The sequence below is a fragment of the Pseudonaja textilis genome, chromosome 2, assembly GCF_049901715.1.
Source record: "Pseudonaja textilis isolate UNSWEBS1 chromosome 2, rPseTex1.2, whole genome shotgun sequence".
Classification (NCBI taxonomy): Eukaryota; Metazoa; Chordata; class Lepidosauria; order Squamata; family Elapidae; genus Pseudonaja; species Pseudonaja textilis.
Window position 1 is genome coordinate 161,598,572 of NC_141991.1, and position 72,089 is coordinate 161,670,660.

At 38.3% G+C, this 72,089-nt stretch overlaps 2 protein-coding genes across 6 annotated transcripts; both read left to right on the plus strand.

Moving 5' to 3' along the window:
* The first annotated feature begins 4,304 nt into the window (after positions 1–4,304).
* On the plus strand, positions 4,305–18,012 carry TMEM139 (transmembrane protein 139). Its single transcript, XM_026720689.2, has 3 exons — positions 4,305–4,611; positions 13,782–14,090; positions 15,653–18,012. The coding sequence occupies exons 2-3, from the start codon at positions 13,846–13,848 to the stop codon at positions 16,065–16,067; spliced, it is 660 nt and encodes a 219-aa protein (XP_026576474.1). The 5' UTR covers positions 4,305–4,611; positions 13,782–13,845; the 3' UTR covers positions 16,068–18,012.
* Positions 18,013–26,552: 8,540 nt separating this feature from the next.
* Positions 26,553–50,757, plus strand: CASP2 (caspase 2). Of its 5 annotated transcripts, none has more exons than XM_087926266.1 (12): positions 26,553–26,722; positions 28,079–28,326; positions 28,818–28,968; positions 32,584–32,751; positions 35,391–35,472; positions 38,401–38,498; positions 38,861–39,037; positions 39,528–39,656; positions 40,016–40,106; positions 48,147–48,296; positions 48,406–48,515; positions 49,238–50,757. In XM_087926266.1, exons 3-12 carry the CDS (start codon positions 28,819–28,821, stop codon positions 49,370–49,372), a joined length of 1,290 nt encoding a protein of 429 aa, XP_087782392.1. In that variant the 5' UTR covers positions 26,553–26,722; positions 28,079–28,326; position 28,818; the 3' UTR covers positions 49,373–50,757. The 5 variants fall into 5 exon arrangements, with proteins under 5 accessions (XP_087782392.1, XP_087782395.1, XP_026576458.1 ...); XM_026720673.2 differs by having other exon boundaries at positions 26,573–27,107; XM_087926269.1 differs by lacking the exon at positions 28,079–28,326 and having other exon boundaries at positions 26,563–26,722.
* Positions 50,758–72,089: the final 21,332 nt, after the last annotated feature.

Below are 72,089 nucleotides of genomic sequence, written 5' to 3' on the forward strand. Positions count from 1 at the left end.
TCTTGTCTCACAATGCATGATTGTAGTCATCATCCTGACTTTTCTAAAATTAGCTTCCTGAAGATAGCCCAGGTGTTATTACTACTTAAGTGTGCTTTTTGCCTCCTAAAATAGTAAAGTAATTTAAAGTAAGGCATCGAACAATGATACTGGTGTTAAAACTTCAGGTAGAAAAAGAACTTTATCAACTGAGGAGAAATTTTGAACAAAACAAAAAGAGCGTGTAACACAGTGGTGGGATTCAATTTTCTTTTTACTACTGGTTCTTTGGGCATGGTTTGGTGAGTGTGGCAGGGGAAGGATACTGTAAAATCTCAGTCAGAGGTGGTATTTACCGGTTCTCCGAATTACTCAAAATGTCTGCTACTGGTTCTCCAGAACTGGTCAGAACCTGCTGAATACCTGCCACCTCTGATGTAACAACATGCCTGCTGCTGAAGTGATTTTGTGGACAACTGAAAAAAAAATGCTGAGAAAATATCCACAAACTTTTTAGGAGGAACCAGTAAAGTGCTACAAAGTCTATTAGGAAAGGTCATAAGGGAGGAGATGGGACATCTATGAAGAGTTTGGATTGATGATCAAAGAGGAGACTGAGGTAAGATTTTGCTTGATAAAAGAGAACTTATTAGCAATATATGAAGACTTCAGAGAAAAAGCTGAAAATCCTGAAGACATGTTTCCCTCAACTGTATAAGTACTATATTGGGATTCTTTATTCTTAACAGATTCTTAACAGATAATCAGAGTTGGAAGGGATCTTGTAGGTCATCTAGTCCAAGCAGGAGACCCTACACCATTTCTGACAGATGGCAGTCCAATCTCTTCTTGAAAGTCTCAAGTGATGGCGCTCCCACAACTTCCGAGGGCAAGCTGTTCTGTTGGTTGATTGTTCTCACTGTCAGAAAGTTTCTCCTTATTTCCAGGTTAAATCTCTCCTTGTTCAGTTTCCATCCATTATTCCTTGTCTGGCCTTCTGGTGTTTTAGAAAATAGGTTGACCCCTTCCTCCCTGTGGCAGCCCCTCAAATATTGGAAGACTGCTATCATGTCTCTCCTGGTCCTTCTCTTCACTAGACTCCATGCCCAGTTCCTGTAACCGTTCTTCATATGTTTTAGTCTCCGGTCCCCTAATCATCCTGGTTGCCCTTCTCTGTACTTTTTCTAGCGTCTCAACATCTTTTTTATAATACTTTGCAAAAATATTTTTATTTTTGAGTGTCTGCTTCTAATCCTATTCTTCCCCAAAAACCATATTATTCATTTGAGTGATTTTGTATCACATAAAGTTCTTTAGCAATATAGCTTTTGTAGTACATAAGAGCTGACTGCTCAAACATTTGAGAATTTGACACACTGCACCAGATAAATACATCTCTGGGACCCTGTCTGGGACCTAGTGATTTATTCCACTTCCTTTTTGTGTAGAGGTGAAGGGTGTATTGTTGCTCCTGGGCCAGCAGTAGCATGGATACTGAATGAATAACTTTTTCCAGCTAAGCTTTTATTGTACATTTAGTGCTTGGCACTTGGTGTCATCAGTATTCTGAATTCAGCAGGGTAATTGGCAAATTGCTTCCAACTACTTTGGAAGGGATGAGTGATGTGTCAAAGTGTCCTACCTGTCCTTGAAACCTCATTTCAACTAATTCACTAGATTATTGGTCAACCAGGTATTATTCACATGCCACAGAGTTTGAGCAAGGTTTCTGCTTAATTGACAACCACAACCAAGTTATTTCCTCCATGTTTCATTACAGGACTAGTAGCTGACTCTAAGTGGCAATAGAACTGTAGCCTCCACTTGAGGGCAGAGTTTAGGTTAGGAAGAACAGGGTCAAGCCAAGTAGAACACTCCCAGCTCAGTCCTGTGACTTTTGCTATCATTTACCACCTCTCCAATCCAAGGCAACTATCTTAAAATACTGTATTAATTAATTAGAATCTTACTTTTCAGAATAACAACAGCTCACAACCAATATCTCCATTGTTATATATACTTCATATCAGTGGTCCCCAACCATCGGGCCCCAGACCAGTACCGGTCCGTGGACCATTTTGTACTGGGCCGCCTAGTTTGCTTGGGCACTGCCATCTTGTTTCGATGGCACTTGAGAAAGTGCTTCCGGGTGAGCTTGTCGGTCGTCGTTTGGCGTTTGGGTGCTGAAGGAATCCTTGCGCCTTAGTTTTGTTGAAGGGGGGGCGGCTTCGAACGAAGAGCCGTCCTGATGGCGGTGGAGTCTCGTGTTACTCAGGAGGGGATTAAGAAAGAGCCCAAAAAGCCCATCGACCACGAGAAGGTACAAAGGAGGAGTTGAAGATGGCGGGGAGAAGCGGGGGACGGCTGGCTGGCCGGTCGCTCGGCTCGCCTTGCCTTGGTCATGCGTGCTGATGCCGGTACTGGTCTGTGGATCATTTTGTGATGCCGGTACTGGGCTGTGGTACAAAAAAGGTTGGGGGCCACTGCTTTATATCACTGTGTTCGATATTATGTTGTGGTATAAATGACCTTAGAGGACAAGAGGGACAACTGGCATGTAAAAGAACAGGGACATCCTGGGAAGTGTTTCAGAAGAGATTCTTTCAGAAGTTTTTCTAGACAATAGAAGGAAAGAAGGAGAGAAATATTTTCTTGCAAGAGTCTGTTAATGTAACTTTTATATAGAGCTAGTAAACATGGTTGTATGTCTTGTCTGGACTACCTTGCTAAACTAACATATATTTTGTATTATTTTAAAATGTTGTAAGCTGCCTAGAATTGCTATTGCGAGCTGGATGCCATGTCAAGTTGAAGATTGAAGAAATGAACAAATAATGGAAAGTGTACATAAAGAGACAACGAATATTTAAAAACAAGCAAGAAACTTTTATCATCTTTCCTATAAGACAATTTATAGAGCAGTTGATAATTGTTCTAAACTTCCTCCCTTTTAATTGGCAGAGTGAGCCCATTGAAATTCCAGATTGCCCTGGGCTTTTGATCGAGGGGTGATTTCAAATGCTTGCAATATATCCATGGTCACATTTTTTCTGATATCTAGCTTCCAACTTTTTGTTAGATGTTCTGTTAAATGATCTGGGTTACGAATGCCCTGGATATGTGTGTATGCTTCATCCCAGATTAGGTAAGCAAAGCAGGTAACAATGCTTTCAGTCAGTATAAGAGACCTCCAAACACAACGCAGATGTACACAGAAATCATACCTGGAATCATACCTGGAATATGTGTTGAATGCAAATCAGTACAAAGGTATATAAAAATAGAAATCCAGGTAGCTCCAACCCCTGAAGAATTATAACAACATCATGCCACAGTGGCAAAGACAGAATTATAGTTCTTCCTTCATTTTATATCTTGAAATCTTAACTGAGAGACAATTTTGGAAGCCACAATCTGGTTGGGAGATTAGCAAGAAAAAAAAACCCTCCAAATTCTCCTAGAACAAAGGTCTTCAAACTTGGCAAGTTTAAGACTTGTGAACTTTAACTCCCAGGATTCCCGAGCAAACATGACTGGAGGAGGAATTCTGAGAGTGCTGTCAAGTTTGAAGACCCCTGTTTTAGAAGATGGGAATTTAGCTTTACCTGATGGTTCCTCTTTCAACCAGTTATTTCCAATTCTCACATAAGTGCCAAGTTTCAGTCCCTATCACAGGTATGGAGGAGAAGTAGAAGAACAATTTTGCCATGGATGGAGAGGAAGTGATTTTGGTCTTTTGATATAAATCATTGATTCCTAAAGATAAAACATTTGGACCTCTCTGAATTATGGCATGGTGTTTCTTTCTTAATGGAAGTCCCTCCGAAAACCAGGGCTCAGGAATCATTGCTGTAAGCTTAATTCCTCTGTTTGAGCAAGACTTCTGAGAATCTTCAGACTCTTGTTGATGTTTCCACTAGGCAGTTGTAACTTTTTCAGAATTGTTGAGCACCTGCCCTCTCATTTTTTTCTAAACTTGTATTCATCAGGTGGGTACTCTTAATTACAGACGCCTCCCTTGCCTGGGAAGCTAATTGGGCTGCTACTAGTTCAATAGTACAAAAGCTAGGGTGAAAACAGCACCTGGCAAGCAATCTGAATACCTAGGATACAATGTGTATATCTTTATAGCTCTCATAAACAGTTTAATGAAGAACAGGCTATGGAGTTAGGCCAAAGCCTCACCCTGTGGAGGGTGGTGTCCCTGAAGCCTTTTTACAGAAGAATGAGAGATTAACCCCCGATAGGGGAAGGAGGGTAAGAGGCAAACCTCATACATATTCATTCCTTCCCTCTCTCCTCCCTTTACACCGCCCTTTTACTTCACTAGCTTCCTGATCATTTGAGTAGCTTAGCCTGAAAGACAGCAAAGAAAAGTGAAGAACATTGATAGAAGCTGAAAGAAGACAGCTTTATCTGAGAGGGGGGAAAATCTAACAAAGCTGAAGAGTGAGAATTTGCAATTATGTCTTTGCTCTGACTTTCTGAAATAGTGGTGAAGACAGGAAGTGTGAGGAGTTGTTGGAGTTGCTTTAGCTGGAGACAGTGGCAAAGGAGTTACTACAGCTAGCTGGAGATGACAGCAGGAGTCAAGAACACATGGCTGGATCGGCCATAGGATCTCCATGCCTGGTAAGTATTCATAGCTTATTGCATCTTTGGCAAAGAGGACTGTGGAGAGATGAGGGCTGAGTATGTAAATACATTAAGTATGAGTTTCCTGTAGCTATATGAAAAGACACACACACACAACTGGTACTGTTGGAGAATGGTTGACAAGCATAAAAGCAGATCAGAATATGTCCCAAAGGTGCTTTTCAAAAGGCAACGGAATTTTTTTGGTTATTTTTTTCCCTTGAATATGTTTTGCTTATCATCCAAGAAGCTTCTTCAGTTTTGAGATCAAAGTATCTTCTTCACAAAATTTACTGATGTGCTGACAATGCAGTCCTATTCACGTTTCTTCGGAGTTTACTATGTTCATGAATCTTAATCCCTGGTACTTTTGTTATAACAGAGTTATAACAACAAAATATTGTTAAAAACTTAAGAGAACTTCAGTCTGAAACTTGTAAATATCACTTGTTATATTTAGATATATAACATTCAGATACATTAACATTGGTATCACCCTAGTCTGTTTTCATAACTGCTCTAACATTTCTTAATTTTTTACAAGGACATTGCAAAATTTACATCATGAGACTCTGAGTTGTCGTTTACTCAAATATGGTAAGGTCGGCACTACTCACAATGTAGAAATGGTTTGAATGGTGAAGTCTAAATTAACCTCTTTGATTAGAGAAAAAAACCAGTATAAACATTATGGCTGAAAACAAACCCCTTATAAACTTTTTACATGAAGCAGAAAAATGCAGTTTTAATTTGTAGTTTTGATTATTAGAAAAAAAAAGCTGGACAATAGAAAATTAGGGACTGGAATTTGGAGGGGAACAGTTGAGGCTACTGTAGTGATATTGCTGGAGATTAAGGCATTGGGATTGCTATTTTTTTCAGTTTAGAGACAAAGTTTGTGTTAGTTTCTTTAAAACATTCCCTAACATTCCGTTTTTTCATTGATTTGTTGAGGAAATTTGACTGCACAATTTGTAGCTTTTTTTGTCATCAGAAAATATGAGAACATGTTGTAATAGTATTTAGTTTGAAATCAGAAGCAGCATTTACTTTGCTTTTCCTTTTCCTTTTGCACATTTTTTTTCTTCCAGCTGTTCTTTTTCTGTTCAAGATTTCAAAAGGTGTATATTCATATTAATATAATATTCATATTATATTCCTTTTTATTATATAAAGGTTATATTATTATAAAGTTTATAACTCTAGGAAGGAATTGTTACTTATCTTCCATGAGCCACAGATAATTCCTAATTGGTTTTGGGGGAAGGGCTTCTAGAAATTGTACAGTCGAATTTCCTCAACAAATCACTGAAAAAACAGAACGTTAGGGAATGTTTTTTAAAAAAAACCACAAACATTGTCTCTAAACTGAAAAAAAACCCCACTAGAACAATCCCAGTGCCTTAATCTCCAGCAGTATCACTACAGTAGCCTCAGCTGTTCCCCTCCAAATTCTAGTCCCTAACTAACAGTGCTTCCTCCTCACATATTTATTCATCTAAATTCAGAACAACTTTGTGAGACAGGTTAGGCCAAGAAATTGTTCAACTGGACGTAGATCACAGTAAGCTTTAATGGTCAAGAAGAGAGTTATGCCAGGTTTCTTGATTCCTAGTCTAATGTTAGCCAGCACTTCATGGCAAACCATACCACATAATCCTGCTCATCATAGACATGCTTGTTTTCATGAAAAATTATTTTAGAAAGCTGTATGTTTCATACCACCCATGACCACATTTTATTCTAGACGGCCATAGCCTAAAATGAGGAACCTGAAGGCATCTAGAAGTCCATAGCAGGTGTCTTCAACCCGTGCCCTGCAGGCCACATGCGGCCCTAGACAGCTAGTAATGCAGCCCCACAATATCTTAAACTAATAATGTTTTTATATAGATTGATTATATTATATATTTTATTTGTGGCCCAAGATAATTTATCTTTACTCAATGTGGCCCAGGGAAGTCAAAAGGTCGATAGTCTCTTTCCAGAAACAAGTGAGTTAAAAAAAAAAAATCCCCCCAGAATTCTTAGTTACTCTTTATATAATTATCTGCTCCATTCTATGATATTTAGGATTGCAGCAAGGTTTAATATTTGAAACTGTATGCGTATGTGAATGGCATGCATACTTCATTGTACTATATGTACAATGTTCTGCTTCTTGGCACCTGTGTGGATGGAAGTAAAGACTTCAGTAATTCACAGATAGTTCATTTGTTCGAGCCATTATGCAACTCCTGCTATCTCTCCCCTTCCACTCCCAGTTTTCGGTTTTCTTTTCTTTTCTTTTTTCCCTCCCTCCCTTTCTAATTTGGGGTTTCATAAGCACCTTCTGACTCTGAAGAGTGGAATTTTCCTGCCCTTTTGCTGTCAGCAGATGTGAGCTTAAGTACACAAGGCAATCTCTGTGTGTGATTTAACCCCCAAGAAATGTGACTCCAGCATTAAAGCTGTTATCGTTGCAAATGGGAGAATAAGAGAAGAGCTTCCATCAATTGGAATTTCCTTCAGGCCAAAAAAGGACATCGTGCAAGTGGCACCGAATACCTTAAGAATATTTTCCTTCTGAACTTTTTGCTTTAAGGACTATGCCCCTAACAGGCAGTAGAGGGCCTGTTTGCTCCATTCATGATAAAGCCTGGCTTCGTATCTCCATAACCCAGATCCATATTAGGCTATTTCACTTCTAAGGTAAAAAGGCAGTTACTTCAGGCCAGGTAAACTTCTAAGCATTTCATGTACAGAGGTCATTCTTAATCCTGTGTCAGATGGCAGTAGGTGATGGAATTCATTTGTGGTGTATGTTTTGATGTGTTGTTGGAGCTGATCCCTGCTTGCAGTCCTCATCCTGCTCAGACAAATTTCATCTCTTCCAATTCATTGCTCCAAGATTTTTCCTCATCTTATCTCTAGCCTTGTGTTGTCCTTTAATGTATTAGAATAAAAATACCCCCCTCCCCAATTGATTCTATCCTGCTCAGATTCAAGGCAAGCAAAATGTGTGACATTGTGCCATCTGTTATCCTGAGTTGTAGACATAAGAAGAGCCATGTTCAGTGAGTATTTGGCATGGCCATTAGCGCCCCCCACTCCCGAATTCACTTCTCTGCCGGTGTTTGCTCTCCCCATTTGTTTCTTCTCATGCCACTATCTCTCTTTGTTTTTAAAACCAGTTTATCGTCAGACTTCCAACAAGGCAGGTGTACTGAGATCATATCCCTAGTATTTAATCTGACCAAGAAAGGGGTGGTGGTATTTATTCAGGACCAGATTAGCACTATGCTAGAAGCAGTATTTTTGTTTTCAAGTATGGCATTGTCACTTTTTTCTCAAAATAAGATCCTGAAAATCACAAGAAACCTCAAACTGGGCCTTTGTTGGTCATTGTTTGGTTTTACTCACCTTACACAGCAGCTAGTCAGATTTAGTTAGCCCTTTTTAGAGGACATAATTAATTGTTCAGTCATGGTAGAACGTGCCTTCTGGAATGTGCAATTATTTCTATTCTAATGTTTCTCTGTTCAAAATTTCATATTTTAACTTGGGAGATGTATAGATGGGATGTGACAGGAGGGACAGACTAGGGTAGAAAGGAATCCCCAAACCAAGCACACCCCATTCATTCTGCAGTGCCCTGATTGGTGCTGATTTTTCCCACTGCCTGGTGATTTTCTGAAGGAAGATAACAATTTAACCAGAGAAGACTAACAACTGATTTTAATGACGACATATGTGCAAATCCCTATGACACAACTTGACAGTGACATAGAACAAAAGAGACAAAAATGGAGTTGGTGATAGGCATAATCAAAGTTTATGGTGGCATTGTGCTTTGTCTCCAACACAAGGAATAAATAGCATGTAATAGCAGAGAAAGGCCCACAGTTATTTAGGGATCATTGAATCTCATTTGCTTCTGGGTAACTGAACAAATCTTTGCTAGCTTTCCCTGTCTTTAATAAAACTCATAGCTTTTCTTAGACATTCCAGTAATTTCTTGGATTCTATTCATCCATCCAATTTGTCATTTTCCTCTCCCATTTCCCTCAATCTTGCCAAGCACTGAATTGGCTGCTGGCCTGAGTCCACAGCTTTTGTGGAATACATGACAAGTGCTACCTTGTCTCCCGTCCCACCTTGTCCTTGGCACCACAAGGACGTGGACTATCAGCTCTTTGATCCAAATGCTGGAGGTGATTTTTATACTGTTTACATGTAAAGACACCAGAGGACCAGGCACTGAGAAGCACTAGGACTTTGGGCAGGTGCTTAGGAAGGATTGTGGTGATTATTTTTTTCAGCCCGGAAATGTCCAATTTAGGGTATGTCTGTTTTCTCTTTGAGTGTGACATAGTAGAGGCAACAATATTCTTCTCAGGTGATGCCAGTTTGCAGTTGTCAGTGTGGGATGAAATCAGGGTTTTGAATTATAGTATGTTGATTGATGTGATTGATTACATTAAGTTCCACTCCATGCATGAGTAGAAGTGAATTAAGGTTTCTGACATGCTAGCTGGTTAGAGAGTAGATAGCTTGAATCTTACTTCAACCCTGGGGAGAACTTTCAGTTTTGGAGATGATTGATTCAATGGGGGCGAGGGATAGGAGGTTGCTATTTGCTGGTGATGGGCAGAGGGAGATATGGCAGGAGACAAGGTATGGGCAGTCTTAGGGAAAGTGTACTCAGTTTGTTGTACCAGTTCTGCTTTTTAGACTCCTGGCTCAACTCCAGTGCTGGCCACTGATTTTTCAATGGCCCTTAATGCCATATTGCTCTGTAATAAGCCATTCCTTCATTCAGGAGCCATTCCTTCATTATTACCTAGCATATCTTACCAAGGCATGGATAGGCATCTTTGTGTACATTTCTGACTTCGGATTATTTGAGGCATCTGTCAGGTAATATCACTTGGATTAGTCCTTAGTGGACTCCAGCTTGACACAGTTATCTGAGAAGAGTTTGTGCTTGTTCATCTCAAGGAAGTTGGTTGACCTGTGAGAGCAGCCATTGGACCTGCCTCTCCTGATTAGTCAAAGCCAAAGCTCCAAACAGTGAGTGAGGGAGTAGTTTCATCTGAGCTTAAGACACAAGGACTGTTTTTTCCCAAACGCCATCACTCTGCTAAACAAATAGTACCTTCAACACTGTCCAACTATTTCCAAAGTCTGCATTACTATTACTATTAATCTTCTCCTTATTGCCCATCCCCTCCCACTTGTGATTGTATGACTGTAACTTTGTCGCTTGTATCCTTACAATTTATATTGACAGTTTTCTAGTGTGATTTGATTGCTTATTGCACCCTATGATTATTAAGTGTTGTACCTGATGATTCTTGACTCTTGATGAATGTACACTGAAAGCATTTGCACCAAGACAAATTCCTTGTGTGTCCAATCACACTTGGCCAATAAAGAATTCTATTCTATTCTATTCCTAAGGAGGTCTATCTTCTTCTCAAGAAGCCACAAGGTTGGACAATTTCTAACCCAACTTCAACCTTCTCTTTTTGGTTAGTGCTTCAACTTCAAAGATCTATGGAAGAAAACTATCTAGATCTCTTCTCATTGGACTTCAGACTTGGGCAAGTAACGAGACCCATAGTCAGAGGGTAGTCATGAGTGGGACCTCTGAATCCAAGAATAGGCGCAGTTGGTGCACAAGATGAAGTTGTGCAAAAGCCTGAGTCACAGCTACCACCTGTTCTTCATATAGGAATTGTGAATTCTATGTGCATGTGTAAAGCAAGTAATTTTTCTTTCAGTGCTGGCACCCTCAATCTTTCAGCTCTGGTCAAATTACATTGTCACTTCCACTGGGGGTAGGAGGTGGGGAGAGAGAGACACAATGAGAGAGAGAGGGGAGGGGGTGGAGAGAGAGAGACTTCCGATTTGAAAGGAACATGCTATTCATTTTTATCCCCAAACAATCTGAGTAAACTTTCGTCATCCCTTAGTCTATTCCAGACTACATTTTGAAATAAATCATGCTACAATTATATTTTTTGCATAAATGATTAAGTCTTTCGCAAACAGAATCTTTGGCAACTTTTTGACTCAGCAGGTACTGAATAAGGTTCTTTCTGAGTCAGTGTCTTTCTTCATCCTCCACAGTCCCCTGATTCATGTAATTCGTCTCCTAATGCAATGCTCTGATGGATGGTTTCTATTTTCATTTTGGGTAAAATCATACTTTTTTTTGACTTAAGGTTGCACACTTTCTTTTTCCCTGAGCAATCACACTTCCCAGGTGAGAACTTTATGTTAATAAAACTCTGGAGTGTAAGCGAATACACATAACTAGGTCCTATTGGCATCTTATTTACAAGTATACAAGCTGCAAATGCTGAAAGCAAATAAAGAGCAGACTAACTCCTGCAACTGCTGCCTTAGATCACAACAGAATTTCTACATCACAAAATGATTTCATTTCCAGCGAGTTCCCAGACCTTTGTCTACATAACCCTATGTTCAGAGTTACTGTGATATTTTTTTTCAGGCTGTTGAACCAGCTGAACTTGAGAGACAGTTCTCAACAATCTCAACAAATAAATTCTCTGTCTTACATATTGGCAAAAAAATAAAAAATAAAAAAATTAAATACAAGCTGAATAGTCAAGACCTTGTTGATGAACCAAACTCTGTCAAGGATCTTGGAGTACTTATCTCTAATGATCTAAGTGCTAGAGCCCACTATAACTACATAGTCAAAAAGGCATTAAGAGTTGTTAACCTAATCCTACGTAGCTTTTTCTCTGGTAATATCACACTACTAACTAGAGCATATAAAACATTTGCTAGACCAATACTTGAATACAGCTCATCAGTCTGGAACCCACATTATGTATCTGATATTAACACAGTTGAGAAAGTCCAGAAATATTTCACAAGAAGAGTTCTCCACTCTTCTACTCGTTGCAGAATACCTTATGCCACCAGACTTGAAATTCTAGACCTAGAAAACCTAGAATTACGCCACCTTCAGTCCGATCTAAATATAGTATATTAAAGCATACATTGCAATGTCCTACCTGTCAATGAATACTTCAGCTTCAACCATAACAATACAAGAGCACACAGTAGATACAAACTCAAGGTTAACTGCACCAAACTTGATTGTAGGAAATACGACTTCAGCAACAGAGTGGTCAATGTCTGGAATACTCTACCTGACTCTGTGGTTTCTTTCCCAAACCCCAAAAACTTTAACCTTAGACTGTCTACTATTGACCTCACCCCTTTCCTAAGAGGTCTGTAGGGGGTGTGCATTAGTGCACCAATGTGCCTACTATCCCTGTCCTATTGTTTCTTTTTATTTTTCTTATATGTATCCTTTTCATGTATTCATAACTATGTTTATACTTATACCTATTATCTTGTAAGCGATTGACGAATAAATAAATAAATAAAGTTAAAAGCATAAGGCTGGAAGCAGGGATACATTGAGTGCTAGTCTGGCCTTAGGCACCAAATTGGGTAAATGACTTTGGATCAGTTTCTCTTGCTCCCTCAACTTTAGGAAGATGCAAAGAACAAACCACTTCTGAAAATCATAGCAGGACAACAAATTTGTAGTAGTTAAGATGCTGGCCTAGAAGCCAGGAAACTGGGATTTCTAGTCCTATGTTTACCTTTTGAGTTGTATATAAAAAAACAGATTTAAAAAATTAACCTTTAGGCTAGTTTTACTATAGTAATTTTACAATAGTCCAGGCAGTCCCCAGGAGTCCTCAATGAGTTGAAGGCACACATATACAAGCTTCCCCACACCCCAACCTAGCTGAAGAGTGTGACTTTTCAAGGACATAGAGTATTTCCAGGTATATAAAAACCATTTGCAAGTCATCTGTATTCTCCTCTAACTCTTTCATTTACTTGGTATTTGCTTTAGAGTACTTGGTGAGCAAGTACTCTAAGGAAGGCTAGTCAACCAATCACGCATGACTATATTTTGGAGTTTGAGTGGTTAAGTGGGCTGGAAATGTTATATTCTTGTGTCTTTTATTCTGTTACATTTTATTAAATGTCCTTACTATAAGAAGAAAAAACCTATTTTCTCTTGTTTTGCTTTTTCCTTTCCTTTCATCCATTCATTTATTATATTTCTATACTTACTCATGGCCAACTTAGATTTTAGCAAAGTATAATTCTTCCTGCCTGTTTTTTCCTCTTCCTTCCTCCTCTACCCTTGAGTCTATCTCCCTGTTTTTCTGTTGTTATTCTAAAAAATCCTTGACATTACTGGATCCTTACCCTAGTATTTAAAAGATTACATCTCCCATACAGTAACCATTGACTTTTACCAGAATATATGTAGTGTTGAATTTCTTCCTGGTTATACTAAGTAGGGATTGATAAGTGTTTACAAATGAGAAGTACTGTGAATGGTTGTGTCTAGCACCCTCCTTAACCACTTAATGTTTTGAAATGCATTGAGTTATGCATATCACCCTGTTTTGGTGGATGCCATTTCAACTGTTGGAGACTGCAGTGCAGACTAATGATATTACCATCTTTTCAGAAATATGGTAGCTAAGTTCATAGTCTAGCCTACATTACTTGAATCTGTGTTTCTTCTCAATCTGCCATACAAGTATCTTTGACTTACGACTGTTTGCTTAACAACCATTCAAAGTTATGATGGAGTTCAAAAAAATTACTTAAGGTTACTGTCTTCAAAGTTATGGCAACTGCATCATTCTCACAGTCATGTGATTGCATTTCAGGTGCTTGGCAACTAGCTCTCATTTACAATTGGTTGCAGCATCCCACAATCAAGTGATCACATTTTGTGATGCTTTTTGTTTTTGTTTTCCTGGAAACACCCCCCCTTCCCCGAACTTTGAATAATCTGGAATTGGATTTATGACCAGGCAATTCGCTTAATGATCACATGATTCTCTTAACAGCCATTGTAAAAATGTTTGTAAAAGTGTCCGATCATGTGGTGGCTCGACTTGTAAATGCAACAACTTACCACCAAAATTCTGGTCTCAATTGTGGTCGGAAATCAAGGACTACCTGTATGCTTCTATAGCACTTTAAGCTGCACAAACCACATGTTCGTCACATCATCAGGTGCTAGCATTTCATGTAATGAATATTTTCGGTCCTGTGGATAAACAGGCATGTGTTATTCTGTGCACTATGTTTCCTCTCTTTCACAGGCATCCATACTACCAGCTGCTTTGCCTTGTCCTGTCAACAACTGTTACTCCCACTTGTGTTGCCATGTTGTCAGCGTCACGCTGGAAGGGTCTCCGTCATACCCTGCTGGTGCTTTTCTCAGCCACCCTTCTCATTGGCATAACCATGCTGGCCATCTCCTCTGAAATCAATCCTATTGGGGTTTTCTTTCTTGTAGCAGGGGGCTTGTGTTTGGTTGGCTACCTCATTAGTGTGGCAGCTGAACATTGTCTGACACATCAGAATGCAGAAGAGGCCCAGGCAGCCCCAAGAAGACAAAATCACAATGGGTAAGACCACATAGTTGTGCTAATTTCCACATATCTTAATCACAGGATATTTGCATCCATTTCTGACACCAGTTTAAGGGAAGCTGGCATATACCAAGGAGTTTTCTAGTTTAGAAACCTAATTCCAGTGATGATTGCTCAAGCATGTTGGGATATGTATAAGGAAAGACATGAAGACATTAACCCTTCACTGTTATGTATCTGCATCATAATGTTTCTTCATATACCCATTGAGGGCTGACATGCACGCATTTTTATTCATTCATTCTGTAGTAAAATCGGACTCAAGGCAGCTACTCTGATGCTGCTAGAGAGTTTAATTCATATTACCATTACCTGCCTTTCTCCAGAGGGATTGAAAATTGAGAATTCTAAGCCAATTTCATAGAGGATGGGCTGACTGGGAATTCGGTTCTGTAATCCCAACACATCTGAAAAGTGATCCATGAGATAAGATTGAACTGCAGGTAGACCTTGACTTATGACAGTTTGTTTAGTGACCATTCAAAGTTGTAACTTTGACCCTGAAAAAAATGAATCCTGGTCATCATAATGACACTTATGATAGTTGCCTATATAGACGGTTGGCAACTGACTCATATTTATGATGGTTGCAGCATCCTCGGGTCCTGTGATCACCTTTTGCAACCTTCTGACAAGCAAAGTCAATGGAGAAGCTGGATTCATTTAAGAATCGCGTTACCGACTTAACAACTGCAGTGGTTCACTTAACAACTGTGGCAAGAAAGCTTGTAAAATGGGGCAAAGCTCTTTTGACCATTCCTCAAAACATATTTTTTTAGTAATGATCATCTGATGTTCTGTGATCATCTGGGGAGGCTGTGTGGTAGCCAGAATTAGGGGTTTCTCAGTTGTAGCAAGAGGAATGCAAGTAGACTCCTGGGCTGTGTTTTAAATGACAATCCAGCAAAGTAAGTTTGTTTCAGGTCCCTTCCATTGAAAACATTCTGACTAGTGGAACTGGAAAGCATAATTTCTGTTACAGTGCTTACTCTTTGGAACAATATAGTCTCTGAAATTTGGATAGTACTGACTGCAGGATGGCTTTCCATAAGACTTTTAAAAAGCCATTATCTCCCCCCCCCCCCCCCCGGGTTTGGGCCAGAATGTGGGATAAGCTCTTCTGTAATGGTTTTGGATTACACTAAGCTGTGGACGTAGTCTCAGTTATGCTCTACCACAATGTGTCTAAGCATTTTGTTGTTTGTTATGCTTTCATCCATATGTAAGTCACTTAATCTACCAGAAGAATCCTAGATTACTGTCACTGCTTATTTATTTCAGTGATAGTTCTGAAGTTGAAATACATTAGCATAATTTACAGAAAGGGAAAAGATTTTTGCATTCTTGCAGAGTAATAATTAAATGGGATATAGCATGCAATTATGGGGATTAAGTAGAAATTAGACACAATGAGCCCAGTTGCTTGAAATGATTTAGAATTTTGCTTGTGTCTCATAAAAAAAAAATAGTTAACTGTTTCTCATGGAACCAGGAAGCAGTTATTTTGAACTTTCCTCCCATTTTTTTTTTAAATACAGAGACAACACAACCTGTGAAGCGCCAACATATGAGGAAGTGGTGGCTACTGGCTACTTGTCAGATTCAGCGCCCACAATTTGGACCATTACATCTAGTCCTGGAATAACCCAAGGAGAACCCCCTCCCTATAGTGTGGTTATTGAGCCTCCTGCCCATGGAGAGACTGTGGTGGAGGCATTGAGTGTCTCAGTGGAGCCAGGTGTACGGCGGGCCTCCGAAACAGATCTGTACTCGAGGTTGCGCCTCCGACTGGTCCTACCCCCAAGACTGCAACGCTTTGTCTCGGATACTCACGAACTCAAAGGGAGCGAAGAGCGTCTGGAACGCCTGGAGCCTCTCACTCCACCTCCTGCGTATGAGAATGCGAATGTTGACGAAGTCTTTGAAGGATACTTTCAACCTTCAAAACCTTGACTGAAAGGCTGGAGATTGATAAGCAGTGCCAGTATTACCACATTACTTCTTTTGAGCCCATGGTCAGCTTGGTATTGTAGCCTGTGCTATATCTGAAGCAAAGTTTGCTTGCAAGGGGCTTGGCTCTCTTTTATAAAAAGGCATGCATTGTAGGCATGCGGTCATGGTAAGGACTCCCTTGCTTCCTTGGGAGTTTCTTTCAGGGAGTGGGAGGAGGTAGAAAGGTTCTTAGACATTTCATTTGATATGGTTAGACATTTCCAGAGTCATTCATATGTTCTTAGCATTGAACAGTCGCTTAGGCTGCCTAGGGAGTGGAGAACAAAAGACAGGTTGGCATATCTGGAGGAGGCAGATTGTAGGCACAGATTGTTAATCATTCTGCCTAGCTGATATAAGCAGAAGTCTGGAGGGAGGGAAGAATAGGGCAGGGTAGAGAGCCAGTGAAATAAAGATTTTTTTAAAAAAAAGCAGGAAGTTTTTAATTTTTTTAAACTTCAGTTTCACTGATAAACTAGTCTAGATCCAGGAAGGTTTTAAAAGATCTCCCTGGAAAGATTAAAATCAGCCTATAAAATACATTACAATGGTGATGATTCATCTTAAAACTGGTTTCTGTTATTTTCTGTATCATCATACCTGTCACGATAGGCGTTAGCATTTGTATTAGTCTGTGTTTTCTGTTAGGAGTAGGCATTTTATCCAAATATTTATTTCAACTTTCTCCTGAATGGAAGCTAACTGTAACAATGAACATCTTCCTTAAAATCAAGTAGGGACAAGTAGGGGTTCTGTAATGCAGAGGACAGCGCCCAGAGGATACTCCTGAAGTGTCCCCTTTCTCTTATTTATTGAAACCGGGCTCACTTTATGTGAATCACGATGAGTACATGTGGAGTATTTCCTGTTATGAAGATAATGAATCTGGTATGGATCTCTGTCACAACCTTAGAATCTCTCGTGATGAAAATAAGCTTTTATATACAAACAGTTCATACAAGCTAGTGCAATATAGTTTCCAAAGAATTTAATTAAATATTTTCGAATCCATCTTTGGTGAAGGGGGCTAGTCAGTCAGGTTTCACTAATTTTACCTGAAATAGACACAACATCGTAAGTGGTAATTGCTCCACGTAAATATGAAATAAATTAAGCCTTGGTGTCAAATTTAAAATTCAGATTATACTAAGACTGCCACTTTTAAGATTTTCTATCAGAAAAATTGGAATAATTTCCAAGTATGTTCAAAAGATTCATGTCTGAAAATTATACATCAGGTGCTAAAAGCAGAAGTAATGAGCAATAAATGTTATTTTTATTGATTAAGGTGCAGAAGGATTAATTTTAACATTGTTTTTTAAAATATGCAAAATTGTAAGACAAAGTGTGCAAAATACATTTAATAGATTGCTGGATTTTAAAAGCATAAATCCAGCGCTGCCAAGGAATGCCCAAACAAAATAAAACATTGGATCACAGAAAATCTATTGGCTGATCTCTTGCTTCCAGAATAACAAATAATGGAAGATGTTAGTTGAGTAAGTATTTAATATTTTAAGCACTGAAGTTTTAGGAATCCCTTGAAACAGACCAGCTATAGGATTCCTGCATCTATTAAGTCGAAGGATAGTCACAAAAGAATAGGGTGCTGGAAATGGAAAACAGACACATTAAAATATAGTTCTTTCAGACACACTCATTCCAAAATAGAGGAAGACGACTCAGCCCTAATCTTGTAGTTTGAATGAATTCCAGAATGGATAATTGACTATTCATGAGTTTCAGAGTGGACAGAATGGATGATTGACTGTTCATGAGTTTCATGTGCCCGTATAGCACTCCTGACTTTTCTTCATGACAATTATCTTGGGCAAACACACATTCTATACATTACCAAATGCAATGACTTTCAACAGAAGAGAATATATGTGCAGGGTTGAATTGTGAAGTCCTTGGTGATCTGAGCTTTTTTTTTTTTTTTTTTACTTCTGAGAACCTACTTGGAGACATTACCAAAAAGGTGTCCCACCAAGCAGTTTTTATCAAGTATTGTGAACATAACTAAGACTTGATTTATGCTGAAGGCATTTGGGTATATTAAGAATATAGTAGTGGCAATGTCCAAAACTTATTTTCCACTTAATAGAAAGACAACAAACAGTTCAGCACCATATCTATAGCGTTTCTGAAGTGAGCACAAGGCAGACACTCTGAAATCTTTCAGATGCAGAGGTATTGTATGTTCTTTTTAAATGTATGATTACTGTTGACTTGCAAGCTTCAGTTGCCACTGCATTTTTTGCCTTTGGTCCAATTTTCAATCTGCAAGTATTTGTACATTGATTTTCTGTGTTGAAAGTCAGTTTTTATTCCCCCCCTCCCCCTGCCCCCCGCGCACGCAACCCGATAGAATATCAGAAAGACATGTAAAATGGCTTGGGCACTATGAGTACAATAACTCTCCAAGAACAGAATGACTCCCAAATTTGCTGTGCAGGGAGAAGCTGAGAGGGCAAAAAAGAGATAGTAATAATTCATGGTAGCTAGGAAGGCCTTCACATAGCTTCGTATTGTGTGCCAGTTATGGCCATTTCTAGATTGGAAGACTCTGCTCACAGTCACTCATACTTGGTCATTTCCCATATGGGAGTATTGTAATGTGATCTCTATGGGGCTGCCCTTGAAAAGCACCTGGAAGCTTCAGCCAGTGCAGAATGCAGCAACACAGGCAGTTTTGTATATCTCTAGAATGGTACACATTACACCTCTACTCCACAAGGCACATTTGATGGCAGTCTGCTTCTAGATCCAATTCAAGCTGTTTGACCTTAACATCCTTTATATGGCCTGGTGGTAGCTTATTTGAGGGAGCACTTCTTCCCCATTACAGATCTGGATGAAGAGATATGTTGTAGGTTCTGTCTGGTAAAGAGCCCTATCTGGTGGGAACCTAAAGACGGGCGTTTTCTGCCATGGCATGCACCTAATGGAACACCATTCCCCACACTTCAGTGTCAAGCTGGCTTATTCCTGTGACTTTTTGCAAATTTTTTAGAACTTGGCTATGTATCAGGCTTGGAGGCTCTCAATGGAATGGTGGGTAGTTGAGGTGGTACCATTCTTATTAGTATCTCTTGCTCTCTCCTTGCCTTTTTTTTTAAAAAAATGTTGTATTGATGTTTAAATGTTGATTATATTTTATTTTTAAAATATATTTTGCACCATCTGTAGTCACATTTCCTGAGATGGATAATTTTATAAATATGAATGGATAAATTAAATTCATGGCACCTGACTCCTGATGATTCATTAAAACATTGACAATCAAAGAGCAATAGAAAAAAACCAAAACAAATATTCAAACAAAACACAAGAAAAAGAAACAGAGAAGGCAGAGAGAAACAGAAAGAGAGAAGGGGGCACCAATCATGCTTTCTATGGGCCTGTGCAAAGACCCACATCTTTAAAATCACAACAGGGCGAGAATTGTCTGAATTTTGGGGAAGCCTAATTCCAGAAGGCAGGTGCTGTTATAGAGAATGTGTATTTCTGGGCGCCCAATAGGTAGATTATTTAATTGATGGAATCCAGAGCTTGTCAACCCTACCATTCAGAAATGAGCCAGAGGCCCCAGTTGAGGAAAAAAAACCCAGAAGAATTACCTTTATGCATCTCAACAAGAGACAAACTTGGTCAGCATCTCAGAACGTAGCCAACTTCTCCATTCCAATTTTCTTCTTGCCTCCTTTCTGGTCAAAGGGCTCCTATTGTGTTATTAAAGTGTTCGAAAAGCAGAAGCTGCATTCTGCAACTTCCTCTACCTTGTTTTCGAAACAAAAAAAAATTACACACACACACACACACACACACACGAAGTCTCTCATAGTTTTCACATTCATATTATATAATCTTCCAAGATTTTGCTTTGTCTCACAAGTTTTAGTTTCATAAATGTTTTGTGAAATTTTGGCTATACAGTAAGCTGTTTAGGGCCATATTGTGAACAGTATGCTGTTTAAGGTGACATCATATGTGGGTCCCTGGTTCATGTCCTATTGAATTATGATATAAAAGTCAATATGAACAAAATGTTTGGGGACCTTTGCAGTTTATCACATGCAGTATATTTTTTCCACTGATTAAAATGGGTATCAATTCTCACCAGCTCAAGATTGACTTAGCCTTCCATTGTTCCAAGGTCAGTAAAATGAGGACCCAGATTATAGAGGGAAACATGCTGACTCTGTAAAACTGCTTAGAGAGGGCTCTAAGGCACTATGAAGCAGTATATAAGTCTAATTGCTATTGCTATTTCAAATATTTATTGATTGATTTATCAAATTTATATGGCTGCCAATCTTACAAGAAGTAACTTTGGGTAGCATACAGTGAAAAAATATGAAAACAAACATGTCAAATACAATCATTAAAAAAAACTCTCACACACAAAAGATAATGATTTTGCCATTTCATTAATACTGGTGATAGTTCATCCTGCAACCTTTGTAAGACTCTTCATGTGTTCGTTGCAGAACACATATAGAAAATAACAGGCATGACTTTCGGTTGACATTTTCTGTTCATCTTTTCAAATAATCCCTATTTCAATTTGTGAAAGAGACGAATAAACGTAGCAAGGAAAATAACTTGAGCTGACATTATTTGTAATTTTTACTTCTTACATCAGCTGATTTGAATGCAAACTTATTTCTGATTGTATGTGGTCTGTCTCAGGTTCCGCACCTTTGTTTAGAGTTCAGCTGCTAAAATAATCCATCTCTCATTCCACTAATCAGGTGCAATCTTTACATTGGCTCTCTGCCCTGCATGATGTCCTATATTTTTCTTCACTTAGATCCTAATACTATATTTCCTGCCAAATATTATTATCTATAAACTGTTGCAATCAGAATGGAATCCCAAAACCTCCCTTGCCTCTATGCACACTTGTAGCTAAAGTTTAATTATTTTTCAAAACACAAATAAAATAAAGCTATTTTCTGCTTATTAGGACCATTTATTTCCTTCAATAATATAAATATGAACATAAATATATGTGTAAGGAGGAAAATAAAAAATCTTGGTTTTATATAAGGTGCACACATATTATAGGCAGGTAATAGAACAATTGATTCCTATCACCTCTAATTTTTGCAAGTAATATTCAATTAACTCAATGAACTGAATCTTAATTTGTTACTAATGATCTAAAATGACACATTTCAAGATAGATGGGAATCATAGACAAACCACTGACCATATTTCTTTTTTCCTATTATGAGAAATGAAATAATGTTACCTGATGGAAAATGACATGCCAGGAGTTTATATTTACTGTAAAATATAAAATGATCCTTTGTTTTGGAAACATTACTAATCTTTCAGGTGGAAGGCATGCACAAATTTTCTTGGCCCACATCGAACTTAACCCTATATTGGTTCATATTGCCTAATGCTAAGTAAGCCAAGAAGAGTGCAATTATATCATTTACTTTTAGGATAGTACATGTAGCTTACAAAATCCAATAGGAAACTTTGCTTAAGAAAGGCGGGGAATTTCATTACTTTTTTGACTGGGGACTGTAAATTGGAAAAGAAACAACTGTGAGTAGGAGGGAAGAGATCAAAGACTATATTCAATCTTCAGTGTAGGTCAAAGACTTACATGGTTTGTCGTGTACATACATGCCTATTTTAAGAACTATATGTTGCTCAATGGAATGTCTCCAGGGAATCTGGATTACAGTAGTCCTTAATTAATAACAGTTCATTTGATGGCTGTTCAAAGTTACAACAGCAATGAAAAAGTGAAGTAAGACCGTTTTTCACACTTACAACTTTTGTAGCATCCTCATGGTCATGTGATCAAAATCTGGCCGCCTGGTAACTGGTTTACATTTATGACTGTTGCATTGTCTTGAGGTCATGTGATCACCTTTTGTGACCTTCTGAGAAGCAAAGTCAATGGGGAAGCCAGGTTCACTGAACAACTGTGTTACTAACTTAACTGCGATTCACTTAACAACTGTGGCAAGCAAGCCATTTGCTTACCTAGTGACTGCAAATTATTTATACTAGGGTACCATCATTCTATACTACAGAACACATTATTGTTCTTATTCCGTGCAAAATTTTTTAGCAGCTTGGGAAGATGGCACCTCCCCCTTTGCCAATTACATTACAGATTAGTTAAATAAAATAATTGATTAAAATGATTAAGTCGTATAATTAAATGTTTCCTGTTAATGAAATCACAAAGCTATAATTTAGCTAGCCTTTCCTTTTATAAGTTGATTCCCAGGGGCTTTTAGAGCAAAGCGTGATTTTCATAACACATTAAAATAATAACAAGTCTCATTCATGTCAAAGTCAATTCTTGATTTTATGGACAAGTGCATGTAGTCTGCTTGACAAGAATACGAATACGGTTTGGGGTTGCATTCTTCACCAAAGTTTACAGTGAAGCCAATCTTATCCACAGGCTTATGCTGCCACCTGCTGACAGGTGGTTCAAAGGCTTTCTTATTTATTAGCATCATTCTTCTAGTTCTGAACAAGAAAAAGTGAAAGCTTGATTGTTTTCATATAAATACAGGTAGTCCTCAACTTACAACAGTTTGTTCAGTGAGCATTCAAAGTTACAACAGTACTGAAAAATGTCACTTATAACCCTTTTTCCACCGTTACGACCTTTGCAGTATCCCCAAGGTCATGTGATCTGTGACCTTCTGACAAGCAAAGCCAACGGGGAAGCCAGATTCACTTAACAACTGGGCTACTAACATATTTATTCATTTAATTTGTTTATTAGAATTTGTCAAACGAAAACAAGAACAAGAATAAGAGAATAAAAATACAATGACAGGGACAATAGGCATGTTAGTGCGCTAATGCCCGCCCTCTCTAACCACTTAAGTATGAAGTAAGGTCCACGCAAGTCAATTTGTGACTGAAACTGTGAAAAGTTATAGCTGAGAAAACGGAATCAGGTAGGGCAAACTTATTACAAACTTTGTAAAAATTGCAAACTTTGATAACTCTATTACAGAAATCATATTTTTTACAGTCAAGTTTAGAACAATTTACACTGAGTTTAAAGCGGTTGTTAGTATGGATTACTGCGATTAACCCCCCCCCAAAAAAAGTCATTTACAGATAACACATTGCTACATATAATTTTGTATGCAATACCTAGGTCTAATCGCAAGCAACACAGTTCTAAGTAATCCAAACTGAGAATTTCGAGACTAGTAGCATAAGGAATTCTACTGTGTGCCGAAGAGTGCAAGACTTTTCTCGTGAAGTATTTCTGAACCCGCTCAATTGTACTGATGTCAGATATATGGTGGGGATTCCAAACAGTTGAACAATACTCTAAAATTGGCCTAGCATAAGTTTTATAAGCTCTAATTAGCAATACAATGTTTTAAAAAAATGTTTTACAACTCTTAAATGCTTGCTTTTTTTTTTTAGCAACGCTCTTACGGTGAACTTTGGAGCATAGATCGTCAGAGAGATAAGTATACCTAGGTCCTTGACAAAGTAAGAGTCATCAGCTAGTTCAATACCACCTAGCTGATACTGGACATTCTGTTTACATTTGCCAATATGTAAGACAGAGCATTTATTGATCAAAATTTAGAAGTTGCAAAATAGATGACCTTTCAGACACATAGTTGAGATCACTTTGCAAAACAACAGAATTATCTGTAGTATTGAATAACTTTATGTCATCGGCAAAAAGGATGCAATTGCTTTTAAGCTGATCATATAAATCATTGATATGGAACTGCTTCTGAGTTTCTACTCTTTTTAGAGGAAATATTCTGCCTTTTAAATATTTCCTAGGATATTTCATTTTTCTAGGAGGGGGGTTGGGTGACAACTTCCTACAGTGGTGAACAATGGATTAGTTTATAGTTTTCCATAACTGTGATGTAACACAACACAAAGAGACTGGTCTATAATGTTCAACTGAACTAGGGTCACCCTTTTTAAAAATTGGTATAACTATAGCTGATGACCATAGATCAGGCAGAGAACTAGTTCAAAACGATACTTCAAAAATTGTACATGAAAATGTTCACCTAGGATGGTAGCAAGCTTTTTCAAGAAAAAAGCACATAAACCACCTGGTCCTGCATATCAACTGAAGTGAAAAAAAACCCTCATAAAATGGGGCAAGACTCACTTAATAATGGTAATGTTGTGCTCAATTGTGATCACAAGTCGAGGACACTCATAGAGCCAAAAATTACTCATATAGAGTTTTTTTTATAAGTGAAAAGCTGTGCTTAACATAGCACACTAAATTCTGGATACTTTTTATCATGTTTGATTGAACAAAACAATTGCTGCAGTTCCTCCAACACATAAATTATAATTATTAGTTTACAACAATAATGAAAATGGTAAAACCAGCTGGTTGGAGAAGGGTTTAATGTTGACAAAAGTGTAAGAGAAAGATCACCAGCGTGGTGGATGGATTCAATTACAGTTGCAATGGATGCAATTTTGGAAGACTGGGAAGGACCAGGTTAGGGACAGATCATGGAGAAAATCTAATTCTGTGGTTGCTAAGAGTCAACAGACTTCAAGGTACATTAACAATTAGTATGGCAATTCCTGTACCTATTACTTCAATATACACTGCTCAAAAAAATAAAGGGAACACAAAAATAAGACATCCTAGATCTGAATGAATGAAATATTCTTATTAAATACATTGTTCATTACATAGTTGAATGTGCTGACCACAAAATCACACAAAAATTATCAATGGAAATCAAATTTAGCAGCCCATGGAGGTCTGGATTTGGAGTTACACTCAAAATTAAAGTGGAAAAAAACACTACAGGCTGATCCAACTTTGATGTAATGTCCTTAAAACAAGTCAAAATGAGGCTCAGTCGTGTGTGTGGCCTCCATGTGCCTGTATGACCTCCCTACAATGCCTGGGCATGCTCCTGATGAAGTGACGGATGATGTCCTGAGGGATCTCCTCCCACACCTGGACTAAAGCATCCCCCAACTCCTGGACAGTCTGTGGTGCAACGTGGCATTGGTGGATGGAGCAAGACATGATGTCCCAGATGTGCTCAGTTGGATTCAGGTCTGGGGAACGGGTGGGCCAGTCCATAGCATCAATGCCTTCGTCTTGCAGGTCCTACTGACACACTCCAGCCACATGAGGTCTAGCATTGTCTTGCATTAGGAGGAACCCAGGGCCAACCGCACCAGCATATGGTCTCACAAGGGGTCTGAGGATCTCATCTTGGTACCTAATGGCAGTCAGGCTACCTCTGGCAAGCATATGGAGGGCTGTGCTAAAGAAATGCCACCCCACACCATTACTGACCCACTGCCAAACCAGTCATGCTGGAGGATGTTGCAGGCAGCAGAACATTCTCCACAGTGTCTCTAGACCCTGTCACATCTGTCACATGTGCTCAGTGTGAACCTGCTTTCATCTGTAAAGAGCACAGGGCGCCAGTGGCAAATTTGCCAATGTTGGTGTTCTCTGGCAAATGCCAAACGTCCTGTAGTGTTGGGCTGTAAGCACAACCCCCACCTGTTGACGTCGGGCCCTCATACCGCCCTCATGGAGTCTGTTTCTGACCATTTGAGCAGCCACATGCACATTTGTGGTTCTGGCAGTGTTCCTCCTGTCCCTCCTTGCACAAAGGGAGAGGTGGCGGTCCTGATGCTGGGTTGTTCCCCTCCTACGGCCTCCTCCATGTCTCCTGATGTACTGGCCTGTCTCCTGCTAGCGCCTCCATGCTCTGGATACTACGCTGACAGACACAGCAAACCTTCTTGCCACAGCTCGCATTGATGTGCCATCCTGCATGAGCTGCACTACCTGAGCCACTTGTGTGGGTTGTAGACTCCGCCTCATGCTACTACTAGAGTGAAAGCACTGCCAGCATTCAAAAGCGACCAAACTATCAGCCAGAAAGCATAGGAACTGAGAAATGGTCTGTAGTCACCACCTGCAGAACCATTCCTTTATTGGGGATGTCTTGCTAACTGTCTCTGCTTTCCACCTGTTGTCTATTCCATTTGCACAACAGCATGTGAAATTGATTGTCAGTGTTGCTACCTAAGTGGACAGTTTGATTTCACAGAAGTGTGATTGACTTGGAGTTACATTGTGTTGTTTAAGTTTTCCCTTTATTTTTTTGAGCAGTGTATTATGGCTTAGTTAGCTATAGCTAACAAGCAGGTAGCATAATAATGTAAATACTGTCCCTGTCCTATTTTTTTTTTTCTTATATGTATCCATTTCATGTATCCATAACTATGTTTATACTTATACCTGTTATCTTATAATTGCTTGACAGAACAAACAAACAGGAGGTAATCACTAATCTGTGAGATTGCCTTATTGTCGCTGAACTATAACTCCCAAAACCCTTCACTATTGAACCTGCTAGCTGAGATTGCTGGGAATTGTAGTTCAGCGGCATCCGGCGCAGCGCGATTCTCCACTCTCGTTTTAACTCAGTGAAAACGATGTGCAGCACGGGAAGGACCAACAAGAAAGCCACAAAGGAAGTCTTTTTCATAAGGGACGCAGTCGCAAGAAAGGCAGATTATAAAGTCCAAAGTTTGGATAAATCAACGGAAACAACGGCCGCCTGGATCTAGAGCAGGTGAAAAATCCCGAACTCTGCAAACCAAACCAAAAAACACCGAATCGGAAAGAAATCTTTTCCCTTTGTCCTGGGAGAAACATAAGTGCGCGTGCGCGGTGTCTGTGTTGGGGGGGGGAAAAAATCCGCCACTCGCGCAAGCGCACAAATAGCAGGTGGCGAAGGCGCTCCCACGTGATCAAGGATGCTGGCTTTTTTTTTCTTTTTCTTTCCTGCTGGCTAAAGAGCGAGGAATTTGAGCGGGAAACCGCTTTTCCGCCTGGGGCCTAGCAGGGCTGGCGGCGCCCTAAGGAGGACCGGAACGTGCCGTGCGTTGCTTGGCGGTGTCTCCTGCGGCGCGCTTCTTAGTCAGGGTCCGACGCCAAAAGCGACGGGAGTGGAGCAGGTAGAATTAGATTGAGGGAGCCTGGCGAAGCCTCCCGCCTGCAGGGGACGGCAAGGGATGGAGCAGAAGGACCGCCCGCCCTGCAGTTGCGGCGCGGTGCCTTGGGAGGGCGAGGCTGTTCCTGGGGGTCGAGTTCCCACTTTGACGTCCCCCCCCCTTCCCCTCCCCTCCCCTCCCCGAGCGTGTTGCTGACTTCCTTCACCCCCCCGCCTGCCCCGATTCCGCTCTCCTTTTGTCTTTCTCGCCCTTTTCGGCTCAGCATGCAGAAGCCTGGATGGGAGGAGCACGTTGAGTTTCTGAAACTCTCTTCGTGTTCTGGATTTAACTCTGATTTTTGCAGCCGTCCCATCACTTGGGTTTGCAGTGCAAATGGAGCGAGAGGAAAAGATGACTTCCTTTAGGAGGTCACCCGAGGACTGAAAAAAGTACATGCTTAGGAGAGGTGGGATTTGCACGAAGGGATGTTCTAATTTGAACAAAAAATCAGCTTCAGAAATTCTGTAGTTAGAAAAGATCATTGGACTTGAACAGCATTTGAAGTATTTTTTCTCTCTCTCTGCAAAGACAAAATTAAAGCTCTTTTCTGTTTATCTGATTATGGAATAATCTGGTGGCACTGCCATGGATGTCAGTTGTTATAGGGCTGGAGTTTTCCATGCTTTCTGTGCAAAATGAAAATGAATTCAGCGAATCCTTGCCAGTTTTACATAAAGCCATAAATGTATCATTCATAAATATTTGCTGTGACATAGCTCTCATCACCTTGCTGGGGTTTATTTTGCAAATAAGGGTATAGCTTTTAAATATTATTAACAACTGTACCTTGGTAATGTGTGAGATATTTATAAAAATTCCTGTATAATTGTTAAGTCCACATAGTATGATGCATCTGCTGAGAGTAATGTTTCTTGACTCTGGTATAAACATAATAAATATAGCAGAACACATTTTTGAAATATACTTTTCAATAGGAATCATCAATTTGGAAAGGGAACGCTATGAAGGAAACTTGTTCCTGTTGCCTGAAGTTGGCTGTTCTTTGGTGTGCTTTATACTGTTGTCTGAAGTGAATGCCCCATTAAAAACAACCATAAGCTATTTGGTTTGATGCGGACTTAAATCACAAAATGTAAAATTATTTTTGGAAAGGAAGAAATTATGACCAACATTTCAAGCCATCATTCTATTTTTGAGTAGACTATTCGTCCAGCATTATCAGGTACATACCACAGAGTTTGCTGTGAAATGTTTCAGTTGCTGATTTGCACTTGTGTGGTAGCTGTTGGTTGATTGGAGCAGCAACTCACTGATTAAAATAATACAAAAGAATTATCCTATTAAGTGATAGAAAATATGTGTATTTATAGTTCACAGATTTTTAGTTGGGTGTATTACTGTGATGCAAGAAATGGTTTCATGCGTGTCCAAGAAATACTTGTTTTGACCGTGATCTGACTTGACTGCAGGTCTGAATAATTTTGCCAAAGCCTATAATATATATTTTCCAATGCTTAAAGATAAATTTAAATTTAATTTTAAATTTTTTAAATTTAAATTGGAAATATCTCTTATAGCCACTAGTAGGTTTAGAACTATAATGGTTAATTAAATTAAATGTTCAAACACTTGCTTCTTTTGTGGTTGTAAGTTTTAAACATTATCCAAGATGTGAGGAACAGTTATTTCCATTTAGATTTGTTTTGTTTCTAGGATGCTGGGTGCATATGGCATGCAGAAATGTCACCAAGAGGTGCTCAGAAAGAACCGCATATCCCTAGCAAGTCAACTAGTGTTGACGGAATTAATGGAACATCTTATAGAAAAAAATGTTATCACAGAAACAATGATGGAGACGATACAGGTGTGTTTGGTTTTATCATACCTGGGCTTAATTTTAATTACCTCAAGTAATTAATGCTCTAATATATTGTTTATGCTTTTAGTTGTTAACATTGCATTCTTCATGAATAAATGTCAGCAGTTTCAGGTAGCATACAGTGGTATAACTAAACCTTTATAGATGAATGAAAGCTTATAGAGTCTTGCTTGATCATCTGTGGTGAGAATTGATTCTAAATACAAATGGGAACACTTTATAAGTGGAACAAACATTTCTTTTTTTTTTAACTTTTAGTCAACCAATACTAATAGTAATAAAAGGTTGTTTGATAAATTTTCTGTCTTACAAGCCACACTGCAGAATAACAAGTAGAAGAGGAAATAAAACATAAGTTTTAGCAAGCAGTGCTTACATAAGTAATCAAAATATAGCTATTGAAGTAAGAACCTCTTTTCTCAGTAGTTCTCAAAAGTTAATTTTTTAAAATCATTTACATCATTAAACATAGTAACTAAATTATTGGAATGCTTTTGAAATATTTATATTCCATATTTTTCCTAAATTGCAATTGTCTCAGTGTGTGTTGAATGATGAAAAATTGACCAATATATTTTAGGAATGTAAATGTTGGAAAGCAATATAACTTTCTCACTTGCAAGCTGGGAGACAAACTCACCAATATCAACCAGATTTATTTCTATTCCTATTCAGCAAAAAAAAAAGAAAAAAGAAAAAAACTTATATAGGATGTTTATTTATGAGACCTGATCTGAACTTCTTTATGTGTTCGTGTGCTTAATTGCATGACAAACATTAAAATTATTATGTAGGGTTTTTTAATTGTCACTATCTTAAGCATTGTATGTTTAGTGAAACAGAATATATATTTTATATTTAAATTTCTCATCTCCTGTGAGTTTTCTGTCTGGGTATATAATATTTGAGAACCAGTTTGGTGGTTAAGTTTAGTGGCTAAGGCATAAGGCTAGAAATCAGACTGAATTCTAGCCTCACCTTAGGCACAAAGCCATCTGGAGGACCTTGGACTGGTCATTCTGTCAGCCCTAGGAAGGTGGCAGTGGCAAACCACTTCTGAAAAACCACGCTAAGAAAACTGCATGGATTTGTCCAGGGAATCTCAGTGAATAAGATATGATTAAACAGAAGAACAACAAACTTGCGTTGCTTTTTGTGAGACAAAAGATAATAGTATAGGAAAAAGGTTTGAGCATTGAGTTGACAAAAATATAATTAGATGGAATATTTTATTGATTGATTGATTGATTTTTCACATTTTTGATTCCCCATGTATCTCTCAGAGAGGGACTCTGGGTTGTGTACAATAAAATGCTAAAATATAAAAACAGCATATTATCATCTTCCTAGTGTTGTTCTGCTTTTTGGATTGACAAATGCCATCTTGCATGATCAAATGTAGCATACTGGTCATGACTGCATTTTGACAGAGATGGCTATAGATCCATTGGTTGCAAAGAAACAAAAACAAAACCCCATCACCTTAACTGGCTTGCTGCCTGGTTGGTTTGGTGGGTGCTCAGCTTATAACAGTCCTAATGGGCTGGTAGTATCCAGCAGCACCACTAGGAGGAGCAGATCTTAATATAAAAACAGCATATAAGAATTAAAAATGAAAAATAATATTTAAAAGGAAGCGAGGATGATTGAACCAGTTAAAAATTGATTAACAATGCAAAAGGAGAGTTCTCAGGGTTCCAACCAGCCCCACAGCTGCAGGCACTTCTGAGATTCCCCCAAGCCAGGGTACAGAGCCATGTTTTAACTCCTTTTCAGAAGGCCAGGAGAGTGGTGCGATGGCGCGATGGCAGAGAAGACTCTTCCTAGACTCCATCAGTCAAAATTTTAAGGCGTCTGCAACATACCTTCCCTACCTAATTGGGTGGTATGGGTAATAACAATTAATAATAATAAATCAAAAACATCTGCCAGACTATCCCACTTCCTTTACATGGAGGTTCTGAAGCTGTATGGAAAAACATCATCAGACATAGAATCGCTGCTCAACACTGTCCATCTACATAGCCAAGATATTGCAATGGAGTTTGGATTGGACAAATGTGCCGCACTCGCTATCAAAACAATGGAAAAATCGTGAAAACTGAAGGAATCAAGATGTCCCAGGAAAATAACATTAAGAGTCTGCGTGAAGATGATTACCACAAATACCTGGGTATCCTTCAAGCTGACAACATCAAGCACACTGAAGTCAAGAAAAAGATTAGAGATGAATACATCAAGAGAGTGAAGAAGATCTTGAAGTCCAAACTCAGTGAAGGAAATTGCCACCAAGGCAGTCAACACCTGGACAATTCCAGTCATTAGATACACAGCTGGAATAGTGGACTGGACTCAAGCAGAACTAAAAGCAATGGATAGAAAGACCAGACAAACAATGACAATGGACCATGCATCCTTGCAGTGACATTGACAAACTATCTACCAAGGCGAATAAGTGGGCGTGGATTGTTATAAGTACATCAAATGGTTGAAGAAGAAAAAAGGGCGTTGGAAGAATATCTAAAAGACAATGAAAAAGATGCACTGAAGTTGTAACAATGAGGCCCATTGTCATTGGGGCACTTGGTACCATGTCCAAGAATTTTGCAAAATACATCAAAAAGTTGCAGTTTCCTGCTGTAATGCCAGCGGAATTGCAAAAGACTGTGCTAAATGTTCAGTTGACTGAGTTTCATGTTTAATGAATAAGTTTAATAATAATAGTAATAATAATAAACACCTTACTCAGAACTGCCTATATACTCAGATGTTTATCTTAACAGAGATCCTTGGTTAGGGCTTGAACTATTACGTTTTTACCAGTCCCAGTAAATCAAGTTGAACATTTTAATCAACAACAACAACAAATTAATAATCACTGCCATCAAACAAAACCTGCCTGCTTCAGATCCTTTGGAGGGACTTGATAGATGGATAAAAATGCAAAATCCAGTCTACACATATGACTGTGCTACCAACTGTAATAATAAAATCTACCCTGCTTTGTAACTGCCTATAATCTTAGACACTATCTTAATTATTCTTAGGCCGTTATTATGACTTGTATTGTCTTAGACTGTGAATCTAACCATAATGACCATACATTTAACATCATCAAACAACATTGACCTATCCCAGGTTCTTGAGAAAAAATTGATAGGTGGATAAAAATGCAAAATCCAGGAGCCTCTGTGGTGCAGTGGCTAGAGTGCAGTACTACAAGCTACTTCTGCAACCAGCTGCCTACAGTTTGGCAGATCGAATCCCACCAGGCTCAAGGTTGACTCAGTCTTCCATCCTTCCGAATGGGTAAAATGAGGATCCAAATTGTTGGGGCCAATATGCTGACTCTGTAAACAGCTTAGAGAGGGCTGTAAAGCACTATAAAGCGGTATATAAGTCTAAGTGCTATTGCTATTAAACATCTGGCTGACAATGGCCAGCCATAATAACAAAATTAACTTTGGCAAAATTTCATCATTGCAAGCAATGTTTTGATGGCAAAGGTAGTAATAATATCTTCTGGGTCTGGATAGCTTTTTGTTGTTATTGCTACTCATTAATATTCTTTGAATGGCATATATTTTTTCATTAATACAGGCGAAGTCTGGCAATTTTAGCCAAAACATAGAATTCTTGAATTTGCTTCCGAAGAGGGGCCCCAAAGCCTTTTCAGCCTTTTGTGAAGCTTTACGAGAAACTAAACAACAGCACTTGGAAGAAATGCTCTTGAGCACTATCCCCTGCCATAGGACTGAGGCTATAAAGGTAAGGAAAGATAAAATATATAATTAAGAAGCACATTTAGTGTTAGTGATTCCATATTGCTTTTTCATGCCACACCAGTATATTTTCAGTCCCCCTTGATCCTGTGTATTCAACTTCCTAAACTTAGAAAGCTAATGTCTCATAGAGAAGGTGTTTAACTTAGTTTTCATTATAAATAGTTTTACAAGCATTGGGAGGTTTGGATCTCATTGCATCTACAGGCAAGCAACTTTTAGAACCGATATATTTCATTAGGACTGTACAATGGTATGCACACACTTCTTGCTGTGAAGCTATTTTTTCTTATATTCTGAGAAGTATTTACCAGGAATTGTTTTGAAACTCATGGTGATTGTAAGATTAAAAGTGACAGAACTGTATTTCAGCCATTCTTTGTATATTGACTTAATATGAATTTATAATTAGATTTACAAAATATTATTTTACCCGTTACTTTAGATAGTGAAAATAAGACAAAGTAGCGATACTTTTGAATTATTCTGCAATAAATCTATATTACAGCTATTCAGCCTTATCACGATAGATTTCACAACGAACAGAGCTAAAGTTACATGGAAGGTACCAGCAAGTTCAGCAAAGTGCTTGTAATGTTTTTTTCCAAATCTGGAGTGGCTTGTCTAGAATTTAGAGAATTCCATTTGAGATGTTTGAAGAGAATGAACATGAACCCTTCCATCTCACTTTTCATTCTGCTAGGATAGGACGGAAAGGGCAACATCAGTAGTAGTAGTAGTTGTTACTACTACTAGTAAATACTAAATAATTTTAATTTAATTTAATAATAACACCAGCTAAACAACTTTACTGTTCACATTGTTGTGAACAGATAATAATTGTACACAAGCTGAACTGGACAGTTTGGACTGAAAAACAAGAAAACTGACTATTCACTGTGCATTATATTTCCATAATGATGTTGATAAGAGTTGCTTCAGCAGTGAGGTGAGTGCCATGTAAATTTAATAAATAAATAGAATGTATCTTTTCTGCAGAAATTGAGATTTACTTCAGGTGAAGTGAACTGTTGAAGAACGAAAATGTGCACTGGCTGATTATGTAAAAAACAGCCAAGAACAAGCATTGATGTAAATTAAAAGTTGGAACTTACTAAATGTATAGAAAACAAAAGTGAATATGGAAATAAACCCACTGACAAGGAAAAGCATTACATGGTCAATTTTTACAAGAGATCGAGAGGAGCCTAGATAATGATAAAACCTGTGAATTGCTTACAACTGGGATATTAAAAAAAAAGTTAAGGCTTGGTTGTAGTTTTATAAGAGCAAGCTATTCGAACTATACAGACAGAGCCAAAATGGAAAAATCATCAAATGATTCAAAGTGCAGATTATGCAAGAAGCAAAAGAAATAATAGAACATAGCTCACGCAAGAAGATCATACATACTGATAACAAACAATGACATAATGTAGTTGCCAAAATGTTTCACTGGAACATCTCCAAAAATTATCATGTACGAATAGTGAAAATCTGGTGGAAACAACTGAAAAAGTAGTAAAAAATGAGCAGGATAAAATATTGTGGGATTTCCAAATACATACTGATAATTTTGATAATCAAACTCATAATTCACCAGATCAAATGTGGTTGAAAAGAAGAAAGTGTGGATAACTGATGTAGCAATATCAGGATAGTAGAATAGAAAACAAAGAATTGAAGAGGATCACGAAGTATCAAGAAAATCAAAATTGAAAGATTATGGCATAAACTGCCCTTAGTGTCCAAGTGGTTATTGGGACAGTGGGCATCATACCAAAAAAATCTTGGAAAATGTTTTGAACACCATCACATTAACAAAATTTCCATCTTTCAATTACGAAAGAACCACACTGCTTGGTTCCGCATATATACATTACAATATCCTAGATTCTTGGGAAGAACTTGTTCATATGAAGGCCAGCACCAGCTAAAGAATTGGCAGCTGTGACTTCAGGTTATGAACTAATATAATAATAATAATTATTATTTATTTAAATAAATATTATTTATTACCTTGATATGCTGCCCGATTCTCACTGACTGGGTGGTTTGTTTAAATTTTTGAAAAACAGAACAATGCAAAAAAATAACATTTTTCTTCATATATGTGAAATATGCATTTCGTGCATTTGTTAGAAATGTTCTTTGAGGAGACTGTAAAAACAAAAAAGATTCCAAATTAAGAGTATAAAACAGTATATATTTCTATAGAAAGGTAAACCTGATCTGAGTCATCACAGAATTATAGGAGGCAATACATAAATACATTTGTGCATGTATTTGGTTGACTGAATGTGATGAAGTATTGCAGTCAAATTTGATTCAATAGGAAAACATTGATTCAAATTTGATTCAGTAGGAATCTGTATTACATGGTAAGTACTGTGGGCAGAACTGTGAAAAGTTTCTGATTATTGTTCATTGTATGACTCAGTATATTTTGCGAACTGACTGACTTTAGGGAATTATTAATATCCATGTGCATATGCACGCCTATTTGCACTATCATAAATGGTGGGAATTTCTTCATCTTTTGTCCCCATTTCTCATCTGAGGTTTTATTTGATGAACACAGTATCTCTGTGATATTTTCATAGTACTTTCTGGTCTTTTTTTCAGCGACCTCATTGCTATGATCAAAGTTTCCCATTTCCAGTGCCTGAATCCTGTGAATCCCAGAAAAGACTATATCAGAATAATGGTAAATTTATAATACAATCTGCCTTTTGTCACAGCACTGACATTATTTCATAGACTTGCAGAATGTACCATATCTGACATAAGAACTAATATGTAAAAGAAAAAAAATGCTATTTTTGTAATATACTTATTTGCCAATTTGTGCCTGTAAATTTGTGCCTGTAAAAAAACATGTCAAATGTTTTTAAAATTAGTATATTAGGAAAAAAGCTCCATATCTTTTAATAGGAACGAGTCTGAAAAAAATTGTCTCAGTATTTTTAATGTCAACACTGAGCATAAAGTATGTTTCTAAAAGCCAGTGGCAATAGAACCTAGAGATACTCAGGGAGGTTTTGTTATTATTTTCATTCCAGGCCATGAAAAATAGTTCCGTGTCTTAGTCTATTTTCTTGAACAGATGTAGACCTTTGTGTGCTATGGTCTGTGTGCTTAGGTCTTCTCTGTCTGAGTGGTGAGATGGGAGAGTATCTTACACAATTTTTGCTTTGTGCTGTATTCCCCATAGTGTAAAGTTCAATAGCACTAGCAGATAGATAAATAAAAACTCACGCCAATAAATGTTTGGTGTTTTAAAATACTCTTACTTATTATTACTATTTGGTTACATAAATTATTTTCTCTTAACTTTATAAGACAAGTATGACCTTTCAAGCATTTTTGAAATCACATGCATGGTTTCTTAACCTGTGCGTTCTGCGTAACAGGGTGCTCAGAGATATTAGGGTAGCTTGTAAAATCAAAGAAGTGTTGACTGTGGACTGGCTCTTTGACAGGAGGAAAAAAAACCCATAATTTAATATTTTAAAGATATCCTAAGACGGGTGTCAAATTTAAGGCCCTTGGACCGGAAATATCAAGAGACCGCCCCATAGTGCCTCTGGTGGCTAAAACAGGCTGCATGTGCTGCCCCCCTTCCCCCCCATGGAGGCCTCTCCATGGCCTCCTGCAGCACTCTCCTGGCTGAAAATTAGCTGAAAAATGGGTTGGAAAATGGGCCAAATGGCCTATTTTCAGCTGGCAGAGTGCTGCGAGACCATGGAGGGCAAAAATGCCCCTCTGCCGGCGCACAGAGGAGAACTACAATGCTGATCCAGTCCTAGAAGAAATCTAATTTGACACCCCTGTCCTAAGAGAAAGAAATCAAGGATAGGGATCTAGTAAAGTATTATTCAGGCTTAATCCCTGAAACATCATCTAGCCTAATGCAATTTTCTACATTTGAATAAAAAGTTGGTCTGCAATTTCTAAGAGAGGCATTGATGTACTTTTTTCTTGTGGTATTAGTTTCATCTGAATAATTTTTAAAATTCATTTTCCAGCGTGTTTCTTTCAAAAATGTTTTTTATAAATTAATTATACAATATAAATTATTTTGTGAATTGTTTTTTAAAAAAGAGAAAATACTTTGGAGGTTGACATCTTTTCACATTATTGCCCACACCTTTTCTTTTTATACAGGTCATGGTTGAGTTATTTTTGGAACTCCCAGACTAGAATCCTGACTGAAGGATATACAGAAATCAACATCCCTGTATAAAATTATAGCTTTTTGAAGGACTAATGGAAAAAACTATGAAAAACAATCCAAATTTAATGCTCGGGATTTAGCTGTATCCCACTGAGATTTTAAATTGCAAACTGTTTTACTAGCTAATAATGGTATAGATTATTCATTGGATGAGTCTATTATTCATATCCCATGGCTATGACTGTAGCCTAGACATATTCACAAAAGTTAATTGGCTGCTGTTAGTCATATTTTGTTGTTAATGTGTTGTGATATAAACATAGATTTATATACTGCAGAAAATGGAAGAATATGAAGCTATTTAAAGAACGTTAAAAGTTATACATGTGTTCAAAATACATGAGTTAGAGTTGTTCAACGTTGTAGACCAGGGGTGTCAAATCTAAGCACTCTATGGGCCAGATCCAGCCCCCAGGCCTTTGACATCCCTGCTGCAGACCATCATAAAGCAAAGAAGAAAACATGGGTCCTCATGCTGAGTCCAGCTACAGATCTCCTTTCACCCAAATCCTCATCCTTATTGCCAGATACTTCTGTCTACTGTAATTTGCTTGTGTCTCATCCTAAAGGAGGAGAAAGATAGTGATGGTGAAATACCAGTTTGTCCACCAATATGTGCAAATATTACCTACTCTGCACAAATTTTGTTGAAGATTCACATTTTTAAGTTGTACTTCATCCATGGTAACCTTCCTCTCTTGATACTCAGAATAGCTCCACTAGTTCAAACGGCTACTGTTATTTAAAGGAAAAGTTCAGTTGAGAGTTAATTTCTGCTGGAACTCTGATAGGGTGTGAGATGGTTTCATTTGAAGCACTTGGACTTCAGTATTTCAATGAGAAAAAGAAACATTGCATTACAATACAAGTAATCCTTGATTTATGACCACAATTGAGCCCCAAATTTAGGTTGCTAAGTAAGTCAGTTGTTAAATGAGTTTTTGCCCCATTTTACAGTTTTGCCATAGTTATTAAGTGAATCATTTGGTCATTAAATGAATCTGGCTTCCCCCATTGGCTGCTTATCAGAAGCTGGCTGGGAAGGTTACAATCAGTGATCACAGGACCCCAGGACGATGCAGCAATCAATACATACCAGTTGCCAACTGTCTGATGTTTTTGACATGACTGTGGGGGGTGCGGCAACAGTTATAAGTGTGAAAACTGGTCACTTTTTTCAATACTTTTTAAACTTTGAACAGTAGTTGAAAGTTGAGGACTACCTGTAGAATACTTTCTAATATATGCCATAGAGATAAAATGCTTTGATTAAGAAATGCATATACTGTATAGTTTTTTTTCTTAAATATTGTCACCTTACTGTAATTCTAAAGCATGCTGTTACACAGTGGCTTGCTTTGCTGTTGACCCTTTTACATATTTTTGTTCGGTTTGCAGCAGTGCCTATGGAGCATTCATTAGATGATGGAGATGGCCCTCACTATTCCCAGGTGAAACCATGCACTCCAGAATTTTATCACACGCATGCACACTTGGTAAGTAAACTGGAAAGTGGACATTGATAATTTCTTTTGCTGCTTTTCATAGATAGGTCTGGAGTTTTTTCTTTACAGGAAAGCAGTTAAATAAATGGGCTATGCAGAAACTCAAAAGTTTCGCAAGCTGAAAAAATAATCACTAGAAGACTCGGAAAGTTGTTCATAGATAATGAGCTTTTGAATAAAAGCATTGGGGGATTCTACATTAGTGTTTTAATTTTGTATTTTGACTTCTCTCTGACCCCTGGTAGAGAGAGTGGTATATTTTAAAAGCAACTTGTGATTTTTACTTTCAGTGTATATACCAAGAAACTGATATATATATATATATATATATATATATTATCTGTGTTTAATAGGCATACAAATTGAAATCGCGCCCACGAGGCCTGGCTCTTATCCTTAGCAACGTGCATTTCAGAAGTGAGACTGATCTGGAGTTGCGTTCTGGAGGAAATGTGGACAATGCTGCTCTAGATACGCTCTTCAAGCATCTTGGATATCAGGTGTTTGTAAAACATGATCAGACTGCACAGGTAAATTGAAAAATGTGACAATTGTGACAAATGTTTGCATAAGTTCCACAACATTTCTTTTCCAGAATTGGCTGTATTTAAGATGGCATCTAGATTATGTTAGAGTGAACATATCCTCTTAGAATTCCTTTTTATAGTTTAAAATTTTAATTATCTATAATATTGGTTTTAATTTCCATTTCTTGATTGTTTCATTAGCACAACTTTATTTCTTTATTTCTATATAAATATATATTCATTAATGATTCAATTAACAAAGATTTTCAGATTTAAATTTAAAAAATTGAAATTTCCTTGGAGTCTGGATTGAAAATGTTATAACATCATGAACACTTTTAGAAACGATGCTCATACATTTTCAATTTTGATCATTCCTGAATCCTTTATCTCCTAGTTATCACGCTGTTTGGCGGTTTTTCCTCTAATTTCCAACTTCATTTGCCTATATGGTTCAAGAGATTGCTGATTAGGGATACTTTTTTGTCCTTAGGAAATGAAAGAACAGTTGGAAATTTTTTCCAAGCATCCAGTTCACCAAAACGTAGACTCCTGCATAGTATCGCTTCTTTCGCATGGCATAGAGGGTGGAGTCTACGGAGTGGATGGGAAGCTACTTCAGGTAACTCAATCTGATTCCTTGTTTGCTTCAGAATGTGATCTTGCAGGGAATCTGAGGAGCAGACTGGCTACATGGAAACAATCAAGCGTTAAAACAGTTCTAATGTATTATGAGATTCTGCCTTAAAATAGAATGGAAGATATTTTGGTGAAGGGGAGACAAATGGAGGGGGAAAAACTGGACAGAGTAGATAGTATGCTTGCATTGTAATAATTTAAAAAAAATATGGCAGCCTTTATAGTCTTTGAATCACGATACAGTAAAATATTAAAGTAATAAAATAAAAAATGTACAATGACAGGAATCGATTTAACAATTTTCTTTTACTCAGTTACCTTGTCGTCTTGTTTCTTTTCCAGCTGCAGGAAATTTTCAGTCTTTTTGACAATGCAAATTGTCCTAAACTTCAGAATAAGCCTAAAATGTTCTTCATCCAGGCATGCCGGGGGGGTAAGTGACTGGGGAGGGTGACCTGTGATTCATGACAAACATTCCCCTTTTCGCACGCTTGTGCTCACCTCTCCTCTTTACTTCTCTCAGGTATAAGCGGAACCCATTTCACCTCCCTGCCTTGCTGTTGCCACTACCTTTCTCTGTAAGTGGTTCTCACTGTGCATGGCTTTGGTCAGCAACTTGCAGACCTTGCAGTAACATGGAAAAAGAAGAAGGAGATTTGTAATCTCTGCTTCTTGCATGCATCATGGGGTCACTTAGCCCTACTAACCGCACTCCAGTGAGATTGTGTGCTGGAACTTTCGTTCTTTCTCTCTTTGGCCTCTGGTATTTCCTGCCTGTGCTGAACTTTGATAGATTGAGATCACCTTGTATGAATAGCTTGAAAAAGTTTGTTATTTTGCGTTTTTGTTTGATTCAGATGCATGGGGGTGGGGGCAGATGAATTTAAAATACTGTTAAGATCCAGAGACATCCTAAAAAATGTCTCTTCTCATCAAAGTTCCTTGAATCTAAAACAATTATAGGGATGTAAGAAAAAAAAAGGATATAGAATATAAGACTGATCTTGGCCAGATTATATCATAATCAAAGGATTATAACTGATGTAAGTACTGCGGATGATTCAGCAGATATTTCAGCTGATTAGGATTTGTAGGAAATGTTTCAGTTGCTAAGCACAAACATATCACCATAATCTTAAAGGATTTCCAAGATTTTAAGTAAAAGCATCCAAAGTGAAAAATAATATCTACATGAATAATATGGACCAATAAGCCAACAGGCATCATAATTCCAAATTATTCCCTAAATGCTTTTCTTATAAAAGGCTTCAATTTATCCAACTTAGGGAAAGATAAAAACTGGTGCATCTAATATCTGGAAAAAGGCTGTTCTGTGAAATAGGGCCATTGCTATGAAATAGATTTTCTGGACTTCAACACCCTCATCTCACAAAAGTAGGGAACCATCACCTTTTCCTAGAAGGCCTGCATTGGCAAGATGATTCTGGTGAAAGGATTTGGATGTATATTTTAAAATTAGGAGCCCTATCTCTAATTGTGGCTAGAGTTATCTTGGAAAGGAAAAAATGCTTTAATACATACAGAAGTCTAAATTCTCTGTGATTCAGATTTAGAAATTGTTAGTAGTGTCAGCAGTATACTTGGCTTCATGGAGGAATTGAACAAGGCTGCCAAGATAAAGTTAACTTCATCTAGGCAGCCTTATTCAATTTCTCCATGAAGCCAAGTAGCAGAGAGCATTGACTCCATCTTACATAAGCTTTATTATCTAAAGCTTTATTTTTTTTCCTTTATACCTTCAGCAACATTATAACTCCCATTACAATTTATGAAGGCTGAGATTCTAGAGAATTGGGTTCAGCAATATCTTGAGGGCCGCAGTTTTTCCCCTTTGCATTAAAGATTATTTTAACCTTCAGACAGCGTACCTGCAGTACAGATGAACTCTGTGAAGTAAATTAGAAACCAGCACCTAGAAAATCTGTTTATGCAGTTCCTCAGAAGTTTGCCTTAAATGTTCGCTTTTTATAGGGAATACATTTTAGGCTTGAAAAAAGTTTTATAGGGAATAAAGGTTGAAAAACTGGACATTTTTAATAGGGCACTTAAATGGTCCTTAAATTTAAATTTATTTATTTTAGCCAAGATTCAGATCTTAGGAGAATACCGATGCTTCTCTTTGATGTGCAAAACCAGAATAGAGCTAGTATTCTATTACTGTGCCAGGGCTGCAGACACCTTATTTAAGGTAATATATGCTTTTGAGGTATGTAAATAAAACTAGTATTACAATAACACTTCTTTGTTATAATAAAATTAACCTATTAAACTTAAGCAAGTTTATTTAAGGCGCACATAATTTCATAATACCTATCTGTCATAAACATTTGAACTAATTTGTGACATAATTATTATATTCCCTTTTTTGTTGAAATTCAAGTGCTACAGATCATAACTGAATGGAATTTACCACTAAAACCAGGGATATTTCATCAGGGAAAGCAGGAATCCAGTATGTGCCTTGCACAGAACAACCATGAACTGGATGCAAATCCCCTGGGTTATGCACCAGTTTATGGTTAAATAAATGGTATTATTTATTATTGTATTATTTTACAATATTTTTGGACTGCTGCATTACTACACAACTCCTAGAGGTTGCAGTATTTCTATTAAAAATAATAAAGCTAGTACATAAAATGACAGTGTGTACTAAATTCTCTGTGGTGTCTTTAATACCAACAAGCTGTGAATTAAAAGCCATATGAAACGGTTCAGTCTTCTGATAATTCCAAACAGCATACTGTAGTTTGTGGATAGAATATGTTTTTAAAGAGAATACTGCAGTCATTTGTAGCAGCTTTATGCACTACCTTGTTTTCAAATACAGATTTAAATTCATTGATGGCAGGATTCATATTAGCATATTATGGAGAATATTTTCTGAAATCTCTCTAAAAGTATTTAGGAAATGACCAAGGATAGAAGGAAAAAAAGGACCTCATCATGTCCTTCCATTGAGAAATCAAGCACTGTGACTAAACAGGTTACTTTAAACATTTCAAAATTATTTACTTGGTATAATTATAAAAATTGAAGAAGTGGAGGCTTATAAAATATGTTCAAAAATGCCTCTATGGATTATTCTGAAGATAATTTTGTAAGTGTAGTAAAAGCAAAGAGAACTTACATTTGTTTCTTTGACCTAATTTAAATTTAATTTATTAATTTGCTCTGTTCAATTTAAAGTTGATATTTTTGTCTGGTATCCATTTGTGCTAAGTTTTTCAGTGAATAATAAACTGGATCAAGAAATTTGGCTAGGACAACATGAGTAAATAAATTTAGGGTTAATCTTTTAACTTAGTTGGAAATAGAATGTACAGAAAGATAGCCCAAGCCAAACCCTAAACCACTTAATGGCTTGAACTTGTAACAAAAGTCAGGAAAGTAGATTCACATGGTATGCTAATCCATAAACCATGACTCAGAAGCCACAGTGATTAGATTAACATCTTGTGCTAAGCTAGAATCTGCCAAACAACTTTATGCTATAGTATGATTTGTGAACATAGCCTCAGTTTCTTTGGTTAGGGTTAAGGTTGAAATGGAAGACCTTAGAAGAAACACATTTGGGATCTATGTCCCTGTCTCTGACACTCATTGTGGAGATGCTGGATCTGCAAAACTGCTAGAATTAGGAAAGGAAAAATACCAGTGAATACCAATGAGAACTGCTTGGGGACCTCAGGAAGAAGAAAAATGCTTTCTTTTGCTTGACATATGATGTGTCTTTTCCTGGGGATTATAGGCGTTCCCCAAATGTGTTTGGTACGGGTATTTTTCTACTGATTTATCTTCAGAGGATTGATCACAGAGACAAATGTTCAGTAAGATAGCACCATCTTTCATAATTGGAGATTTTTACTTAACTACATAGATTTTTATTTATTACTAAAGAGTTTAATGCATGGTTAACAATTTATTTGCTCATCTACCAAAGGAGGGGAAAAAAAATCAAGAATTTTTTACGACATAGCTTGTACATTATAGTTCCATGCATGAATTCATCTCCAAGAAATTAAATGTTTGACTTAAAAGCTGCGTTAGCTGGTCTGTTTAGCTTTATGTTATGTTACTGTAGCTATAAAATAAAGAACGACTTGCAAGAGCTTCATTATGCAAACCTGGCATTTGATGCTTATTTTGATTACCATATTGTTACATTGTCTAAATGCATGGGGGCTTCTTGTTTGTCCTACTTTGATCCAATCTTCCATAGCACACTGCTGCTGCCTCAGTATTGCAGCTCCCACTGTGAGGCGTTCATCTGTCCACTAGCTGCTGTTTCCTTCCCAGTAGGTGTGGACTGGCTCCTGCTGTCTATTTATTAACCTTGCAGCTGGAACGGAGTGGTTATGTCTATTCTACAGTCTTGCTGCCAGTAAATATTGAATGCTTGGATTTATTTCATGTTGAAGGGGAAGGGAAAAGAAGGAAGGTTAATTCAGTTAGGAACAGCAAGGGTCAGCAACAACTCTGCTTTCTCTAGGGGCATCTTATGATTTCACCCTTATTATGAACTGGTTTCAAACTGATTATATTAAATATAAATAGCAGTAAGGGTAAGTATACAATTTAATAACAATAGTGTGCATAAAGCAATTTCAAAGCACTTGACACTGTGAGTCCAGCCGTATGTGTAGCCTTATTAATATTTAGCATGCAACAAGAACAATGAGCAAGAAAGCTCCCCACCCCCAAGATAAATTGGAAGTAAATAATGATAAAACTAGCTTTGAAAATAAGCTAATAGCCTAAAAACCTTTTTTGGGGCGGGTGGGGGGGAGCTTATACTTTTAGTAAAACTTAACACTTGACTGAATAGAAAAGGAAAGATTTTTGGAGCAGAATTAGCTGAATTTGGATTTGCTGAAAGAATAATTAAAAGGAAGGAAATATAAAGGTACAGAGTATAAGCTGTTTTCTCTCCATCTGAAGCTCTTGAAAACAAGGTTACTTAGTTAAGAAACCACTTGGTTGGAGCAGAGAATGTGAGAAAGACTTAATATTTGAAACCTCTGATGAAAGCTGTGGTTATAAATCAGCTAGTCCCCCACCTCATTTTTCTCGCTTTGATATATTTTCCATCAATAGAAAAAAAAAGTTTTTTTTAATCCTGCCTCCATTTTTAGAGCCCTCAGAAGCCTACCTTTTCATTTTCCTATGATGTCTTTAAAATGTACCATAAATTAATACTGTAATTATTTAAAACTATTAAAGCAATATTTAAAATAAATGCTTAAATTGACAGGTTTTAGATGAGTATTAAAGAAGATAGTGGCATTTATGGTGATGCATATAGATATTGAAAACTTCTATTTTTAATTCCACTTGTATTCTTAGCTTGTTTGTAAAAAGCCTGTACCTAAGACTTCATGCATGTTTACATTCTTTATCCAGCGCCATTTTGATTGGAAAATTTTTCCTTCATATATTCTTTTTTAAAAAAAGTATTGAAGATTTCCCATAGCTGAAAATTCCTAAGGCTGTCTTGGAAATAGCAACCACAAAGAGTGTATTAGAGACACTGGTGACCTTTCTTTAACTGTTGGAAATTGGATACAATAAGCATGGAGGGAGGTTGGCAGCAGTTTATTGGTAATATTAAGGTAGTCTGTAGACTCTACATGTAATTCATTCAGTATTAGGAATTTATATGGTGCCTTCAGAATTCCCCATTATTACAGTCTGATCTATGATGGCTGGTACTGACAATACAGAAGAATGTTTAAGTCTAGCATAAAGTGCAAGTTTTAAAAATTACAGAACTAGTTACAAAATTAATAGCTTATAGTTTTACAATAACTGGTGTGTATAAGATGAACAAACAATAGCTAGAAGTTTGAGAAATAATAGCATAACAACTATAAAATGACTGAATTCCAGTCAGATTTCATGTTTTTACAGCTGAAAATAATGCTCAATTAAAATTAGAATAATTGTATAGTAAAAAGATACTGAAAAAGTTTACAGCATTACAGATTACAAAACTAAATATAAAAAGTTGGAGTAAAAATACAGGTGTAGCAGTACTATTAATCAATTCTTGCCAAATCTTTCTTACTGCTGGTGCAGAATGTGACATAAGTTATGGAGGAGATACTCAGAAAGTAATCAAGAAATATAAAATCGATCTGTATGGCTTGGCAATTTAGAGAATAAAGAATGTCAATACTGCCAACACCATTAAATGAGCAGTTGAGAAGGTTATGCTTGATAGTTTCAACTTGTCCGTCATCACAAGGGCACAGTTGTTCTGGAAAAGATACCTTCCATCGAGTTCAGTTGAAGGGAAAGTATTGTACTGAGCCAAAATAAAAGCCCTTCTATGAGAAAACTGCCATTTACTTTCATTTTTTAAAAAAGTGATGCATTTAAGTCAGATTGGCACCCAATATCCATTGTATTCTTCCTATCAGTTGTTTTGACTTACTCATAGCCTAAGACAGGGTCCCCAGCCAAAACCCGGACTGTGACCTACTACCAGGCTATGGCCTGTTTGGAACTAGGCTGCGTAAGATCTGGCCAGTGCATGTGTGCATCAACTTGCATGAGTGGCAGGCTGACACATGCACAGGTGCACCATCCCGCTGCTTCTGTGGGCTGGTTCCCCCCTCCCCCCGCTGGGCCACCAAGCCATGGGGACCACTGGCCTAGGGAGAGTAAGTGGTAGAGAAGAGTGATGATGTTAACGTTGCTTTATATCAAGTTTCATCTCCCAGCATTTAAACTGGACAAGGTCCACAAGTGCAGTCTTGGAAATAAGCTCAACTGATCGCAAATGTGAGATCCTTGGTGCTCTCTGAACTTGGTTGTTTTGTGGCAGACATTCCATTACCAACTAGATAACATCGTCAGTGCTAGAAGATAATGGAGTTTGCTTTCGTTTTCTATACCAGCGGCTTGCCTTGTCAGTGTTGGTGAGAGGGGTATTGATCAGGCAGTTGTGTTTATTGTTAAACTTATTTGTCTGCAGTTCCTTGATTGGTGTACTGACTGGGGTATCAGCACCGACAAACAAGCTAACAGTAAATAACAGCCTAAGCAGGGAACCACCAGGATCAATCTCATTAACATTGACAGGGCAAGTCACTAGTATATAAAATGAAAGCAAATCCTGCTCTCTTCTAGCACTGATGATGTTACCTAGTTTGGTAATGAAATGTCTGCAAGAAATCCACTAAGCTCAGACTAGCAAGGATCTCACAGTTCAGTTCTGAATTACAAATATTCTCTTCTATTGATCTCTATAAATTGTACCAACTCTAGCTAGTTGGAGCTACCAATACCTTCTTTTGCTTAAAAATAAAAAATTCACAGTGGCAACAAAGTGCTTATTTGTTTCAGACAATATAGCTCTTATGAGCGTTCTGAATACCTGAATTTCGTAGACTATCCCCAGATATTTAAAATATGAGACCTGTTTATATACCAGGCTTCCTTGCAAAATGTTTGGTTTGAAGGTTTTAATAGTTTATTTTCAGTTATAGAGCTAGGATTACCAAGACACAACTAAGTCCCATCGGAAAGGATTCTTACATCATCTGGATAGAGCAGAAAAGCGCTATGCAGGAGGAACGGGACAAGTATGTTTAATACTCTTGTGAGTTAGAACAGCACTTGGTGAATGGCCAGCCTTAAGGGTTCATTTGACTGCCAGGGATCTGCTATTGTGAAGAGCATGACTAAGAAACAACAAGTATTAATTAACTGGAGAGGTTTTTGGTTTTTCCCAGAGTCAAGTCATAAGAGTCAAACATGGAATTAAGTCGTGAGAAAATTCATATAGCGAACCCTGATGTGTGTCGAATACCTCTTGATTAGATGTTGCAAGCTCTGATCAGTCATGGATTGACCTCTTCCTAAAGCCAGCCTGTCTCTCCAGTAGGTGGCTTCCCTTTTCTAGCCAATCTCTTTAACTTCCACTAAAAGCTTCTGACAGAAAATATCCTAAGTAAACTAAAGGACTGCAATTTGCCAGTCAAGCCTCTTCCTTACTTTTGATATGGGTGTTGCATATACTTTTATCTGCATCATATTTCTGTGCTTGTGAATGCTATATAAGGTTAATTAATAAGAGGACTGTTTTAAGAAAAGTTAGTTTATATCACACACAGCAATAGCACTTCAACTTATATACTGCTCCATAGTGCTTTACCACACTCTGCAGTTTACAATGTCAGCATATTGCCCCACCAAATCTGGGTCCTCAGTTTACTGACCTCAGAAGGATGAGTCAACTTCGAGTCCCGTCAGGATCAAACGCAGGCAGAGTTTTCCTGCAATACTGCATTCTAACCATTGCGACACCAGGTTTACTGGTGAATACATATATGAAAGTTTGTATCTAAGAGTTGCAACCACTGATTGAGGATTAAATGAGTATGCCTGTGATTTAACAAAGTTATACAATAGAGCTGCATAGGGTTGATCTTTTTTCTTTTGTTAGATGAGACAGACCGTGGAGTGGATCAGATAGATGGGAATGACCGGGCCAATTCTCCTGGCTGTGAAGAGAGCGATGCCAACAAGAAGGAAAATCCTAAATTGCGCCTCCCCACCTGCTCTGATATGATCTGTGGATATGCCTGTCTGAAAGGTAGTTTGGATAATACAAGTGCTGCCATATTATCACACTATTTCTCCTGTTATGCAGCTAAGATATTTTGATTTCTTTCTCCTTTAATTAGCTTTGGGTTTTTTTGTAGGTACAGCTGCTATGAGAAATACCAAACGTGGATCATGGTATATAGAAGCTCTTTCTTCTGTGTTTGCTGAGGATGCCAGAAACATGCATGTGGCTGACATGCTGGTCAAGGTGGGCAGGGATACTGTGCTTTGTTTATTTTATGTTATGTCTAAATTTAAAGTAATTGTCTGTACTAAGGATATGCAGGAAACCCCACCAACTAGTCTCTAATAGTCAGTGCTTGAATCAAAATACTTGGAGTTTCAGAAAGCAGAATGATGAGGGAGGTGGCAGGTAGGGAAGGAAGGGACTGAGAAGGGAGCACGGAGTAGGAACTGCTGGTTGGATAATCACTGCCACCATAGGTTTAAAGGTAGCATATCCAACTAGTCTGGCTTTCGGCCCTCTTACGTTCTCAGACCTTTTCTTTCCTTACCTCCTCTCATCTTGCTCTTAAAGCCATATATGTCAGCCATGGTAACTAAGGAAAGTATGGAAAGGAAAGTCGAGTACGTTGCTTGAGGGGCTCCCTCCCGCAATCTAGCCATAATTGTTGCTGATGTCCTTGACTTCAAGAGCAAGATAAGAGACAGAGCAAAAGAGAGTGCTGGAGAGATAAGTCTGTCAAAGCACAGATTGTGCAGAGGAGAAGGGGTACTGTATTCCTCACTGGAATTCATCTCAGCCAAAACCTAAAACAGGCTGTTTTGGGGGGGCCACTTTTGACAAACTGCAGCCCACCCAAAACGGTGCAGCAGAACTTCTGAGACACAACGTAATAGGTGTTCATGTTTTCTTTTTGGTAGCTATTTACATTTTTAGATAACCTTTTATTATTTTCTGTCTTACAGGTAAACAGACTAATCAAACACCGTGAAGGCCATGCCCCTGGCACAGAGTTTCATCGTTGTAAGGAGATGTCAGAGTACTGTAGCACTCTCTGCCAAGACCTTTACCTATTTCCAGGGATAGTTTCTGAGAATTAATTACATTGTTATGATCTTCATGGGTATCAGATGAGTTCAAACTTTGTATGACAGTGAAAATTTGACTGATGAGCTATGGCATATGCTATTTGCTTTCTTGTTTCTTTAAAAAAAAAAAAAAACCTGAGGTATCCTAAGCTATAACCTGTAAGTAAATAATGCCTGGCCATGCCAAATTTTTTACACCGTGTGCAGAGTTTGCTAAAATTACTCTTCAGAGTAGGATTTGGCCATTGTTCTGGGGGTTTTCTCTCCATGTGCCAAAAACTGATTGATGGGGAGCACTTTAATGATTTTATGTGAGTGTTTATAGAAAATGAGTTTAAAATTTCATGTAATTATTTTTATAAAGAAAAAGATATAAAACGTTTTTTAAAAGTTACACATTGAATTCTTTTTTAATTTGAATTGATGTTTGGTTGCCCATAGCGATAGGCTTGAAAGGGAACCTTAACTCTAAAAATGGAGGCTTTGCAGACTATGATGGCCAAGTTAGAATAGTAGGCCAGTGCTAATGTTGCTTTATGCATATAGATATTCAAGCAGTCACTGAGTTACTAGTTTTTGTTATAGAACTTTTCATTATATGCTTGCTGGTTACAATATTTTCTACAGTGAAATTAGATCATTCTTGTAGAAAATTGAGAGCAGGACTTGGAAATAATCATAATGATTTTCATTCTTCAAGATGCTTCCAGTTACATAAAACTGTAAGTTTCTAAGTTGTAATAGCTTTAGGTTATGATTCCAACACTACCTGCTCCTTCAATGAATAGCATTAGCTTGACTGAAAGGCTTCTGTTTGTTATTGTGCTTATTATTTGTTTTTAAAATTACTGGTTTGAAACAGTTTATGATTTAACATAAACTGGAAGTGCTTTTAATGTAGAACAGGAAATATTTTGCTCTTCTGCTTGTAAGGATGCCTGGACAGGCACAGGATAGAAAGTAGAGAGGAAGATTTTAAACCCATTATTTTTCAGAATCTAGTTCTACTACTGTAAATGGCCCCTTGGGTGGGACCTATCCTGCCTTTGACTTTCCAGTGGTCTTCGGAACAGATGCAAGACAGTTTCCTTGATAGGTGTGAATAGACTCTTTAGGAAACATAAGAAGCCAGGCACTCAGTAGCTCCAGTAATTAGATTGGTAGCCCCTGGACTTGCTGCAGTGCTTGAGAAATAGGTTCTTTCCTCTAATTAACTTGAAACCTTTGAAAATACAGTTGGAATATTTTGTGCTCTTTTTAAAGAACACTTATTTTTGTATTTTTTTAAAAAGTGTTTTGTCAACCAAATGATAAGTTTTTTAAAATCACTGCCTATATATGTTGTATATAAATTGCTTTCATATGTGCCGAAATAAAAAGTAATCTCATTTTCCTAATTCTGTGCCTCTTTTTTCCTCTTTCACTTGTGAGATTTACATCTAGATTTTTCCTGCCAACCTATAACACCATATTCTTGAAGCTACTGTTAAACAGCGATAGGATAAGAAAAGGTTAATGCTGCAGTTTAAAAAAAGATCAGCATTGAGAATTTAAGTTCTGCATGTTTAATATATTTGGTAGTATTCCTGATAGGCATCCTTGAAATGAAATCAGAAAGCATTCTAGTCATATCCCTACCTTAAAGCAGGGGAGAAGCATGGAGCTTTTTGGCTGGACAACTCTGACTGGAAAACTATGAATAAGAAAGAGCTTAAGATCCAATGCAGTATCTTTTTTCTTTTGTCTTTCAACTGTCCAGAGCCACTAGGTTCATTGAAACAAGAAGAACACATTAACCAACCAAACCAGGGATGCTATTTTTATCTTTACTGCGATTAGCAAAAGTGGTATCTTTCCGGCTGTTTTTGTTTACCATGTTTGTTTGTTGTGTGAAGAATATATGGGTTACACTGTAATATTGTCCCTGAAGATTGTTATATGTTTTTGCTTCCTTTTAAAGTCAGTTTATTAGATACAAAAAATATCCTTGGTGTTGGATTTTTGCTGACAGGTTTTAGAAAAGCAAAAATCTACTTCAGAACTATCTGAGCTTTCTTTATTAGATTGTGCAAAAACAGGAAGGATGCACTATGTAAGCCAATAACCAGTGAGATGTGTTGATGCTTTTGTGGCTTTGATTCCTAATTTCACAAGCTATGTTATGTAGCCAATAGGGCTCAAAAGGTTGACAACCCATTCTGGCATGACTTATATAATTTAGCAGATTTTTCTAATGGACTTTTCTACTGACTAAAACATGGTAACCTCAGGGGAAATAGGTAGAATTGATTTCATGGGGTGAAATTATGGATGTCCTTACTCATTACGCTTACCATAGAATTATGTCTTGCTGATTTCATTGGTGCCTGTTTGTCCACAAGGATTGCAAACCACAACCTTTTTTCACATCTGTGAAGCTTGTGGGATTGGACTTCAGCCTCCTGGGAGAATTAAGGGTTGAGAGGGCATTCGCAATACCCTAAACATGGTGGATAATGATCCTGCATTTCTATGAGGGAAAAGTTGGCAGCATCACCACAATATCCCTGTAAATATAGTAATTATGGCAATTCATCCTCTCCATTGTTTTGTTTGTCTCTACGGGTCAAAGAACTGACATCCTCTTATTCTCTTCTCCCCTCAAACCTCAGATTGTTTCCCCTTCTTATTCCAGAATCAATGTCCAGGGACATAAACAAACTTGCTGTAGCCAGGAGAAAGAAATCTTACCACCTTTTAATTTACTGGGCTGACTGAATGCCAGGGCAGCAGTTAAAAGATATTGAGCAAAGCCATGACGCCTGTGTCACAGCATAAACAAGTGGGGGTCTCTGGTTACATAACTCCCCCCACCCCCACCCACATACATGGAGCAGGCTTCAGCCAGAGAACTCGGAGGGACATCTATTATTTCTCATTCCATGAACCTGCTACAGGCAGGCTAAAGAGAAGGCATCTCCCCCACAATGCCCAATTTCCTTATTTGGAAATCTTGGATATGACTGGGAATACCCCTCTAAAAAGGACACTATGGTATCAGCAGTCACTGGTGAGTACAGTGGTATTCCTTTACTGTCTCGTCTACCCCAGGCTATAGCTGGAGACCTTTAACGGTGGGCATTTACCCCTTGCAAGAGCAGGGCTTAAAATCCATTGCATGGATCTTCCATGTATTGAAGCATCATGACAAATCAATGTAGATGGCAAATGTTGCCATTTCTAATTTTCAGATAAAGTGCTTTTGATATTTTGGAGAGGGGGAAAAATGACTACTGTACGCTGCACACATTCTAATATTTCAGAAATTGACTTTGAAGGCAACTTTCGGCTTGGTTTTGGTTTTGGGAAAGTATGGTTGCTGTTGATAAAATCAGAATTGATGCTTTTTAGCTTCCTGGCTGATGCAAAGAAAACAGATGCTCTAGACTCCCATCGACCCTTTACTCCCAGCAAAAGAAAAGTTAGTGCTTGAGTGGAAGACTTGATTATTGCTTTTGATAATGAAATCTGCCTTGATAATTGCTCTTGTCTTTTGTTTTGATACCTCTTTGATTAGTATTGACATCTGTAGTGTATATAACCCTTGTTTACATGCATTTGTTCCTTTGCTGCAGAGCAAAGAAATATTCCAGCTTTTCAGTTTTGGATTTTTTTAATAGCTGTGCCAACTAAAAATGTTGGGAGCTGTGCTGTTATTTTTGTTTTGAAGTAATCAGTTTAAGCTCCTAGCTAGTTAATGCTGTTCAGAACTATTTGCCTTATTTCTCAGCAACCACATTTATTTTAGAAAAGCCTGTGTCCTGATTAGAAAACAGAGTACAAGAAAGAAGATGGAATTTTAGCCAATACTTAGCTATGCAGACTGGTGGTGATCTTGCCAGAGTTTTTTCCTAGTCTAGTCTTGGATTTTAATCAAGTCATTTTGTCAGTTATTTTGAGAGATTAATCTAATCACACATCCCCACTGCAGAAATATTTAAAATAATAGGATTGGGTGAGATGCGTGTTCATATGTTCAGGTGTTCAGTGTTGCAGTGAGCACATTGTGTATCATCCAGCCATCCCCAAACAACATACGTTCAAATACTACTAGAGAAGTGTAGATTTAATTACCAAACAAAACCTGTTACATTACACGTATCTGGTTAGACTTAGGAACAGAAAGGCTGTATAGTAACTTAGTTTTGTTAAGTGAAGGTGCAATGTGGCACTGAAGCACAGCTGAACTCTTTGACAACTGTAGCTTCAGGGGCTTCTCAGACTGTATGGTTTTGTATATTTAGAGTTTAAAAACTCTTTAAGTTCGCTTCTCTCTCTCTCTCTCTTTTTCTCTCTCCCTCCCTCCCTCTCTAAGAAATGTAAAAAAATGAGACCTGATAGGTATAATCAAGCAAGATTATGAGTTGACAAAGATGTTGGAATTCTTTCTCTTTGTGGCTTTGAATTCTTTGAAGAGATATTCCCCCTCAATTATTAGTAAAATATATCTTGGAGAAAGACATTGGATTAAATAGATCATAGGACTCTTGTCTCATAACTATGCTAGGTAAGAACTGTGTCAGTCCATGGGATATATTTCACCTGGACATTTTATGGCCTCCGGGCCACATCTGGCTCTTCGGTTGTTCCTCTCTGGCCCATTTGAGGTCAATTGGAAATTAGAAATCAGATGTCAAGTGGGCAGAGGGCAGGAGAAGAAGCCAAGTCAGGTTGAACTCTGCACAGCCACCCACGCGCTCCCTCAGTCAGCTGTGGCTGCAGGAGGGTGAGGAGAGAAAGTGCTTTTCTGCACCTGAGCAGTGCTCTGAGGAGTTGAAGTGACACACTTTGAAGATAGTTACGCTGGTTCAATTGTCATGTTCAGCAGTCCCAGTTTCTCATATGGTCCCTTGAGAAAATTAATTGCTCACCCCTGGCATAGATATGATGCTCCATTCTATTGAAATAAACAGCACAGCATGTATGGACAGATGTGGTTGGTAGTTGCAAGGGAGTTCCCGTGCCCATAGGGCAGTAATATAAGGTCATGCATAACATGGGAATGAACCAGACTAAACACACAATTAAACTACATGTTTGGCATCATTGCATTATGAGATTGCCCAAACAAGCAATTCTTGGGGATGCTAGTTAAATATTAAGGTGATTCTGACAAGCTATAATTCACTAATAACTCACAACAGTTTTATTGTGTTAACAGAGCCATCTTCAGCTCACCTTACCTCCCGTGGAAGTCCTAATCTCTTATTCTTGAGGAAGTTAAAAGGATACTTGATCATTCCAAGTCAATCACTATGACTAGGATTTCTTCCCTGGTTGGTAAACACTCCAGGAGGTGACACAAGCCTGGGTTAAGATGTTGGTGATCAGTAGCTTGTTTTGAAAAAGGTGGTGGAATATCCCTTCCTCAAGAAGCAATCGCCCACCCCAACCATTTTGGATGCTCCCAGCCAATTTATAACCTTTCCAGAGAAATATGTTGAGAAGGCGAGGTGACTACACTTCCAACTGAGTTCTATAAAATATGCTTACCAGTGGAAGTTTGGCTAAGAAATTTAAATCTCTTGATTTAAGAAACCCAATTTCTTTGGGCATTCACCTTATTGCAGTTGGTATTCGTTTATTCATATCCAGTCTTTCCCGGCTACAGTTGGACACTTTGCCACTGCTTTCTCTTTGAAACTAGAGCAATCCCATCCCATTGGTAATATGTGTGTAAGTGTATGTGCACTATATACAGTAGAGAGAGAAATGAAAAAAGGTCTTATCAATATTTGCTGGACAATGGAATGAAATTATTGTGAAAAAGGCAATCTTTCAGGTATTGGAGCATCTAGCTGGACAAGATAGTGGCTCTGAAATCAGGATGTACCTTGAACAGCTTCTCCAAAACAGTGCAATTCCTTCATACTTGAGGCGATATCCATCTTAGATTGTGGTTGTGCATTGGGTGTCTATGATGCTCTAGGACAGGGGTCTCAAACACAATTTACCTGGGGGTGCTGGAGGCAGAGGCTGGGTGAGGCTGGGCCGCATAATATTATACTTTATATTATACTTTATATTTATATTATACACTAATATTATACTTTCATATCACGGTGGGGGCCACAGGATATCGTCCTGTGGGCCGCAATTGGCCCGCGGGCTGCGAGAATGAGACCTCTGCTCTAGGAGATGTTTAGATCTTGGCAGGCTTCCCCTGCCATGCCCACCAAGCCACACCATGCCCACCAAGCCATGCCCACAGAACCGATAATAAAAATTTTTGGAACTCCACCACTGCCATTCACATACTCCAACAAGAGCTGGTTGTTGCTTTGTTAGCTTTGTCTCTCCCACTCACCCCCCCCTCCTCTTTTTAAAAGCAAATATGTTTGGAAGAGAGCAAGAATGACTCGCTAGAAGGACCAAAGGCATGACAAGCGATGGATCAGCTCCATGTCTTTGTTAAAGTATGCGGTGACAAGGATATTTATGCATATGTATTCACATACAATATTTAATACTGTAATTTGGATATTTTCGCCCCTTGCTTAAGGACAAAAAGTGACTGACTGTGACTTACCAGTCAGCCAGCTTTACTCAGATTTCAACTTTCCAGTTGGGTGAAGTAAGCAGTGAGCAAGACTCCCTGGAAGCATCGCCTCAGGGAGTGAGTGGCTCTCCAGTCACTGGATGAAGAAGGCTGACTGGAAAGCTCAAAGGGCTTCTGCAGTAGCATCAACACTATCTGCATCTGAGGTCGTGTGAATCTTTGGTTACTGTTTACTAACTTACTCAGTTTTTATCCTGCTGAAATCTTGCAATTCTTAGTGATTTGATTTTAATGTCAGTGAAAACAATAGAATTAAAACAACATAAAACTCAATTTGCAATAATACTGAAATATGATTTTTTTAAAAAGTTACAAGAAGAGGTTGGAGGGTACTCTTAGAAAAAGTTCCATTTTTAATAGCTTCCTAAAAGCTACTAAGGCTGGAGGTAGTCTGAACTCAGTCTTTAATTCCTAGCGAAATTTAATTAATTCCTAGCGAAAGAAACAACAGATACTTATTGCTTAGATGCTGCTAATGTGTGGCAGTATCTCAGGATCCATATTGGCTTTTAAGGAAAACAGCTCTGAGTTCTGGAATAGGCAACTTAACATGCACACTGAAAGCATATGCAGGCTCGTAGCTTGCATTTGGTGAAAAAAAGTCAGTTAACTTGTTAATATGGCTTTTTATTGAAGAGGAGCTACAATCTTTGCTATGTTTGTTGCTGTCCTGGCATTCTGCAAGGTGATTAGATGACTCATATGATCAGAAGGGCTTTTACTGTTTATCACTTTGTGCAAGTCAGCCTGGAGCCTCATGAGAACAAACTGCTCAGCTATAACCTCTGGCCAGAGATCATAAAGAGAAGTACCCACCTGAAAGGCCCTTCCCCCTGATAGATGTCCTTCCTGTGGCACAAGAGCAGTTGAGAAAGCACCCCTAAAACTCAAGGCAGCATTGAGAATATCCTTGCATCCCTAGGGATGAGATGGAAAATGAGTGTTCTTACAGTAAAGAATCCCTCCCTCCCATATGACTGTCTTGATCTTTTTAAAAAATTCATGTGTGTAGTTTTACTATTTAATACTAACAGTTGTGAACAATCCGTTGACCTAGCTATGGCAGCTATATAAGGAGGATGAACAAAGCAATATAATCTTAAGCAATCCAATTAGCTGAACAACTACCACTGTCATTAAAAATAGTCAGCAGACAGGGAAAACTTCTTCCACCATAAGGCAAAATTTAAATTTAAGCCAAATCTGGGAGCCAGTCAATGCTGAAAATAATAATTTAAAAAACGGTGAAAAAAGTACTTTATGGAGGGAAGAAGACTCAGGCAGGGGAAAATGCTTAATAGGCACATGTATATAGTGGCGCCATTCTGCCTTGCTTAAGGGCCAAATTGAGTCCATCTCAATCCATCACCTTCCTTGACAAATGGCTTCTGCACATGTCCTGTGTATTTGCAGAAAGGCAGTGGCACATTCTCTTGGCTCCAAAGAAGGGAGCTGTTTTGAACCCATGTGCCAGTCACAACTGTGCTGAGATAAGGTGCCCCTTTGAAGCTTTGCACAGCCCTTAATGCGTCATCCTTCCAGAGCACCTTGGCCCTATCAACATCATTACGTTTACATGGACTTCCCTCATTGGCTTCCCTGGCCATAACAAGCATGCGTCTAGGTAGCACCCTCTTCTCTTAACTTATATCTAAACCTGATTGTCCCTTATGAGTGATGCAAATCAGCTTCTGTAACCAGAACATTCCAAAGACAGGGCAAGTATCAATCCAAGAAGGTTTTGCTGCCTGTTTTACCACAGGTAGCCGTGTCATGCTTAGCGGTGCTTCCTGAGCAAGAATGGGACACACCAGGTATTGACTCAAGCTTTAAAAGTTGATAGTAGAACTTTGAACCGGTCCTTGAATTAAGCTGAGGGCCACTACAGCACAACACTGTGTTCCCTTTAAAAAAATCCCATAAAGGATCTGACTGCTATATTCTAGAGCTGGCTGGAGAATTCTGGGAGTTAAACTCCACAAGTCTTAAAGTTGCCAAGTTTGGGAGCCCCTGTTCTAGATAAATTGATCCTGAGTTGGAACGGTCATGGATGAATGATGATCTTAATCTTTTTCGCCAAATAAGTAATCATTTATTACTTAACTATACTTAACTATTTTCTTAACTATTCTTAATTATTTTCCCCCCTAAATTTTGTTTTCGTTCCATTTTAAAAACTAGATTTAGATCAGCAGTATGTAGTTATCCACGAACAGCCGGAGTGTAGCCTAAAGCTTTATCCCTATGTTTAAGGATTAATTACAGTCTATTTGGCAGACATGCCCATTTATTTTCCCTTGGCTTGTTCTTTTATTTGCCAGATCTCAATAGATAGGCACTTGTAAATGCTCAAGCAAATCTAATGTATTTTTGGAAGCTTTTTGAATAGGACCATGCATTGTCAGGCACAAGAAACCAGGAGCCAAGATAGAGTTCAAAGTACTGTGAGTTTACTTCATGCTATCTGTACACAAGAATCTGATCTGCTAACAGTCAAGGCAAATTGGCACTAGATAGGCAATCCCCACCACCTGAACAGGCCGAAAATGGGATGCACGGAGGACAAAAATGGGATGTGCAAAGGCCGAAAAAGGGGCACACGGATGCGGTGATAGGTGGCAGTGGTGATGGGCAGCACCAGTGGTGATGAGCCTGGAACAGGTGGTTGTCGGTATTCCGGGAGGCCAATCCAACTGTCAGTCAGCTACTCGTGCTAAATCAGGCTGTGCTGAAACTGACCAGGCTCTTTGCTGTTTGTTGCAAGGAGGCTAATTGCTGGGAGGCAGAGGCCGAAGGGTGGGGGTCAGAGACTGGGCGGGGCTTTGACAACATTCGCTCTATAAGATGCACAGACATTTCCACCCACTTTTTTTTAGGGGGGGGTGCGTCTTATAGCCCCAAAAATACGATATAAGGCAACTACAGAAGGCAGCTATATGACCCCCTAAGAAGACACAAAGGAGTCATTAAATAGTCTCCAAAGCACTTTTTATAAATCAGACCCAAAACGTCGTAACTTATCACTTAAGTGCATCCAGAACATAATCAGAATTAATTGGAATCCCCACATGAAACTAATTTTGTCATACATAGACTAGCTAGTGCAACTTCTTCATCCAACTGCATGTTTTCACCTGCAGCACTGCTGTTAGCACAGGGTACATGAAGCATGGTGGGTTTTGTGTATGGACCACATCTATTTTCTACAAATCACCTGGAAGGCTCTGGCCTGTGTTAAGCAAAATAGCACTTATAGCATTGCAGGAGAGTATGGAACTCTTGGTTGCACTGAAAACACATTTTAAATGTAAAAAGCTCTATAGATTCTAGAACAGGGTGATGCCTGAAGATGAAAGTCAGTTCGCACAGAAATGGACCAAGTCTTGATTTTCCAAAAATGTATGTTCAATAATAATGATCCTTCTGTTGTACTAATTAATTAATCTTTTATTTTTCAATTGGCATGAATGCTAATTTCAGAAACCACCTTTGTTAAAGCAGTGCAAGGCTAGTGCAACTGCATCGTACTTAGTCCCATCAACTCTTCCCAAATTGGAGGATGTAAAGGCAGAAAACTCTTTCTTGTATAGGTCATTGTTGCAGTGCCTGTTCTTTAGAATAGCATCCCCCAGAGATCTGGCTGGCTCTCGCTCTGATGATATTCTGAAAGGCACTGAAACGGGTTATTCTCCCAGGCTAGGTAGGTCGCTGGTGAGCCCCAGTAAGATTCTGTGATGCTATATTGTACACACACACTTTCTCTCTAGATGTCTATCATCTGTCTATTTTATGTTCTAGGTATTTTGTTCTAGGTATTATAATGCAAATAGTGCAGAGTCACTCTGATTCAGGTGTTCTTTATGCCTATGTAAATAAATAATCAGTATATAGAGCCATAATATAATATGACAAAAGGCTGAGAGAGAAACTATTTTAGGGAATGGCCTGTTAATCTTTTTATCTGCGTTCGGTTAAACTACTCAATGTTACAGAAGAATGAATCAATATTCTAGATAATACACAACATGCTGACTTTTCTCTGGTGGCAAAATGTCTTCCTTCATGCTGTAAGCAAAATCTTACGTGATTCTCAACTCAAATGCGGGCGCTCGGAAAAAAACAACTGTCAAGGAGAAAACATACTACTTTTCCTAAATGTATAATGCTGCACCACATAGAACAATCTACAATGTGAATTTCACCTATACCTGAAAGTGTCGTCCCCCCCCAAAAAAGTAATTAATTATCCATGAGGATATTCTAAGGCTTAATAGGAATCTGCTTCAAAGGAAATATGGATGAAGTTTTTTTAAAAAAAGCATTTTGTTTGTTTTTCTGTTCAAAATATAGTATAGGTTAATTGGAGAGACAGACATATACAGTCCAAAGGGAATTCAGCGGTAAGCTCCTCACCTCACAAATGTATCTTTAATTCCCAATGCTAGAGAAAGGAGCAGGTAAAATGAATAATAATCATACTTAATGGTGGATAGGATCTGGGGGGATTTTCATCTCAGACACATTGATATGGTACAGATATGATTAATAGGAGGCTGCAGCAAATTTTAGAAGAGTCGAGTTGCATACATGTGGTGGAAGACTTCAGGAAATTTAATGCAGACTTCTGCATTATGTTTTGAATTGCTTTGGTTTGGATTCTATGAATGCCTAATTCTTCCCCTAGTGTTAGTCTGAATCCAAAATAATTTATGAGACTGAAGAAAAAAAGAGAAAGTACCATCAATTATTTTGAACTGCTTCTATAATAAGTCTGTATACTAGGTTCTTCATACCGATTTAGAATTTGCCTCCAGAAAGTACCGTTCACACCTTTCACAACTGAAACAGGCTTTTAGAGTATGACTAGGTATCGCTAGGTGCAGGGTGAAGGTGGAAACTGCTCTGAAAAAGGGCATCTGCTCCTACTGATGGTGCCAAGGATCATCTGATCCAAGAGGATTTTAAAGAGGATTTATTCTGTATGAAAAAATGATTTGGGTTGTGTCATTCTTTCAACACTGCAGGGCTAGCATCTCTTAAGCTTCATGAACATAGCTGACCACTAGATAGCAGTGAAGATACACAGAGACTTCTATTTCTTTGCTCCCATCTGATGGTCTTCCAGATGTTTGCAGCCAGGCCCTAAATGCTAAACAAAAAGAGAGATTCACTTTCTATTTTCAATCCTTCTCTTAAATTGTCTCTTTCTGATACCCTTCACCTCACCTCCAGGATCCTAGATCCAGGGGTGGGATTCTACCAATTTGCACCTTTTCGCTAGAACCGGTTGTTTAACATTCTAAGCAGTTCGGAGAACCAGTTTTTAGAAGAATTTACTGGCCTAATCCTGTAAGGAAGCCGGGAAGGAAACATTCTGGTGTTGCTTACAGAAACTGCCTCTCTGTTAACCCTTATTACATTCTTGGCAGGACTAGACTTCCTGTCTCTGGAACTTCTCTGGAGTTTTTTCCCCCTCCTTTGCTGGTACTTTGCTTGTGTGGAGTGACCATTTAAAGTGACAATGGCACTGAAAAAAGTGACTCCTGACCATTTTTCACACTTACAACTGTTGCAGCATCCCTACAGTTATGAGAGGCCAGGCAAGGAGATGCATGCCTTGATGTGAGTGATATTAAGTTGGCCACACCCAGCCAATAACATGACCACCAAGCCATGTTCACCCAGTCACATGACCACCTAAGCCATACCCACCACCTAAGCCACGCCCACAGAACCGGTTGTTAAAATTTTTGAACCCCACCCCTGCCTAGATCTGCTGACACCCCTGCTGTATCTCTCATGTTTTGCATCACTTCTGCAAGACTTGTTCTAAAAATATTCCACTGTGTTCTGTTTCCTCAGGCAGAAAGTGTGTCCCTCTGGCACTTTCTTTCTTCCCCGTGAATCCCACAGAATAGCGGGAAGGGATGGGCTGGCCACTGGGGGAGGTGGGGGAATCCCGGTGCTAATTCTAGCCTTGCAGAGAATAGCAGGCTGGATGTACCCAGGGTCAAATTATGTCAACAGGGATACAAACACATGCCTGGGCTTTGCTCTCGCTGATGCCAAGTGGTTGTTCTCTCGCTGCTGTTGGGGGGAATCCAATCTGGAAATTATTCAGATTAAGATTGGAGGATGATTTCAAGGAAAGAAAGCCAGCGCCATTAAGGGCTCCTTCCTCTCACTTTGCCAAATTGGACTGTAGTGAACTTAAGACAATAAAGAGGGCTACACATTTTTTTCCCCTTGGGAGGACAAGTGTCAAAGTGGGACTGAGGAAGAAATGTGGTTTGTGTCCTTATCTGATTGCAAGGTGAGTTGGCTGAGCACAGACTACTCCCTTGGTAGCACTGTAATTAAGTGAACACCGTTTGCTTGCTTCCCGGTCTGCAGTTTTTGTGAACAAGGGTTTTAGTCCCTGTCTTGTCCACATTGGGTGAGGGAGACTGGTCCAAACATTCTTATTTTTAAATAAAAAATTCTCTTGCATGAGCTATGAGCTATGCACTTACTCAGTTTTGTTGCCCTGATATATTTAGATAGTTGTATGGGTCCATGCAGGTTTTGTGTTTTCTTCAGTATCGGGAAGCATGAGGATGATTGTTATCTTCAAGTTATAATAATAATAACTTGAAGAGCTGTACTGGTGCAGTGGTTAGAACGGAGTACTGCAGGCCTAAGTCCTCATTGCCCACTCTAGGAATTCGAATCTCACCAGGCTCAAGATTGACTCAAACTTCCATCCTTCCGAGGGCGGTAAAATGAGGGCCCAGATTGTTGGGGGCAATAGGCTGACTCTTTAAACCGCTTAGAGAGGGCGGTAAAGCACTGTGAAGCAGTATATAAGTCTAAGTGCTATTGCTGTAATCAGCATTTACTTGGTACAATTCAAAACAGCATATATAAGGTTCCTGCTTCTTATTTTTCTCACATTAACGAGCCTGTGAGCTGAGCTGGGCTGAGAGAGAGACTGTCTCAAAGTCCCTCAAGTTAGCTTTTGTGGCTAAGGGAGGACTACTAGGCCTTATAGTCTTTGGGCACTTTCTGTACTGCACCAGAATTCATCAATTCATTGAAAGACAAAGGGCTTGTTGGTTGTTTAAAATATTCTTTTGTACTATTGTTTGTTGTTCAGAAAGTACTGAACTTCTTATGGGAGCAGAATCAACCGCCATGTTTTAGGATGATAAGGAGCACGGATTATTTTATCATCCCCTTGTCTTTCTTGAAACCAAAACAGAGTTTGTAAGACAACCTAGAAATCTCACGACCATATTCTGCACTCGTTTAACTTCATTGTGAGGATTGAGTCATCATGAGCATCTGGACCGTGTCCTGGCTGGGATGCCTGGGAATAACTGGTGCATTGGAAAGAGCTCAAGGTGAAAACAACAACAACCAAACTTCCCAGAATAGAAAATACACTGCCATATAACACTGATAGCTAATTTCCAGTGTCTTACTTCTGTTAGAAGGAATGATGACTCTTAACTTGGCAGATAATGCTCATGTGACCTCAAGGCGAAAAGTCACTCAGTTATAATTTCATATGCATGTTGCTCATACAATTGTGCCAAATGCAGTATAGGAGACCAGAAATAAATAACTTCACCTGTTTGCAAAAGGATGCTCTTTCTTCTTTTAAACATAATACACAACACATTAGGACAACTTTGCAGGATAGGCAAATTCTGACTTCAACAGTTGACAAGTACAGGCAGTTCTCAATTTATAACAGTTTGGTGACTGTTTGAAATTATGACACTGGAAAAAAGGACTTTAAATTGTTTTTCACGTTTACAAAACTGTTGCAGCATTCCCATGGTTGTGTGATCAAAATTCAGAAGCTTGGCAATTGCCTCATATTTATGACGGTTGCAATATCCTGAAGTCACGGGATCACCTTTTGCGACCTTCTGATAAGCAAAATCAATGGGGAAGCCAGATTAACCAAGTGTGTTACTAACTTAATAACTACAGTGATTCACTTAACAACCATGGAAAGAAAGGTTGCAAAATGGGGCAAAACTCACTTTTAACAACTGTCTTACTTAGCAACAGAAATTTTGAGCGCACATGTGGTCATATGTCAAGGACTACCTGTACTGAGAGCAGAGCTGTGCTCTTTTTCTTCTGAAGCCAGTTCTGGCCTATAAGAAATATTTATTTATTTATTTAAATTTATTGTTCCCCCCTCACATCTAGCAATCGTATATTTCCAATGCTCCTTCTCTCCTCTAAAAAAGAGTAAAAGGAACCTAGTTCAGAAAATCGAACCAAGAGTAGAAAGCTTAACTGATGATTAGAGCTGTGGTGGCGTAGTGGTTGGAATGCAGTACTGCAGGCTACTTCTGCTGACTGCCAGCTGCCACCAGTTCGGCAGGTCAATTCTCACCAGGCTTAAGGTGGACTCAGCCTTCCATCCTTCCGAGATCGGGAAAATGAGGAGCCAGGTTATTGGGGGCAATATGCTGACTCTGTAAACTGCTTAGAGAGGGCTGTAAAGCATTGTGAAGTGGTATATAAGTCTGACTGCTAGTGCTAGTGCTATCAAAAACTGAGGAAAAGAGTAATGCATTTCAATAACCTCCCAAGGCCAGGAAACTGTTCCAGAGTCTTCAGAGCGAAAAGCAAGTCAGGCTAGATGGGATGCCTGTCAGTAACGATCTGATATTAACAAGATTGCTTTTTATGATAGACAGAAAACAAAATCTATTGATTACTGCGTTAAGTATGAAGCTTTTGTTACGGGACCTTATGAGTTGGCTTGGAGTAGTTAAAAGCCAACCATTCAGGCAAGCTTCTGCCAGAAATTCTAACTTGGCATTATTTAGCTACCTCTTCGACCTTAAGTAAACTGTGAACTATCACAGCAATTGTGTGCGGAGCATGTGAAACCAAAAGCAGGACAGCTGTGGAGCTGGAAAGTTCAACATGAACCAGGTGACCCATCCTAATGCTTCAGAAAAGGGGGTCAGACTGATTTTATTTATTTACTAGCTGGATAACTGTTTCTCTAGGAAACTATGTGGCCAGGCTTAGTTTTGGGGGAGGAAAATAAGGAAAAGAAAATTCTGCCTCTGCTTACCAGCATCCATCGATATTCATCTGGCTAGCATCCAGTCAGTGTGTGAGAGAGTTGAGGGCTGTTTAGAAACTGAAACAGTATTTGCTGTGTGAGCAAGAAGGAGACAGCAAGGAGCCTGGGCAATGGCTTAGCTCAACTGTTCTATACTAAAGCTGGTTGCTGCTCTGAAACTAAAACTGAAACTCCTCTGCTTGTGTTTTGCATTTGGAACAATTTCTTTTCAGGTGGGGAGGGGGAGTAGAATTCCTTAGCATCAGAGCATGTTAATAATAATATAGGAAATACTAATGCTCTGGTGGCCATTTCAAAAAATCTTTTCTGAGTGAGCACAAAGAAGCCAAGAGGAACATACGTGCCAAATTTCAAGTTTGTAGGCTTTTCGGTTCTGGAGATTTTGTGATGATGCGTGAGTGGTATTTCGCTTTTGCCATTCATTTCACCACAGGCAACTCTAGGTGGCTTACAATTGTCCAATAAAAATGAAATAAATACATTGAAACAATAAACAAGGATCTTACATTTACAATTTAAATTTAGTATTCAGTGAAAATATCATTGATCAATCCAAACTGATGGTTATACCCTTGGTGCTTCCCTAATTACCCATAATGTGTTTTATTTTTTTGGAGCGGGGTGTTTCACAATGTTTTTACTAGCAGTTTGAGAGACTGCTATTCTTACTCTTCTAACCACACCAGACCATAAAGAGTCCAATCAAGCCAGGACCACTGAAATGTTCGATCGATAAGCTTACAGAAACACTACTATTATTGAAGACCTGTATTCTGAGTTTCTGCAAAGAAGTCTAAATTCCAGCCATTATTTCTTTTATGGTTTACACTTCTATATAATTTACTTATATAAGAAAAAAAAAAAAGTAAGGTGAGACCCCGACCTTGCTAAGAGGTCAATGGCTCTCTCTTGATACAGAATTTGTGTTACTTTCTCATTTAATTCACTATGCCTATTGGTTCACAGTTTGATGTTTAAACAGAATGGTGCTTTAAATAACTGATAGTGAGTGAATGTAAACAGTTCTGAAGGATACAGAATGAAAAAGCCAATTTTAGTCTTTCCTTCTTTTTAACGAAATGTCTCACTCTGCAGTCATATATCTAAAACCAATTAAATAGCACCATATGGGAACCTTGAAAGAATAAATGTGGTGGTGTCTTGCAAACACACACACATACACCCTTCTGAGAGAGTGCTCTAGGAAAATGTTGGTGAGGAAATATCAATATTGAACCATTAAACAAAAGCCTTTGAAAGCAGTGGCTCTGATTAGCTTAATATAGGAGTAAATTTTCACAAACATCTAGAGTAGTTAGGAGTAGGAGTTTGGGATCAAACTAGCATGTACATTTCTTTGTGAATGATGGTGATGGAAATAAATGAAGACAATGCATACACATTGTCATTCATAATTTTCAATTCCCCATGTTCATAAGCATCAAACCTTTCTGGTGGCTAATAGTGGTTAGAATGTAGTTTCAGGCAAACCCGGCCCACAGCCAGGAGTTCGATCCTGACCAGCTCAAGGTTGACTCGGCCTTCCATCCTTCTGAGGTCAGTAAAATGAGGACCCAGATTGCTGAGGGCAATATAAGCTAGGTGGATATGACCTCGTTGACAACCGTCACTGTGTCAAGGACCTCAGAGTTCTCATATCTAACAACATAAGCACCAGAGTTCACTGTAACAGCATTGCCAAAAAGGCATTAAGAGTTGTAAATCTAATCTTACGAAGCTTGTCCTCTGGAAATATAGAATTGCTAACTATGGCAAATAAAATCTTTGCAAGACCAATATTTGAATATAGCTCATTTGTCTGGAATCCGCACTGTATATCGGACAATTGAGCGAGTCCAGAAGTATTTCACGAGAAGAGTACTACGCTCCTCTGCTCGCAACAGAATACCCTATCACCAGGCTTGAGATTTTGGGCTTGGACAACCTTGCACTACGCCACTTACAGTTGGACTTAAGTGTACTCCACAAAATTATCTGCTACAATGTCCTACCAGTCAATGACTACTTCAGCTACAACAGCAACAATACAAGAGCACACAATAGATACAAACTCAATTTTAACCTCTCCAAACTTGATTGCAGAAAGTATGAGTTCAGCAACAGAGTGGTCAATGCCTGGAATGCACTACCTGACTCTGTTGTTACATCCTCTAATCCCCCACTCCTTTAACCTCAAACTATCCACTATTGACCTCATCCCATTCCTAAGGGGTCTGTAAGGGGCGTGCATAAGTGCACAATTGTGCCTACTATCCCTGTCCTATTGTCCCCATTTTTTGTACCTATTTCCTATATTCTTACTCATGTTTATACTTATACCTATTATCTTGTAAGTGATTGACAAATCAAATAAATACAATAAATAACATAGATATGCTGTAGAGTTCTATGGAGAAGTATATAAGTCTAAATGCTATTGTTATTGCTAATAGATATGGGAAGCAAATTTCCCCAAACAATTGGAGCTTTGCAATTAATTATAAGAGGTGGCTAACATGTTGATTCTAAGAAAGTCAGTGAGATGAACTGTTCAATGGACAAACTTGCCATTCAAACCTCCAACTCTAATCAGCATTTGGAGCTTCTTGAGTGAAAAACAGAGGTCCCTCCTATGTAATATGTTGATTTTAGCCCAGATATTCTAAGCGCAGCCCACCTATCCAAATGCATGGCAATTGATCAAATTGGATAGCAATCTCTTTAAATTCAGTTTGTCAATTTGAGCTATATCTCTGGGGATTTTCAATTTAAACTATTACTTCAGCAAAATTGCCAGAATGAAAGCGACTTTGACACCTTGATCATTTCCAAGGGCAATTGTTCTTATTTAAACCAGCTTAAGAGAGTATCCACAAAAGGCTGCTGAGCCACTTGTTAATGTAATGCATTTTGGTAGAGAAGATTCAGGAAGAAGATACTTATGTATAAGCCTGTTTATCTTAAGCTATTTTTGGGGGGAAACAATAAAAATTTAGAGCTACTTTAAGAAAAAAAGTATTTGGAAAGAATAAACAAACAGTATTATCAATGAATTTAATCAAAGACTTTTTGCAAATCCAATGAAATAATTGCAATAGGATCTACCTCGATGTTGCAAAGGCATTTTTTCCAAAAGGAACTGAGTTTTCTTGGTTCTTTTCTTTGAAAATGTTTTGGTTCGCATTCAAGAAGCTTCTTCAGTTCTGACTGAATGGTAGGGAATAGAAGGATTTATATTCTTTGTGGTCATCTGGTTGTTAGCTCTCCGCGAGCCATTGAGGCCACTTGGAGGTTCATCTGTAACCTCAGGGTCACCTGAATCAGAGTGCAAATGGGTTGTCAGTATATATTCATGAAGTGGAATAGAGCATGGTAACAAGGTCAGCCAATGAATAGGCATAGCAACTAAGTCAGCCAATGAGGGCTGTTTGGAAACTGAAACTGGAAGTAGCCTAGGCTGGAAACTGAAAGTGGAAGTAGCCTAGGCGTGGCTCTATATTAAGCTCTGCAGCTCTGAAGCTATGTTAGGCTCTGAGTCTGTCCATTGAAAATGAAATTGCTTCTCTCCTCTGCTTGCCTGCTGAACTAAAGTGAAATTGATGTCTGTTTCTGAGCTCCTGAGTTGCTGCTGAAGCTCTGAACTTGTAACATATCTGCTTCTGTTTGAGTTTGCTCCATGTTGGAGAAATCTACAACTGGTTTGTAAAATTTACTTCATATGTTTATAAAGAAGTTAAATGAAGCCTCAGCCACCTGAGTGTTTGCTTTTCTGGTGCTGAATTTATGCTGCAAAACTCTGAACGTGGCTGTGGAACTTTCTTGGGACTGCCGAAAGGACTGCATTGTAAACAGGAGATAGGTGGTGCTGTATCCCTCCCCCTCTTTTGACAGAGGGCTGCTTAATTTAACATAGATGGCTTCTTGGGTTCCTCTTTCAGATTCAGATGGACTGCCTCATCCTGTCCCGATGAGTTTTTTCTACTGTGTTCTGCCCAGGGGTGGGATCTGACCGGTGTAACTACCGGTTTGGTGATTTACGTTTTGCTGCACGCACGTGTGAAACGTCATCAGCTGTGCTGCCTGGACAGCTGAGCAGCATTGCACGCAGGTGCGCAGCTTTTGAAAAAGCATTATTTTCCTGCTTTTTAAACCGTAGCTGTGCCGTGCAAAGCAGCTGAGGTTGAAAAAGCAGAAAATAAAGGTCAGCTAAGAGCCTGGGTCGGTAGGTGGGCCAAAACAGCAGCAGACATATAACTGGTTCTGTGTCTGCTGCTGTTCAGAGCTACCGGTTCTACAGAGCCGGACAGAACCGGTAGAATCCCACCCCTGTTTGTGCCATGCGTTTGTGAATAATCATTTTGTTTGTCCGATATACAAGCCTGCAATGTCTCGCTGCGTTGCAAAGCATATATCACATTACTTTATTAGAACTGAAGAAGCTTTCTGGATCAGAAGGAAACATTTTCAAAGAAACATTTTCAAGGAAAATAACCAAGAAAGCACCTTTGGGATAACCACAGCCTGGATGATTGAGAATCTCCATTGATGTTCTATCTTGGTGCTTCAAAAATGTAATGATCAGGTCCTTGGTTATAGCAAACAAATCTCTACTGAGCAGGAATTACCTTCTGGAAGCAGCTAAGAAAGCTCCCAGGTATTCTTTGACATCTACATTCATTGGGGAAATCCATCTGGATCTGTTTTAGAAATGGAAGTTATGTAGAAGCTTGGTGGATCTCAGCAGATGGCAGCACCTGGCTGACTTCTGAGTTTGGGCTCGATTGAAACTTGGATAGGAGACCAGCAGAGAAAACCAGGCCTGTAGGCTAGACTGTAATAGTCAAAATGCATCCCAGAAGAACAACTGGCAAAACCTTTCTGCTTTCTTGCCAAGAAAACATCACCGGGAGTCTGCTAGTGCTGGGAGTGGGGTGGGGGAAGGGGGCACTTTACTTTTTCAAAGATTTGTTAATATAAGTCTGCAACCTACCAAATTCAAGCAGTTTCTCATAAACCTTGCCAAGTTCAGTCAAAACATCTTTGTAGGCTTCATACCATTCTGCTCTATAGGGAAACCATCTGGCTGTGGTATTTTTCCATTGTCTCTGTATACTGTATGTCATGCATTAGATTTCTTCCTCCAGAACAGGCTCTGAAAGTAGCCTTTTCTGTGGATTATCTGAAGATTCAGCTAGGAGAAGAAAGAGTTTTATTCATTTTTGTAATATTCTTCTGAGTAAATGTCTTCAGGCATTACAAATGTGTTATCAATTCTCCTCACTATTGGAGAGAAACTCTTGGTTCATTGCTGCTTTAGTCTATATGCCAAAATGTTACCTGGGCACTCGCCCAGTTCCTAATAACGCTGCTATAGGCATAATAGAGCAAAACGTAATTTATTCTGTTAGCATCTTGCAGCTCCTGATAAAACCCATAGAGCAAATTGAAAAAAAAGAAAATAATTTAATTTATGATATAATGTCCTTTCTTTTTTATTTAAATGCTCTTACAAAATGATTTCTCCCGGTTATATGCTTTATGTACCTACCTATTCAGTAACACAAAATGATGCTGGGTGTTTTTGTCTTTATTTAATTAAGTAGAACAGAAAAAAGAAAGGGAAAAAATTATACAATAGCCTATCTTACATATGTATAGGTTTATAGCATTCTACATAAATGTTTCAATTAAGGATTACTTACTTAATTACAATTTTGTATTATATTGTCTACGTGCGTACGCAACTTGTTTATAAGTTACAGGTAACACCAGGTTTTCTGTACATTGATTAATTGGGACTGTAAATTTATTTTTCTAATGTTGAAGAATAACCCTCGAAGTCTAAGCAATAATAATTGTATGGAGAATTCATTTTAATTGAATAATTCAAAAGAATATGAATGTCTGAAAATATTAAATCCTATCTCAAAGTATATGTGTACTTATTCCTTCCAAAATATGATAACTGTAGGGCATTGCAAAACCATGTGTTTTAAGGACAATTATTCTCAATGTATTTCCAACAATATTACTCATTTCTTTTCTATACAGGTTCACAGGTTTTCAACAGTTCTGAAATATTATGTTTGTTGAATAAGCTGCCGTCTGAGTTTTAGTGAACTTTTGATACAGATGTTAAGATAGTTCCCATTACTTGGACCAAATGGGGATTTAACTATTTCTTTTTTCCGTTTGCTTTTTATAATTTGCATGGCAAATTGATTTATTGACAAATATCTATAAAGATTTTTCATGGGATTTTAATTTTATAAAAATGAGTAATTATTTAAGCAATTTATATAATAGACTTTGAATTTGAAATAATAATCTTTGAATCTCAAAATGCTCCTGGTCCAAATTAAAATGTAAGTATTTGTTACATTTATAGAACATCTACGAATATATGTTCTAGTTGTAAATATTGCGGTTGCCTCTGTATGGCAGTTAATTGCATTCTGAAGGATTGTGAAAGAAAGAAAATGATATTGAAATAAGATGTATGGATGTTGATTTATGCAGGAAGGAAAATATGGTCCCTGTCAATTGGTTCAGTAAGCACCACCATTTTAAAACTGGTTTTTATACATATGCTCTCCATATAATCAAACTGATATCTGCAACTTCTTTGATCAGTCTTTTTCAAACTTTTAACAGTCATGGACCACTAAAACAATTTGGAAAATGCATCAAATTAAATTAAATGCATCAAATTAAATCAAATTAAATGCATCAAATTAAAAACCATCAAATTAAATCAATACCCCCAGTTTTATGTTTTTGTCCTAAAGAACATAGGAGTTCATATTTGGAAGTAAATAATATAATTTTATGGTCACATTTTTGTAGACCTTCTGCCCCTTCCATTTTTAAACATATTTTATATAAAACATATAAGCAAAATCAAAGTATTGAGTACTTGAATCGTTTTATATTCTCTATGCCATCATATCAACTCTTAGCACATTCAGTATGTACTGTCCGAGGATCTCTGAGTACTATGGTGTTTGGAGCAAATGGATTTCTAACGAAGT

Excerpts from the sequence above, each read along its gene's own strand:
- CASP2 (XM_087926266.1), top strand. The coding sequence starts at position 28,819 with ATGCTGGGTGCATATGGCATGCAGAAATGTCACCAAGAGGTGCTCAGA. Across the intron at positions 38,499-38,860 it reads ATCACACGCATGCACACTTG|GCATACAAATTGAAATCGCG; the intron begins GTAAGTAAACTG and ends TGTGTTTAATAG. Across the intron at positions 40,107-48,146 it reads CATCCAGGCATGCCGGGGGG|ATGAGACAGACCGTGGAGTG; the intron begins GTAAGTGACTGG and ends TTCTTTTGTTAG.
- TMEM139 (XM_026720689.2), top strand. The coding sequence starts at position 13,846 with ATGTTGTCAGCGTCACGCTGGAAGGGTCTCCGTCATACCCTGCTGGTG. Across the intron at positions 14,091-15,652 it reads AGAAGACAAAATCACAATGG|AGACAACACAACCTGTGAAG; the intron begins GTAAGACCACAT and ends TTTTAAATACAG.